This window comes from Musa acuminata, chromosome BXJ1-11 (assembly GCF_036884655.1).
Source record: "Musa acuminata AAA Group cultivar baxijiao chromosome BXJ1-11, Cavendish_Baxijiao_AAA, whole genome shotgun sequence".
Taxonomy (NCBI): Eukaryota; Viridiplantae; Streptophyta; class Magnoliopsida; order Zingiberales; family Musaceae; genus Musa; species Musa acuminata.
The window spans coordinates 25,626,803-25,678,982 of NC_088337.1; the positions used below are offsets into that span (position 1 = coordinate 25,626,803).

The 52,180-nt window shown below is 35.9% G+C and overlaps 4 protein-coding genes across 6 annotated transcripts; all 4 read left to right on the forward strand.

Annotated features, from left to right (window-relative positions):
- Positions 1-11,707: 11,707 nt before the first annotated feature.
- LOC103971563 (pectinesterase) lies at positions 11,708-15,455 on the forward strand. Its single transcript, XM_009385618.3, has 2 exons — positions 11,708-12,794; positions 14,570-15,455. The coding sequence occupies exons 1-2, from the start codon at positions 11,786-11,788 to the stop codon at positions 15,262-15,264; spliced, it is 1,704 nt and encodes a 567-aa protein (XP_009383893.2). The 5' UTR covers positions 11,708-11,785; the 3' UTR covers positions 15,265-15,455.
- Positions 15,456-16,213: 758 nt separating this feature from the next.
- LOC103971564 (multiple organellar RNA editing factor 3, mitochondrial) lies at positions 16,214-18,959 on the forward strand. 2 transcript variants are annotated; one of them, XM_009385620.3, is made up of 5 exons: positions 16,214-16,635; positions 16,729-16,826; positions 16,940-17,005; positions 17,198-17,458; positions 18,744-18,959. In XM_009385620.3, the coding sequence occupies exons 1-4, from the start codon at positions 16,268-16,270 to the stop codon at positions 17,425-17,427; spliced, it is 762 nt and encodes a 253-aa protein (XP_009383895.2). In that variant the 5' UTR covers positions 16,214-16,267; the 3' UTR covers positions 17,428-17,458; positions 18,744-18,959. The 2 variants fall into 2 exon arrangements, with proteins under 2 accessions (XP_009383895.2, XP_009383896.2); XM_009385621.3 differs by having other exon boundaries at positions 17,198-17,449.
- Positions 18,960-20,980: 2,021 nt separating this feature from the next.
- On the forward strand, positions 20,981-22,227 carry LOC135597369 (ethylene-responsive transcription factor ERF071-like). 2 transcript variants are annotated; one of them, XM_065090223.1, is made up of 2 exons: positions 20,981-21,409; positions 21,516-22,227. In XM_065090223.1, the coding sequence occupies exons 1-2, from the start codon at positions 21,292-21,294 to the stop codon at positions 21,992-21,994; spliced, it is 597 nt and encodes a 198-aa protein (XP_064946295.1). In that variant the 5' UTR covers positions 20,981-21,291; the 3' UTR covers positions 21,995-22,227. The 2 variants fall into 2 exon arrangements, with proteins under 2 accessions (XP_064946295.1, XP_064946294.1); XM_065090222.1 differs by having other exon boundaries at positions 20,997-21,409; positions 21,513-22,227.
- A 3,141-nt stretch (positions 22,228-25,368) lies between these two features.
- On the forward strand, positions 25,369-49,289 carry LOC103971584 (uncharacterized). Its single transcript, XM_009385641.3, has 28 exons — positions 25,369-25,655; positions 25,735-25,909; positions 26,058-26,161; positions 28,719-28,835; positions 28,917-29,060; positions 29,345-29,552; positions 29,810-29,996; positions 31,562-31,683; positions 31,772-31,863; positions 32,160-32,382; positions 32,491-32,548; positions 35,120-35,268; positions 35,383-35,453; positions 35,544-35,717; positions 35,816-35,887; positions 41,466-41,567; positions 41,655-41,744; positions 43,489-43,564; positions 43,635-43,731; positions 43,815-43,884; positions 44,279-44,458; positions 45,809-45,931; positions 46,021-46,104; positions 46,260-46,444; positions 46,518-46,656; positions 46,763-46,822; positions 48,173-48,277; positions 48,946-49,289. Exons 1-28 carry the CDS (start codon positions 25,560-25,562, stop codon positions 49,057-49,059), a joined length of 3,417 nt encoding a protein of 1,138 aa, XP_009383916.2. The 5' UTR covers positions 25,369-25,559; the 3' UTR covers positions 49,060-49,289.
- The last annotated feature ends 2,891 nt before the right edge of the window (positions 49,290-52,180 follow it).

The following is a 52,180-nucleotide window of genomic DNA, read 5'->3' on the forward strand; positions in this document are numbered from 1 at the left end:
ATGTTCACTATTTATGCATCTCATCACCAAAATTCTTTTTGATATTTTATATGAATGCATCAAACACTCATGATATGATTTTTATACAATTCCATATATTCATGAAATATTTATCTCATCACCCGATTAATTCTTCTTGATGTTCCTAATGTGATGAAATAAAATTATGCATGAAATACAAATAAGAAGTTAATGATCATGTATGATAGGATGTAATGAACTTTAACATTTAGATACCATTAATTGAAAAGCTATGATCATGTTGCCAAAATGATGCATCATGAATGCTTGAATATCATGTATGATATGCTCATAATGATCATTGATTTATTTGTATCATGTATGAAAAATGAAATGCATAGTTTTGAAATTGTGCATGTTCGAATTTAAAAATATGATGATGCATAATAATGAAATTATGTAATGAAAATATTAAACATTTTGAAACTATGTTTTAATGTTATGCATAATAATCATGCTTAATAAATTTGAAATTATACATGGTGATTTTTAAGTAATTTATGGATTATCAATTTTTATCATGATAAAATGTTACATTTTCGGTTTTAAGTATGATGTATGTTTTTATACAAAAAAACTTGAGCATGTTGATTTGAAATCATGTTTAATGGTTTTATAATTCGAAATTATACATGATGATTCTTGCGATTTACGGATTATTGATTTTTACTATAATGAAAGGGTCTTATTGATCTTTGTCATAATAAATCTTACACTTTCGGTTTTAAACATGATACATGTTTTTATTTGGCATAAATAAAAAAATCATATGAATTGAAACAAGTAAAAAGAGGAAAATATTTTTTAAAAATTTATTTTTCTCTATCTTATTGATCTTGATGATTATTATGATAAATCTATGTATACCATTTTGAATCTATTGAAAGTAATGTTGAGATTTTGATGAATTTGACGATTTGAATTTGAATGAGTTTGTATTTAAATCATGATCTTGATTTCTAGGATTTACTACTTGAGATTTTTTTTTAATCATGATATCTTCTTTGTACACCTACAATTTTTGTTAATTATAAAAAGAAGAGATTTGATAAAATGAATCATGTCTTTTGTAATTCAAGAGGTCTTATCTTTCATGACATAATGCCATTGGATTTATGACTTGTATGCCTTGAAATATTTTACACTATTTTGTTCTTCCCTTATTCTTTCTTGTTTACAATAATAAAATAGGGAAAAGTTATGATCATGCATGACAGGATGCAATTTGAAAGATTAATACCATATGATTTGAAATATTTATGATTTGAAATGATACATATGCTTTTTATTATGATGATGTATGTGATGTATTGCATATGTGTATCATGAATGCTTTAAATGATAAATGTTTGGTACCAACAATCATGAAGTGATAAATACTTAAAAATATTGATTTAATGTTTGGTATCCTGAATACTTTATTATCATATATGAAAATAGTGATAAATATGTTAAAAAAATAAATGTTTGTATCATGTTAGATGATTTTACATTTTGTGCATGAGTTATAGTGATGATTGAAACAATGATTGAAATAATATGAATGATGATTTGGAATCATGCATATAATGATGAGTTTATATGTTTTGAAAATATATATGATGATTTGGTATTATGCATGCAATACTTTAACGTATGATAATGATGCACACAATGATGAAATATTCATGATAAAATAATTATTTTGACATTTAAGACTTAAATTTTCATCTATGCTATATACCTTTGTCATAATTTAGAAATCAATATAAAGGGTCTTCCCTTCTTTTTGACAATGACAAAGGGGGAGAAAAACATGTTAGAAAGCTAATTTGCTAGCTCGCACAATTCAAGAAAAAAAGCAAAATTATACTTCTCAAAATAGAAGAAATTGCTATCTTGAACATCACCAAGGAGTGCTATCTTGCCTATCTCAAGAAGCAAAAAGTGAACTTGCACATCTAGCAAAACTTATATTTAAAGAAGCAAGAGTTGCTTTCTTGAACATCTCAAAATTGCTAGCGCGTGTCTTAAAATATTGAAAATTTTTTGCTAGCTTGTATATTGTAAACTTGCTATCATACTATCATATATATCTATGATGATAGTAAACTTACATGATGATAAAAATGGATATTATGTTTTTTATGCAATAAGTTGAACTTGTATTTCCAAACACATGATAGTGGAACTTCTCCTTTTTGTTGATGACAAAGGGGGAGAAGTATGATCATGTTATGCATGATGATGTGTTGCAAATATTCATGATGAATAATTACAATGACTTGAATTCAGTTTGAATTCAAGATTATATCAATATGACATATTGATAGGGGGAGTTTGTTTAAACTCCGGGAGTTAAGGTTAACTCCGTCATCAAGTGGTTGTCATCATCAAAAAGGGGGAGATTATTGAACCTCATATTTTGATGATGAAACCACTTGATATGTGTTTATGATTTAATCTACGTTTTAAGTGACGCAGGATGCTTCGATCAGGATGAGACAATTAAAGTAGAAAAATCATGTTGGGCCGGAGGAACATGTTAGAAGATTGGACGTCGGGTCGATGGATCGGTCGATGTATCGACAGAAGGCTTCGAGCCATGGATTCGGGCATCGGGCCAAGAAGAGCAGACATTGTGCCAAGGATATCAGAGTTGTGGAGTCAACTGGCTGATTGGGTAATAGGCCGCAGGAGAGGATGATGCGCCGAAGAATCAGACGAAGCGTCGAGGGACCAATGACATGCCGGACAACTTGATTAGATGCTTAGGATTAATTGTCTAAATCGAAGTGTGTTTTACATGTGCAGGATTAACTATGATAGCATGAAGACATAAAGCAAGTTTACCGGAGTCAAGTTCGATGGGTGTTCGAGAGTCTGCCGAAAGTCCGAAGAATCGTCGGAAGTGTTGCCGGAACCAACCGAGAAAGAATCGGGGACTTGCCGAAGTTTTCGGAAGTCTACTAGAAAGATTGTCAAAGGTTCATGGAGATCACTAAGAAGGTTCGGATACTTGCCAAAGACTCATTGAACTCACCACAAGACTGGGAGCCTGTTGGGAGTCCACTGGAAGAAATCCGAGGGTGTATCGGAAGTCCGCTGGAAAGCTGGCTGGAAGAAAACTCAACGTTGTCGGTTAAAATTTGCTTAGGGCTATGTCTTAATTTTGTAGTTTGCATATAATTTGAGTTAAGATTAAGGGTTAATCCTATAACCTGGTGAGGGGCCAATTGGGCCCGAGTTTGGACTGGTTTGAGCCAAGTTTGGCACCCAATCAGTGAGTTGGAATAGTCCAAGCGGTGGCACCGCCGGACTGGGCAGTGGCACTGCCCAGAACTCAAGAGATCCAGCGGTGGCACCGCTAGTACACTACCGGACTAGGCGATGGCATTACCTAGAACCCTAGAGATGTGGCGGTGGCACCGCCAGTACATTGATGGACTGGGCAGCGGCACCGCCAGTACATTGATGGACTGGGCAGCGGCACCGCCCAGAACCTGAGAGGACCGGTGGTGGCACCGCTAGTACACTGTCAATGTTAGACACTGACAGGAGGTGGCACCGCCAACACCAAGAAACCCAAAAGCAATTCAAATTTGGAGCCCAAATTTGAATCCTCTTGGGGCCTATAAATACCCCTCAATTCTTAGCAGAGATAACACCTTTTTGACAAGTTAGAAGGTGAGAAAAAGCTCTAGCAAAATCTTGTTTTCAATAGCTTAAGTGTTCACCTCCTTCTTTCTCTTTGAAAAATCTGTAAGAGTATGAACCACTTGTAAGAATGTTGTAAGAGGGGTATTTGGTCCTTCCCCTTCAAAGTGATTTGCTAGTGGAAGTTGGGAGCCTCATCGAAGAAGGCTTCGAAAGTGGATGTAGGTCATTTGACCGAACCTCTATACACCGTGGTGTTCCTTGAATGTGTGAGTGTTTAATTTTCTGAACCATTTCTTTACTTAGCTGCAAATCGTTCGGTTTTCATCTCCCTACTCTTGACTACCTTTACTCGAGCTATTTTAGCTAAGTCATTGTTCGTCAAATCGAAATCTCTACATATTTACGAAATCGATTTCAAGCTTACGAGTTTTAATCCGCTGCACTAATTCACCCCCCCTAGTGCCGCTCCGCTCCTAACAAGATGAATATTAAATCTTGATTGTGAGCTATCTTTAATAGTAGCATTTTTATTAGATGACTTTTGGGAACACAAAATCAATTATGGAATCTAATAAAATAATCATCTTCAACTTGAAGGAATTTAGGTCTAGATCTCTGAGCTATCTTAGGTAGTAACTTCCTTTTAACTTTTTCTAATTCTTTCTAAAAAAATTGATTGTGTCATCAAGCATGATTCAAAACCTTTATCTATCTCAAATAAAAGTTTGTGTTTCATATCTACCAATTTTGTCATCATAGAATTTTTTTTAATATTCATATATGCTATAAGACTTGAAATATTTCTGCTCAATGCATTAGTAACTACATTAGCCTTCCCATGATGATAATTGATATTAAAATCATAATCCTATAGAAAGTTCAACTATCTTCTTTGTCTCATATTTAAATCCTTCTTAGTGAAGATATACTTGAAATTTTGTGATATGTGAAGATTTCAAAAGTCTATTCATAGAGATAATGTCTTTTAATTTTCAATGTAAAAATAATAATGGCTAGCTCTAAGTCATAAATAGAATAATTTTTCTCATGAGACTTTAATTGTCTATATACATAAGTAATTATCTTCTCATTTTATATTAGAACACAACCAAGTCCTTGAAGTGAGGCATCACTGTATACTATAAAACCTCCTTCTTCAGAAGGAATCACTAGGATATGAGCATTGGTTAATTTCTCTTTTAATTCCTAAAAATTTCATTTACACTTATCATCCCAAATGTGTTAGAATCAAGAGTGACACTAAGAGGGGGGGTTGAATTAGTGCAGTAGAAAATTTATGTCGATTTAAATATATTCATACGATAAAATTCGATTCCGATGAAAACCATTTCGTTTTTCTTGAATGAGTAGAGAAGAGGGGATTGGATAATTTGTAATGTAGTAAAATTGAATGCAGTAAAGAGATTAAGAAGTAAGGAATGAATATACCGAAATTTATACTAGTTCGGTCATTGTGACCTACATCCACTTCCGATTCCTCCTCCATCGAGGCCACCACCATCTACTAATAGTCTTTCTTCAATAGGCAAAGACTAACCACCTATTTACAGCGCTTTCTCCTTTTCACGGATTTAAGAGATAATCCTTACAAGCCACACACATCTTCTTGGATGTTTACAAAGCTAAAGAGAGAGAGGAGGACTCTTCTCACTTTTATAACACTTTTAACACCCCAACACTTAAAGTTTTTTTTCACACTTTGATCGCATTTTGTCACCTTTTCATGCAGAAAAGAGTGAGGTATTTATAGGCCCCAATAACTTCAAAATTGAAGCAAAAAAAATATCTCATCCCCGATTTTCGGGGTACTGGCGGTGGTAGGCGATGCCATCGTTTGACACTCTAAGCCCAGTCTGGCGATATCACCGCTTGACAAAGTCTCCGATACTAAGCTATGGCGGTACCACCGCCTAGCAGGTGATAACTGCCGGTGGTACCACCTCTCAATCTAAGTGGTACCATCACCCAGACCACCGACAGACCATTCCCTAGGCGGTTCCACTGCCCCAGTTTGGCGGTGCCACCACCAAACAAGGTCCAACAGCTTGGTTGGACCTTGAATTCAACCTAACCCAGTCCAATTATGGGCCCAGTTAGTCCCTAACCGAGTTAGTGGGATTACCTCCCAAACTTAACCTTAATTACGTGCTAACTACGATTCTTAAGGCATACACTAAGCAAATCAAGTCCGATTAATCTAGGTTTCTTCCGACGATCTTCCGGTGAACTTTCGACGATCTCTCGGCAATGTTCCGATAGACTTCTGGCAAGCTCCTAGACTTTATGATGATCTTCTTAGCGAATTTCGATGAGCTTCTTTGGCAAGATCCTGAACTTCTCGGTCAATTCCGACAGAACTTCCGACAAACTATCGAACTCCCAACAAAATTTTGATCTTGACTCCGGTACTTCGTTTTGCTTCATGCTTTAATTGCTATCGTAGTTAATCCTATACACTTTTCTCAACATATAAATTTGATCAAATAATTTACCAATTGATTTCAAAATCTGAGATTCAACACAACTAAGTCCTTGAAGTGAGGCATCATTGAATACTATAAAACTTTCTCCTTCAGAAGGAATCATTAGGATATGAGCACTTATTATTTTCTCTTTCAATTTCTAAAAATTTCATTTATACTTATCATCCAAGATGAACTTTATATTCTTTTGTGTCAACTTAGTTAAAGGTGTTGTTATTTTTGAAAAGTCTTATATAAATCTTCTATAATATCTAGTCAAATCCAAGAAGCTTTTAATATCTAAAACATTAGAAGGTCACTTCTAATTCATCACAACTTTAATCTTTTGGGGGTCAACGAATACACCAGTTCCTAGAATTATATGGTCGAGAAACATAACTTCATTGAGCAAGAAATTGCACTTGCTCAATTTGACATATAGTTTCTCTTGTCTTAGGGTTTATAAAATTATCTTGAGGTGATGTTTATGTTCCACCATACTTTTAGAGTAGATCAAAATGTCATAAATAAACATAAATATAAATTTATCAAGATAAAATAGAATACTCAATTTATGAGATCCATGAAGACAACTAGTGATTCATGAATATGAAAGGTATTACTAAGAATTCGTAATAACTATATCTTATTCTGAAAATAATTTTATGTATATCTTCTTCTCTTATCTTTGGTTGATGATACTCGAAACTCAAATCAATTCTTTATGATTACTTGGTTAAGTTGTCTATAATCAATATATAGTAATATGGATCTATCTTTCTTCTTCATAAATAGAGGCACCCTAAGGTGATATAGTGCGTTGAATAAGACTCTTGTCCAAAATCTCATGGATCTATTTCTTTTAACTCCTTAACTCAATTGATGTTATTCTATAAGAGGGTTTATAAAAATGCAATGTCAAGTTGAAGATCAATTATAAATTAAATTTGCTTGTCAAGTGGTAGTCCAAGTAAATATTTAGAAAAATATTTAAAAAACTCATATAATAGAGATATCCTTTAATATTAGACTCTTAACCCAAGATAGTATTAAAGTCTTGAAATTCTAGTTTGATAAGATATACTAGCAAATCGTGACTTTCAATAATAACAACATAGTTTCTAAATATCTAATCAGTTATTAGAGAGTTTCTAACTAGTATTGCTACCATTAGCACATTATTCATTGTCTTTGGATTCTTATGTAGTCATATAATAAAATAAGGTGATATCAAAAAATATGTAGCACTAGAATATATAAGCATACAAGCAAGCATACCATAGAATGTGATTATACCTTGAACGATAGATCCCAAGGCTTCAACATTTTGATGGGTGAAAGCATAAATCCTTGTTTGGCATTCCCCTCTAGGTCATAGCTATTATTATCTATATATTTGGTGTGAAGCTTGGTGTTGATATTGTTTTTGTGGGCAGTTCTTTAACATATACTTTGGTTATTAACAAAAAAAACATTCACGTTGTCCCATGCGGCATGAGGCAAAAACATGATCATTGTTTCTATAGAAATAATACCTTATAATTACTTGATTACTAGAAACTCTTGTCTGTTAGTGTTTGGACTATCTACTCTTATCTTTCTTTGAGAATATGATCCTTCATACGGAGATGGTGCAACATTAAAATCGCTTTCGATCCTTCACTTATTGTAATTCATTATCTAATTTTTCCCCCACCAAAGCTCGATTGAGCACTTCAGCATATGTTGGTAAAATCAGTATAGTAATGAACTTTCTAATTAATGAATGAAGTTCCCTATGAAAATAAAGAGTCCATTAATGTTCATTAAAGGTAATATATATTGAGAATTAGGCCAGCTCAGTGAAATAATGATCATATTTCATTATAGTCCTACTTCCCTAATTAATGCTAAGAAAATCTTATTACTTCTCAAAACGAATTGAATATGGGAAGAACCCTTATAGAATACATTTTTAAATTGCTCCCAAATCACCACATTGCCTCTCGCCTCCATCATCCTCCTTTTTTAGGTTCATCAAATGTTTGTCTTCCCTTTCAAAATAAAAAAAGTAAAAGGTACATTCTGATTTTCTCTCGATAACTTCAAATATTTTTCTCACTCGACGGATCCAAACGTTCAACAAAGATTGAATCTAGTTTGCCCTCAAAAACAGGTGGTTCCAATCTTTTAAAGTGATTCAAAATATTATTTTCACTCTGTGGAGCTCCATTTCGCTCCTCCTGATGCTAAAATAACTTTAAATAGCATTGAGAACTCCGTGTATATCATTTGGAGCATTAGCAAGTGTTGGAGTACAAGGTGTATTCTATGATATCTGGAAGCTAGCACATAATCAATGACAAGTGTATGTAAAGATTGAATTTGCTCTATTACTTAGGTGAAAGATAATACCAAAATCAATCAAATGACCCAAACACTTATTGGCCCTAAACCATACTTTAAAATCATAAAAAGATATCACTATCCTAGATTTTTTTATAATCATAATATCTTTCCATAAGTACAAAGCCAAATAAATAAATATTACTTTATTAATATACATAATTTATAAATATTTATTATAATTTATTTATTTATAAAATTAAAAGTCAAAAGTAGCCATAGACTTGAAAGGTATATCAAACGGCAAAGAAAGATATGCTTTCTATTAGAACCTGGAATAGTGTTATTGAGAGACTACTTTAAAAATCAAAAATAAAAATTTTTAGCAACATTGAGTAGGAACCCATATAAGTCAAATATGAAATTGAATATATGACTAAACATTAATTATCCCACTAACGTATATCAAATACCTGAATGAGCTATCAAATACCCAAATGAGCATCCTCCCCAAAACAATGAATGGAGAGGTTTTATATTACAAAATAAGTTTATATTCTCTCATAACTGATGGAGTAGTGTCTCTTATCTACCAAAGTGGTAACATATTCCTCTCAACAACGGATGGAGGAAATTATCATACATGCCCTTGGTAGGGAAACAATATTATCTCATATTGATCATATCTATATTAGAATAAAATAATACATTAAAATATTTTTTTCAAGCATCTTTAATATCAAATAATATAAATTTTAAAATTACATATGGCATGAAGAGTTTTTATATGTTTTAATCATAAAATAAAATTTTAAACCTATATAAAAGAATATTTTAGAAAACTCATGTATTATGTTTTAATCTAACAATAAAATTTTGATATTTAAAGGAATAAAAATTATTTTAGAATTTTATATAATATATTTTAATCTAAAAATAAAATTTTAAATATTTAAAAGAACAAAAAAATTATTTTTCAAGAAAGTTAAGGAACCTTCTTTCCCCTAAGCAATATGTAACTCCTTATTTGTTGTGTTGTTAGGCTTAGCTTGATGTGGAACGAAGAGAAGATTCCGAATGTGAGTCCTCTATATAAAGATTTTTTATTTTTTCTATTTAATAATATTTATTTTTTATTTAATTTATTAACAAAAATAATATTATTCTACTTCAAATATTGAATAGTTACTTTCTATATTTTATTAAAAAATCATGTGTAAATTGGAGATTTGATTACATGTTAATATTTTCCAACTAATGACACTAAAAAGGGTTGAATTAGTGTAAATATAATTTAAAACTCATGCAAACTAATTTAAGCAAAAATAAAAAAATAAACCACACAAGCAAGAAGAACGAGACAAAGATTTTTATAATTGCTAATACCATGGGATTAAATGAATACATGGTATTAATCATCAACTTCTTAAATATGCTACTAGCTATGGTGGCTCACACATGACATTTAGCAAAGAAAGTCTGATCACATCATCCATCTTAGCTACAAGATTAATTAAGTTGTTTACATTGTGTTCATCTTATCTCTCTTTTCTTTATTTGATTTGTAGTGGCGACACTTTCTTCTCTCTAGAGTCTTCAAGACACAACCCAACTCAAAAAATATGTTATGTAGTTATTATCATCATAGTCAATTAGGAAGATATGAAATCACCAAAAACCTACCTTATCCTCAAGAATATACTACCAAATTAAGTCCATGCAATTCTTTTTTTTTTCTTTTTGTATTATATGAGGAAATGCTAAGTAGTTACTTCTCCTTATAAACCTTCATACTATAAGAAATGCAATCATTATCTTCCTACTCTTCGTATATAGTCATAGAAAAGGAGCATGAAACACAAAAATGCACCACAAATCAGAGCTGCACCTTGTAAACTAGGGAGAAATCATGACCACCACTATTCCATCAATTATAAATCAAACTCTGCTTACAAATCAAATTTTAAATGTTTCAAATATCACAAATATAAACTTGATCATTTTGAATATCATATAAATTTAAAATATCATAAAAAAGATCTAATTTTACAAAAACAAAAAATCCAATGGTGTGTCATCTAAAAAAAAAGAATTATGAAGTTCAAACACAAATTATATTGATACACAACCAAACCAAAGTGGAACTGTTTGACTGGCACTTTTATTTTATTTTATGTTAATATGAGCTTCTACTCATCCTCACAAAATTAATATACGAAGGAATTGTTTCATGTCGTTTTATATCTTTATCGTTCATGGCCTTTTCATCAATAATTAAGATCGGTCTTTTATTTTTCGTTACCTTATTATTTCTTCTTCTTCTCTCCCTCTTTCATCGCATCCTTTATTTTCTTTTCCTTCTTCCTTCGTATCCATAAGGAGAAATAATATTTTATAACTGAACACATATTCTTCTAATTCATTCGGCTCGACAAATCAATTGGATCGAACAAAACCGAGTCTGACTTAGCTGGTGGATTAAGTCCTATTTTACATCGAATTAGGAGATCCAATCTAAATTGTATAATTAGTGGCATCTTTCTAAGATTTATGCTTTCTTGGGCAAGTACTGTTTTTAATTACATCTACAACTCTCCGAATAATTATAATTTATGGTAAATATAATTTATATTATCAACACTTTTTTGCTAGCATGATACTTTCTTATGTAAGATTTGAAAATAAATTATTTTATTTTTTTTATCAATATAATTGCATCTAAAGGCTCAGTATAGATTTTATTTGAATGATCAATAATCTCATAAGCTTAAATTTATGCATGAATTCGAGTACTAAAAATTTTAAGATAACATCAGAACATGTTGTGGGTTGGGATCTTATATCTATATATTCATCTCTATTTCATCGATATCTAATTAAAATTTATGTAATATTATATTCATCATTTTATTTGGCTTGTGTTATACATTTAATCTCTATTTTCTGCCTCCGGTCTGATTTCCATTTTACTGTATATGGGATAAAAAAAATTAGAGTAAAAGTTAGCAAACAGGTCAACACTGGTAGGCTAAAATATGTCGGTTCATTATTATACTTATCTTGCATTTTTGCCGTCCTTTTCTTTCTTTTGTCTTCAACATGCAATCAATCAATTCACGTGATTCTTCCCTTTCTCCTCTCTCTCTCTCTCTCTCTCTCTCTCTCTCTCTCCTTTCTTTACTTCAACCACCAACCACAAGTGAGTGAGATGAGATCTCCATCTACCATACATAAAAGCTTACACCCCCTTCGCTTTCCACGCTTGGCTTCTCTTCTCTTCTCTGCTCGAGCCACAGTCGCCATTCCCCATTCTAAAGATGACCTCCGTGTCAACACTTAGTAGTAGCAGCAGAGGAAGAAACAAACTCCTCCTCTCATGCATCCTCTTCGCTTCACTCTTCTTGCTGCTACTAGCGTTGCCCACTGTGCCGAAACCAGTGGCTCACCACCACCAGCTCCATGTACATTCTCGCCTCCAAGCCACCGCCGCCGCAGACCACTGCGACGGCACCCCGTACCCGGACCTCTGCGTCTCCACCCTCTCTACCATCCCGGACTTGCATGCCAAGTCCCTCCCCGAGGTCATCTGCGCCTCCGTCAACACCACCGCCGCTGCTGTCCGTAACGCCGCCAAGAACTGTACCAACTTCCTCCACCGCCGCGGCTACCTAGACCCCCGCCAGCGCCTCGCCGTCACCGACTGCCTCGACCTCTTCTCGCAGACCCTCGACGAGCTGGGCGCCGCCTCCGCGGCCCTTGCCGCCGACCCCGCCGCCCACGTCGACGACGTCCAGACGGTACTCTCCGCCGCCATCACCAACCAGTACACCTGCCTCGACGGCTTCGCCTACGTGGGACGCGGCGGTGGCTATCGCCCTGCCATCGAGCGGCGGCTCTACCACGTGTCCCACCTCGTCAGCAACTCCCTCGCTATGGTAAAGAGGATCCGGCGGCGGCGGGCGTCGCGGCCCCGGCGCGGGGCGCTGGAGGGGTACGGGGAGGTGTCGGAGGGGTTCCCGGCTTGGGTGTCTGCGAAGGACCGGAAGCTGCTGCAGGCACCGACCAACGCCACGATCCCGGACCTGGAAGTGGCCAAGGACGGGAGCGGCAACTTCACGACGATAAGCGACGCGGTGGCGGCCGCGCCGAATAACACGGACACGAGGTTCGTGATCTACGTGAAGGCGGGGGCGTACTTCGAGAACGTGGAGGTGGGGAAGAGCAAGACGAACCTGCTGTTGATCGGCGACGGCATCGGAAAGACGGTGGTGAAGGCTAGCAGGAGTGTGGTGGACGGATGGACCACCTTCAGGTCTGCCACAGTCGGTAAGCCACCTTCCTTCATCTTCTTCTCTTCTCCTTCCTCCATGATTTCTTACAGTTCTATCGTATAAGCCACCTTCCTTCATCATCATCTTCTTCTTCTCCTCTTCTCCTTCCTCCATGATTTCCTACGGTTTCATCGTAGTAAGTAATCAAATAGATAACGAAGAGACCAATGACGTCTTGCCATCATCAAAGTTCCAACATTCACTGGTGGACTGCACGTGAAATTGACAGTGGGTGATTCAGAGTGCTTAGATGACAGTGCGTGGGTTGCACAGAAGAAACAGTATGTAGGACAGACTAAAGAGGGGGAGTAGGTAATCCAGGTCAGATCACTAGCTAGTACTTCTTTGGTATGTTCTTGCTAGATGTCCTTCTACACCTGTGACCCTGTCCGCTCCTCCGCTTATGCATGCCTGTGAGCCACAAACTCTTCCTACTTCGCTATCATCATCATCATCGTCATTTCGACCTTCTTTGCGGTCCAAATCCATGGCAGAAACTGCAATATAATGGCAAGCATTTGAGAGTGGGAGCAGCAAAGCCATGGCTGTGTTCTTCATCCGTGTTTTCCAGTTCAAGTAGGGTCTTCGCTCTGGTCAAGAAAAGCCGGTGCTGCCATGGGCAGGTCGGTGATAGGGAAGATGCCACTGTACACTTCAATAATGGTGTTGGTTAGGCATAATTGAATGCTAGTTCACAGAACCTATCTGAAAATAATAATAGTGTTGGAGGTGTCATTTACATCCTCGAACAATTATGGTAATGCATGGTGGAAAATATTTATGTGCTTAAGATTCGGGATAGATGAATTAGAGATTTATCTGGTTAATTATATATTACCCCATATACCTATTAGTATCATCAATTTTTATTTTAAAAAGTTATATTGGGATTACTATATATATTGTGTTGAATTGATGTGAAAGTGATAAATAAAAAAATAATTTTAATATTTATTTTATTTTTATATAAAAATATTAAAATTATCTTTTTGTCAATAAACTCGTTAGAAATAAAAAAATATTAAAATTATTTTTTTATCTATTATTTTTATGTCGATCCAACATGTTGTGTCACATGTTCTGTTTTTCATTAATAGAATTGATGATATTATGATAAATATAATTAGTTGTTTCATTCTCAGAATTATGGAGATTATAAAAATATAATTTTTAATTAGTCCAGATTAATCTATAGGGTGATAAATATTTGAATCTATGTTAGGTTGCTCAAATGAGTTTAAGTAATCCATGCCAAATTATATTTTGATATGAATGAGGATGAATCATAGTGACAACAGAAAGAGACATGGACTAGAGATATAATTTTACATTACTAAGAAACAAAAGAGTGGATTTACCAACACATTCAAAGAAAAGATATAAAAAAATATTGATGTGTGCAAAGTAAACAATTAAAAATTGACTAGAGATTAGTGTTTTAATGGTAAGAATTAGAATAGTGAGCCACAGCTTAAGCTATTATTTGTGCCCTTGACTTCTTTCGTCACTCACGGAAGACTTTTAGCCTTTGCAATGCTGTGTTCAGCTTTTGAGAGCAATGATTGATTCAAGCAATATGTGAGCTGTGGCCTTGGATACTGCTTGTATTATTGCGAAGAATTGGATTCCATACAGGTGAGCACTTGCCCGGCCCTCACCAACCTCATTGTATCTCTTATCAACATCTACTCTATTTGATTTATATACGTGACTGGCTAAAGCAGCATTACCACAAACAGTTGGTTGACAAGGATGTGTCATCCTTTTCAGCTGTGGTTGGCGATGGATTTCTCATGCGAGACATCACCATAGAGAACGCAGCAGGCCCCAGCAAGCACCAGGCCGTGGCTCTCAGGGTCGGCGCCGACCTGTCCGCCTTCTACAGGTGCAGCTTCGTGGGCTACCAAGACACCCTCTACGTCCACTCCCTACGCCAGTTCTACCGAGAGTGCAATGTCTACGGCACCGTCGACTTCATCTTCGGCAACGCGGCGGTGGTGCTCCAGAACTGCAACCTCTACGCCCGGAAGCCTTTGCCGAACCAGCAGAACATCTTCACGGCTCAGGGGCGGGAAGACCCGAACCAGAACACCGGCATCTCCATCCAGCGGTGCAAGGTGGCGGCGGCGGCGGACCTCATCCCGGTGCAGGCCAACTTCTCCACTTACCTCGGCCGGCCGTGGAAGGAGTACTCGCGGACGGTGTTCATGCAGTCGTACCTCGACAGCTTGATCTCCCCGGCGGGGTGGCTGGAGTGGAATGGCAGCTTCGCGCTGAGCACCCTCTACTACGGCGAGTACATGAACCGAGGGCCGGGGTCGAACACCAGCAGCAGGGTGGCTTGGCCGGGGTTCAGGGTGATCGGCGACGCGGCGGAGGCGAGCAACTTCACGGCGGCTGCCTTCGTCCAAGGCGACCAGTGGTTGGGATCCACCTCTGTGCCTTTCAGTTTAGGGTTGGACTAAGCTTGCATGGTTTACACGACGTCTTCCGGCAGTCATGAACGTACGCATTAGAACAATACGTTGCTACTCTAAAAGGTGTCTAACAACCCAAAGCAGGCGGAAGTTTTTGTCTGCCTCAGTGTAACACATCATTCTGCTTGAATCCATTTCCTTCTGCTTTGCAAGTTCTAATAAAATGCTCCGTTGCAATCTTTGGTGCTCATACATTAATGGTGGCATTAACTTGCGCTCTGCTATCTCCAAAAAAAATGGGTCGCTCAGACTCGGTCGGAGCCCAAAACGGATCGGGTCGATCTCATCCGATGTGTTGACAAGTCGAATTGGAACCGACAGCTATTGAGATGTGAGATCCGAACTGCCTGAGTTAGTAGAGGACTATGTGAAGTGTTTTAGAGAGTTGAGAGATGGCTAATGACGCGGTAAATTCTATGCAATAGATCTTATATTAATAAATGGGGAGATAATTTTATATTATACTTGTTATAACGATCATCAAATACAAATACATTAAATAAAATATTATTTTTAAAGATTATCTTATAATCTTTAAAGGATAAGTGATAAGGGTGAGATTTGAACCCAATGTCTTATACACCTAAACTAAACTATATAAAAAAAATTATGAGATGAATACATCATAATTTACATAATTATTTTAAATTTAAAAATTTTAATCTTAATAATTGTTTAAACCTACAAATTAGATACAACATCGCACCTATTTAAATCTAAAATAGATCAAAACGATATCAAGATGATACCAATGAGATAATATTCCTCTATCTATTTGAAAATTAAAATTCAATATTTATAATATTAAACTTTATCAAAGTGTATTTATTTTTATATTTTACAACTTAAAAGTTATTTTTTGATTTCTTAGCCTTTTTTTTCTTTTTTTTTAGAGAGAGATTTAAATAAGGGTTCGTATAATATTGACTACAAAAACCCTCGTCAGCCACACCTCCGCCTCCATAACCCTAAGAGAAACCCCGTCGCGGTCATGGCGGCTGTCGCCCAGCGGAGGGCCTCCCATCTCCTCTCCCGACTCCTTCCTCGGTCGCCGCTCTCTCGCGACCGCTGTCCCCTTGCTCGCCTCACGGCCACCGCCATCGATGTTGCCCACCCGGCTGCCCCCGCGCTGCCGTGGCGCTTCGTGGCCCGTTACAAGACGACTTCCGGCTCCGGATACTCCCCGCTCAACGACCCGTCCCCGAACTGGAGCAACCGCCCGCCAAAGGAGACCATCCTCCTCGACGGCTGCGACTACGAGCACTGGCTCATCGTCATGGAGTTCCCGGAGGGCTCTAAGCCGTCCGAAGACGAGATGATCGGAGCATACGTCAAGACTCTCGCGGCCGTCGTCGGTTCGTAAGTGACCCGATTCTCACTCGTGGCGACATGGGCATACGTGGCTTAGAGCTTTGAATTTTCGGTCTAATCATGGTGCTGCGTTGATTTCAGTGAGGAGGAAGCAAAGACGAGAATCTACTCTGTTTCCACCACAACCTATACCGGATTTGGGGCTTTGATCTCCGAGGAGCTCTCTTACAAAGTTAAAGGTATCGCCTTGATTAACTTCCATGTTTTAGTTTATGGATGCAATTCTTGGGAGAAAGGATTAGGGTTTTTGCTGCTTCTTGCTAAAAGTTGGTCGGGATTTGATTTTGGACAGGATTGCCTGGAGTGCTGTGGGTACTGCCTGATTCTTATTTAGATGTGCCCAACAAGGACTATGGAGGTTGGTAGTGTTCCTTTCTAAAAGTTGGTACTTATAAATATATAGCTCCATGTCTTTTGTTTTGTTGCTTTTGGTAATTATATTTGGTATCCAATGATTTCCACTAAGTTAACTGATGCAGTTGGTTACTTTCTTGCTAATTGCTTTGCTGATGAATACCTTTGTTTTCTTTTTTACTTTGGAATCCTACAGGGGATCTGTTTGTCGATGGCAAGGTCATACATAGACCCCAATTTAGATTCACCGAGAGGCAGCAGACCAGAACCAGGCCGAGACCACGGTATGATAGACGACGAGAAACAATGCAAGTCGAAAGAAGGGAACCAATGATGAGAGGCACTTCGGGGCAGAATCAGGGTCAGTCCGGCCTTCATCAGCGGTCTGAAATTCCACAAGGATGCGTCAGTGGCAAGCAAGAATAATAGAATGGTCCACCAAGAAAAGGTCATAGAGGTTTGTTGGACTGTGTTCGTAAAATTGTTTATCCAAAACGGTCATCTGATATATCAGTTCTAAATTAACATGTAGAAGGGCTATATAACTAGATGTTCTAATTTCTTCTCTCAGAACAAATTGCTAGCTTTTTGACAACTTAAAACATTTTGGAAGTTCCACATACCAAGGCAGTAGAGTGAATGACACTACTGTGGTTCCCCTCAGAATTCTAGATGTATAACCATTGTCTCGTAATTTTGCTTTTACGCTTTCGTCTAGTGAGATGGAATGGAGATGTGATGCTATTTGTATTCTTGATTTCATTTGGCTAACCTTGGTATTTTAGAGACTTTACGTACTTCCTTTCATTTCCTTTCCTTGGCAAGTAAGCACCTTAGCTCTTGTATCCTTGCCGTGTATATTATGGGTTGCAAAACAAAGAATCAGAGAGGCACACTATTTGTTGCAAATTGGGGAAGATTTGACTATGAGACCTGTCAATATTATTGATTAATGAGATGTCTTATGTAGAAGAAATATGTAAAGACCATTTTAATAGATTCACAAAAGTGGTCATCAAGAATGCAGTTACAGACCTGTTAATGTTATGGTTCATGAGATTTGTCTTCCGTACAAGAAAGAGGGGCGAGTGAGAAATAAACTTGTTCATCTGTTCGGAAATGTCAATTACTGATGGTTATATATGTAGGATGGTTACATAGAGTGGTCATCAGGAATGCAGTTACAGATCATTATTTTGAGTTCCTGTACCGAAATATATGTAGAAGTTTGATAGGGGTATTGTACACTGTTCCTTCTTGTACCATAGCTATCAAGTTCTTTCCCCCTTTGAAGCATTCGTTTTTTACTCGTTACCAGCTTTCTTGGCTTGTCTTGTCGTGCCTTTAGAAATGGTTTACATCTATGCTTCTGCATAATAGTTTATGACAAAACTTGTCAGGATATAGTAAATGTCTTGCACCGTTTTGAACAGCTATATTACTTTTGTTCATGAGAAATAAGAAACTGTTAATTGTCATCTTACCTTGACCACTTCTACAAGTTCACCTGTTGAGAGGAATCATGGCTGGTATATTATTATGTTCACTAATTCTTTATGATTCTGAGGATTCATTGCTTCTCTTGCTTTCAGTGAAACACGATTCTTGTTTCATGCTTTGCTAGAATGATCATTTGTTCTTTCTGAAATGTGGATTAAGATCCAATTTTGTTTAGTGATTATGAATTTTGCTTCTGTGTATTTGCATTTCATCTTAAGCAGACTTTCCTATTTCTGAATTAGGTTGCTTGGTTCATGAGGCTTCTGCCAACACTTCATCTGGGAGGATTCACGTATGCAATCTTATCCGAGTTTATCTACTTAATGATTTGTATTTTAGTGTTTTCAATTACCAATTAAAGTCACTTTGCCTAATGACTATCCAAAACATTATCCTCAGATCATATGAATTTATGATTACCTCTTTGAATCTGGTGATATTAATTCCTAAATTACTGATGCCTGTTACATGTTTGGATGGTCTTGTTCTTCTTACTGGCACACTTGTCCTTGAATTGTTAGATTTTATGATAATGGTAACAGTGCTCTGTAAACTATCATGTCTTGATGGAATTGTTTTGTGATTAGGCTATAATATTTTTTTCTCTTTGGAGTTAGAAAAAAAAAGAGATTCACGTTTTGCTAAAAAGATCGTTGAGATCCATCAAAAGAATAAAAAAGATAAAAGGAATAATTTGTATGTTATCGGCAAGTTAATTTTACCTTTGGTAGTTAAATCTTTTAGCATTTCAATTTTTAGATTTAAAAAATTTATATTAAAATGTATATAGTTATGGTAGTGAAATATTTAATTTTATTTATTCTAATGTCGTCGATCTTATCGATTGTTTGAATGGTACAAAAATAATGATAAAAAGATAATTTTAACGGTTGTAATGAGCTAATTATATATTATTTTTGTAATATCTTTTTAGTGATATTCAGATTTAAAAAATTTATATTAAAATTTTTATAGTTATAAAAGTAAAACATTTAACGTTATATACCCTAACGTTGTCGATTTTATCGATGGAAGTTAGAGTGTGTGATAACATGTGCATTAATGATATGAAAATTTATCGATAGAAGTTATAGTGTGTGATAACATGTGCATGAATGATATGAAAATGATGAACAAACATATAATTTTAATAGTGATAGCGCTTGTGGTGGTGCTCGGTGATAACGACATAATAGTCTGTCTTATCAATGTTGATTTGAACATTGATGATGAAAAAGAAAATGAGGTAGAGTGAGAGGCATATGCATTGTGGTTAACCTTCAAATTGGGAATTGTCATTTTATGTTGATTTGAACATTGATGATGAAAAAGAAAATGAGGTAGAGTGAGAGGCATATGCATTGTGGTTAACCTTCAAATTGGGAATTGTCATTTTAGTTAGGGTTTTAAGATCAATCGATAGATGTCTCACCGTGTCTTTCTCTTCATTGTTGATGTTTGTATCAATATCAACAAGGACAACTACTGCATTGTTGTCATGTCATCATCTGTCACCATAAAATTAATTTTTTCTATCATTTTCATATTATTTATGCATGTGTTAATTGTTTGTTTATCATTTATCATTTTCATATCTTCGATAAAGTTGATAACATTAAAGTAAATAAGGTTAAATATTTTATTTTCATAACTAGTAATTTTAATGTAAAGTTTTTTAGTTTATGGATTGAGATGCTAAAAATTATTTTTTTATCTAATGGTTTTATGTTATTCATGCAATTTTTGTTTTGATAGTAATTCGTTGGAAAAATTTATTAGGATAAATCTAATTAAATATTTTATTTTAATAATTATAAAAATTTTAATATAATTTTTAAATATAAAAATTAGAATACTAAAAAGATAGATACCAACTCGGTGGTGTCATAGTCAACGAAAATATCATACGAAAATATAATATTTATTTAACCATTTAGAGTCAAAATCTTTCCTCACCACTGGCCACTATGAGCTTGATGCTATAATAGGATTTCTCCCACATATTTCAATTTATTTAAAATCCACCTTTATTTCACAAAATGAAGCAAACCAAATCGGTTCTAATCATCCATCATCTTAGACAGACGATTTGGATCGTCCTCATCAGTTAAAAATCATTACAATTATCATATGAATATATGATGGTCCAATTAGCCTCACATCCGATATATCAGGACTTTGATTGAGGTACATGAGATGCTAACCTCACCTACAAAAATAAAAAAGACCTCTTCAATTTTCTTTTTATGACCAAGGCCACTCAATATCCAAGAATGGACCAATTTCATACTCTTTCCATGATGTAAGATTTCATTCTTTCGTTGATTTTTTGCACACCGTTGTGCAACATACATTACGGTGTTCACGTTGCATGCATCACTCCCGTAGGCTTTCGTGCGGTCACATGTCCGGTCAACAAAATATGTTGGTCAACAAGTTATGGTCAACGGTCCGGCTACGGGGTGTTGGTGCAAGCGCTCGGAACGTGGGAGGAGGAGACATCTCGCTAAACAGCGGCAGAAATCCAGTGTGTGCCGTGGTAAGCAATGCCCGGCCTGCGTCGGTTGCCTCGACAAGTGTGCTCGACGCTGTCATCAACATCCTGGGAAGGAGAGAGAATCCGGTCCAACCCACGCGCTTCTTCATCTTCTTCTTCATGCGTGAGTAGTATATATAACCAACCCCTCAACCCGTAAAGACCCCACGATTTGCCTTCTCCGCTTCTCTTCATTACTACGAGTGGTATCCATCTTCCGATCTCAGAAGCAGCAGCATAGCAGCAAAGCAAAGATGTGTGGCGGCGCCATCATCTCCGACTTCATCCCCCCGCGCAACCACACCCGCCGCCGCCGCCCCGACCACCTCCTCTCCGCCTCAGACCTCTGGCCCGAGTCCTTTCAGGATAAAGGTAACTCCTCTCTCTCTCTCTCGATCGATCTATATATCTCCTTGCTTTTGGTCCAAAGGTGGCGCCTTGATGGCTTCTTATGCTGCTGCTTCTTGTACCACAGCAGCGCCTCGGAAGCGGGAGCGGAAGAACCTGTACAGGGGGATACGGCGGCGGCCGTGGGGGAAGTGGGCGGCGGAGATCCGCGACCCGGCGAAGGGCGTCCGTGTCTGGCTCGGCACCTTCACCACCGCCGAGGAAGCCGCCCGCGCCTACGACCGCGCCGCCCGCCGCATCCGTGGCAGGAAGGCCAAGGTCAACTTCCCCAACGAGGTGGAGCCCACGCAAGTCTCCGTCGCTCTCATCGAACCCAAGCCGGAAGGCGATGGCGACGGCGAGGTGAGGAGGCTCTCGGAGGAGCTGATGGCTTACGAGTCGTCCATGAACTTCTTCGGTATACCATACATGGAGGGCGGAGCCGCAGCTGCGGCGCCGGTGGCAACAGATGAGGTTGTGACAGGGAATATTGGGATTGAGGCGTGCGATCCACCGGTCTCTTCAGGAATGGAAATGCTTTGGAGCTTCGACGACATCCTTCCAAACTAATTGCTTTCCTCTCTTCAATGGTTGTGTTGGACATCGACGCTTGTGCAGACGCAACTTCTTCGTATGTTGTTTAGTAGCTTCATTAAGAGTGTAGTGTTGGAGTTTAGCCTCCAGTTCATGTTACTTTGCCCTAATTGTTATATGTATCTAATACTCTGCTGTGTGATCTTCCACCTTTGCCAAGTTAAGGAACTGTTTTATGTGTTGAAGGAACAGTAATCTGGTTTACTCAATGACTCGAGGCATTTAGTCGAACACGAGAGGTTTCCCTGCTTCTCAGATGAAACAAAAGCCTGATTACTGTTCAATGCATGTGTCCGAGTAGGGAGATCAGTGAATAGCTGCCTGTAAGAAGAACCAAAGAAAGATGATCAGAATTCTCACAGTTAATCGTTAACACGAGATGTGACAGTTGGATCCTCATGTTGGGATACTCGATAAAATTTCTCCGAGGCTTATATGGCAGCTTTATGTTAGATTTCTTTACATGGCATTGGATCTTCCTCGATGGAGAAACTGGAAACACTATTTCTCGAAACAGAGGGTTCGGCCTCGTTAGAATCACTTCCTGTAGCTCGGCTCAGATCTGTGGGTTCTTCCTATGTGCGAAGTGGATAACTCCAATTGACAGGACGATGTGAGAAGACAGTTCGGCAGCTTTTCTGATAAGAAGAGTCCGAGTAAGAGCAGCATCACTGTGACTACCTACGTTCACTTCATTCGACGTCAACGCAAGATGGCTTGCGTTGACTTTGCTTGCATTGATTAGTCAACCCATGGAAAGTTACTCTTCTTATATTGCCGAACATGTCAGGATGATGAGACGGAGAGGGGAGAAGGAGGAGGAGACTGGAGGAGGAGTCAGAGAAGAAAGAAGAAGTCGCGAAGGGAGGTGGTAGAGGCAAAGAGTGAGGAGGAGATGGAAGTGAAAGAGAGGGAGGTGCAGGAGAACAAGATGAGGTGGAGAGAGAAAGGAGGAGAAGAGAAATGAGGTTTAATTAAATTAGTTTAAAATCGATTTAATTTCAAATGGTTCAAAAATCATTATGTTTGATTCCTAAGTGTTTTTATTATTTATAAAAAAATATTTTAAATTAAAAATAAATAGAGAGACATCATCGGGTGAAAATCCATTAGTATAAACTTTTTTCCAATAAAACTTCGAAAAAGAAAAAAAAAGAAAAGAAAAAAAAGGACCAACAATATTCGAGTGTATGTTGGCAATATGGAACAAAAATTTTGTGATAGCAAACATATTGTAACTAAAATAAATAAATGAATCATCCTTATATTGCCTTTTATGATGGAAATTATATTAAGATAATTTCTTCTTCCTATCGAATGATATATTATACCTAAATTTTTTAGCAAAGGGAATGAACCCTTCATTCATCTGTTAGTTTGTATGGCTTGTTGCTTATGTGTATAACTCAATCTTAGAATAAATACCAACGAAAATATATCATCAATAACAACATATATGTATGAGGAGATTTTATATTTAATTAATTAAGATATATGCATTAAAGTTCCCCCTAATTCACAAGAAAATATTGACATCTTTAACAAGAGTTAGAATATTACCATATAGATTATGAACAAATCAATGAATAGAGAAAGAGTATTTGAGTATTTGGATGAGTTGTAGGGAGTCTAATTTAATCACAAAGTTGGAAAGATTTCATTCCTTCCTTCGTCGAGAATCGCCCATCATCTTTCATCTTGGAGAGGGCTATTAGCAAGATGGATTTAACTATTATTAGTAATAAAATATATTTCCATTTCATAAAATAAAAATAAGAACACGAAAAGGAATTCAGATTAGAAAAGTTTATTGAAACAAAAAAAGAGAGACAACTCCATACTATTGAAACCCCTTCCGAAAGTAAGATGGGAGGAATTATCGTTGGGGATTGGAATAGATAAATTATCATTCAAAAGAGATAAAATCTTGAACTATAGGATAATAGGTTGATAAGAGCAATTGCCATTTTTTGAGTTATTCCTATTCTTAAAAAAATATGAAAGATAAGTGTCGAAGAGAAACACTAGAAATAGTAAAACTATACAAGTCTTTCAAAACATTTTCCAATAAAGCAATAGTGAACGTAGCAATGCAAGAAGATGGATAACTAAGCAAAAGAAATTTTCATTAAGACTCCATGCCACCTTCAAAATACTATTATTATTGAACTTGGTGAATAAATGAATATCTTTGATTTTTATGACGAGGGCTAAGTGAAAAACACTATTAATAAAGAAAGTATTTCAAGTGTCAACATAAATATAATTAAAAACATCACAAAGATGAGAAAAATCTCTTAAAAGAAAGTGGATCATTCCAAAGAAGAATATTTTATCTCGTTCCATCTAATTTTCTTATATTATTTTTAATAGTTATAAATACCATTAAAAAACTATACGAGAAATATATTTTTATTTTACAAATTCTGAAATATCACACTTAGCAATTAGAATATTAGACCATAGTATAAAAAAATAGATGAGACTCGAAGAAATTCGAGTTCAGCATGTCTTAGAAAAAAGAAAGTATTATAAATAGTAAACCTCCCTAAATGTTTATAGAGATGATTTATCTCAAATAATGAGTTTTATAGGGTCCCCTTAGCTTTTTAGATAAGGGGAGTCCCCCTTTACAATGAGTTTCGAAAATTTTGTCTAAAAATATCGGTAGTATAACTGATATAGTAATATTTTACCCTCTTCATCTATTATCATTTTCCAAGGAAATATACTTTTACAACATTGCTCACATGTAAGTAATTACATTTAATTTCAAATAAAATTATTGTTTTATGGTCTGATCAGATTCCTCCCGGTTCAATCAGCAATCCATGAACCGGGTCAATTTCCGGTCCAATCTAAACTCGCTGACTCGACTCGGACGAGTCACGCGCCTCCGTAAACCGGAAGACGAGGACGAAGCGGGATTCGGCGGAGGACGTCTACGTAATCAGACTTGATAACTTCGCCCCTACTTTTCTAAGACCTACTCCTGCCACTATTTTGAGCTGTTACACAAAATTACGTCTCGATAAGTGGTCACTTCAACGTAAGCAAGGTTAGGTGCATGTCGTCTACGTATCAGTGTTGATAACTTCACCCATAACTTTCTAAGAGCTACCCCTCTTCATCCTCTGAGCTTTTTGCTCAGATCACACAAAATAATATTTTTATTTCAAGATTACTTGTATATTTTCGAGACTATAGGAGAAAAAAATAAAAATAGATGTATTACTTTAAAGTAATCCCTTACAATTAATTGTAAACAATAAACCAATAAATTAAAATCAAAATCAAAATTAAAATAGTGACTTTTCCTCCTCCATTACGTCAATGGCGACACGGATTTGTTCATCAATTTCCAATTCTATTCCGATTCCGACTCCAACAGCCGAGTGATGGCAATCTCTCTGTATAAATATGGGGATTTCATCGACCTAACTGATCCATATAGTTGCTATCTTCCTTCTTCTCGTTCCTCATCTCTGCTGCCTCGGCGTCCGAAAGCGGAACAGAGTGGAAGTGCCAAGAGGCAGAGAAGATGGTCGAGACGAGACGTAGCGCCGCCGCCGGGAAGCGCTGCCCGACTTCGCCGTCCGTCTTGTCTGCGGCTCCCCCCAGCGCGAAGCGCCCAAAGGTGCGATTCTTGGCGCCTTGAATGCTTTTTTATTTGTGCCTCGGGCTACCAGATTCTGATGTTTCACGGAATCTCTCAGGTAGAGGCAGAGGTGCCGCCGCCGACGCCGGCATTGGGTAAGGAAGACCCTGTTAATGTCGAGGAACTTGCGCCGGCTCCTGTAGATGACGCTGTCGTCTCGAAGATAACTTCGCCCGATGACGCCCTCCCGGTGGTGATGGAGGGGGTTGCCCCTCCCGGATTGCCTTCCCGAGGTATGTTGTTCGTTTGCTCGTTCATGCAACCCTTTTCCGTTTGGCGCTTAGTTTTGAATTATCTATTTGTTCGTTCATGCCACCCTTGCTCCTATATTTTCTTTCGGGGTTAGTTTTGAATTATCTATTTTGTGTGGATATTTGACAGATCATGTGGACTGTTCTCTGCAATTAGATCTGCTGGTGGAACAAACCAACGAAGAGCCACCAAGTGCCGTCGAGTGGTGCAAGCTTATTTCCCTGTTCTCTCAGGTAGTTCGAATTGTTGGTTTTTTTTCTCTGATTATTCTTATTATTTAAGTATTGGTTTTCTATGTTCTTTGAAGGTATGAAAGCTCATGAGTGCATATGATTTCCTTGCGTACTTTAAAGGATCAATAATATCAGCGATCCACTGTAAATTAACTTCATTCTTGCACATGGCTTTCACTATCTCGGTATTGTTTTCGATGGGTAGAGATCAACTACCCTTATATATTGCTTCTTCTTGAGGTTTAGAAATAAACCTTACACTTGAAATGCTCCTCTCTTACACTTTATACTTGGGCTGAAGAATACTTGGGAACTCGTCTCAACTCACCAACTTGGTGAGGTATTTATACTTTATAGAGCTTCCAAACACCCAAAAGATAAAACAAATTAATCAAAATATTAAAAAAAGGGGTATTGACTGGTCTATCACTGCACCAGACTGTACTATCGTCAAACCACAGATTTGACATCTATTGGACTGTCTGGGACATGCCAGGCGATGCCAACAACTATCTGGTATGTACGACTGTTTGGACTGGGCATTATCATCACCCAATGGGCTACCAATACAACCTATAGACTAGCCCGTTGTTACTTGCACTTGTTTTACACTTAATAAAGGCTCATTTTTAGCCCAGTTGCAACTCAATTGTGTCCTAATACTTGATCGAGGCTCTGATCGATGTCAAACAAGCCTTTGATACATCATCTGATCTTCTAACACATCATTCGATCATTCATCTCGATGCTTGATTCATCAACTTGACAATTGATCCTCCAGTGTTATGCATCCTTAGTCGAAGTATCTCCTGTAACTTTTATCTAAGAAACACACTTTATATTAGTTTCTCAAATTCATTATTTGATTTCATCATCAAATTATGAGATTTAAAAGTAATAACCTACAGTCTGCTGCCAGACCTTTGTTAGTTAGAAAAATATTTGGTTTATAGGTTCCTTGGACACAAGGACAGTTCCATTGTTTACTTCTTTTTCATTCTATGTAACAGAAGGCATTTTCTAGCTGGTGAATTAACAAGAGGGAAGTGGATAAGGTGGAGATAGTCCAAGATCTAGTGTGCAGGGGAGAATGTGGTGATTGGGAGATTTGAAGATGTTGTTTATGTTTCTTTTTGTTTATACTCTCTTTTATTTTGTTTTTTTCCCTCTAGTGGAGAAGGCTTAAAGTTGAGTAGAGGATGGGATTAGTTATGGTAGATGCTTCTTTATATGATAGTCACTGCTTGTAATTTATCAAGTCTTTTCTTAAGTATTGACTTGGTAAATAATTTTATGTTTCAATTCTACTGAAAATTACATTTAAGTGAATTGGCATCATATGTGTCAAAGTAAACCAAATATTAAAAGTTTCATGATTGGGTTAAAGTGAAGTAATATTATATTCAGTAGATTTCCTTTTCTTATTCCATTCTTAAGAATATTTTCTTACAATTTTGTTGATGTTGACTAGGAAAGATAAAAGAAGAAATATTTTTATTTGAGAATAATTATTGCAACTTTGAAAGAGGAAAGAATGAGAGAGAAGATATATATATATATATATATATATATATATATATATATATATATATATATATATATATATATGTTCTAAGGAGACATATAGATGTTGTTACATGAGGTGAGACAATAGTGTTAATGGTGCGAGATGTAGAGGGAGACCTAAAAAGGTTATACTATAAATTATAAATAAAGATTTAAGGCAAGTTCATTGTTGCTGGAAGCTACCACATCTCTGATGGCATTTATTGTTTGAATGAGCTGATGGCAGTTAAGGAGGGCATCCTTTGCGCACTACAAGGAATCCAGGAATTGGAGTTTGAGTTCGACCTGTAAATTTTGATTAAAATTTTGAACACGGAGCTTGAGCCTCCTCAACATTTTGTTAATATCATTAAAGGCATATTTGGCTATATGGAGTGTTTTAAAGCTAGTAAGGTTTCACATGTTTATAGAGCAGGAAACCAGTGTGCCCAATGACTAGCTAATCATGCCAAAGTTTCTAAGTCCTCTGATTTATTGAGGACTAATTGGCCTCCGGACTTTGTCTTTTTTTGTGCTGTGAGGAGCATGAGTTGGTATGCAATAGACTTCTGAGTTAATATAATTTTTTTGAAGAATAAGTACACTCTATTTGACTAAAGATATTACTTTGTACATTGTTCAGTGGTGGAAATTGACATATATAGCTGAGCCCAAATAGTTGATACACTATGGCTTGTTGTTGTTTCTTATCTTATTCATAATCTGTTACTGGTTATTTATCTGTTTGTTATCATGATTGTACCATGATAGTGCTGTCTCAAGTTTTGACTGAATTCTTCATTTTATTTTCTGTTTGAATTATTTTTAAAAATTGCTATATTTAAACCATAGATGAGAAAAAAGATGCCTGTATATACATCAAATATCTGAGGACAAGAAGTTGACGTATCACTTTAGAAGATTGATTCAGTTTTGCTTCTTTTGGTTTCTTGCTTTAGTCTTATCTGATGGTATTCTTATTGCATCATGATGTTTCTGTTTTTCTGCCTAGAATCCTTCCCATTCAATCTGCCGTCCCCAATTCACTATCGGTCATAGCAAATTTTGTGATTTGCAATTGCATGATCCATCTGTTGGCACAGCTCTATGTGTTCTGAGGAAAGCAAAGGTACCATCTTGATAATTTTCTCTGGAGAGCTGTATGCTTCTTATCAATTATCATAACTAATGTTTTTTAAAATTGTGACAGCATAATGGTGCATATGTTGCATTACTTGAAACTACTGGGGCAAAAGGACTTGTGCAAGTAAATGGGAAGACTGTTGATAAGGATTCTATTATCCTTGCTGAGGGAGATGAAGTTGTCTTTAGCAGACCAGAAAAACATATTTATGTATCCTTCCTCAGTTCTGACTGCTTATTTCATAATTGTTAAATGTCCTAATAAATTGTCTCAGGACATCACATAAAACTGGAAGCAATTTAGTTTCCTTTTCTCGAAAAAATCCTTAAGATCACCTTTAGATGTTAAATTAATAAAAAAATAATTTATTTTATCTTACATGGCTTGCTGAGAAAGTTGTCTTGTTTCCTCTCCTAGTAGTTAATACTGATAGATCGTAAAAAGTGCATATCTACATTTTCCCCATTTCGGGAAGTTTCTTAATATATTTTCAGATTTATCAGAGACTTTCTGAGGTGAAATCGAGCACACCAATTTTACATACTTTACACCGTTCTTCAGAGGCAATGGATGGTTCTGCAGAAGGACCTAAATTTGCGGACAGAACTGCAGACCATGCAACAACTGCTGTAGTTTCAACGCTAGCATCTTTGTCAACCTTGAAGAAGGATTTATATGTTGTTCCTGAATCAGCAACTAGTGGTGAGATTATATTCATGTTATCTAAAGGCATACTTCCTTGTATCAAAAATGGTTACATGGATTTCTTTGTCAGATATGGTTTTTAGATGGTAGTATCTAACATGGTACATTTTAGGACACATTTGTTTCTTGTTTCACCAACTTCCTGCTATTAGACCTTAGAAAGTTTTCTTCAAAGCTTAGATTTGGTAAATTTTGCATGTCAAACTTCACTATTTTGTAAAATTTTGCTTTGTTTTTTTTTTTTTTTTTTGCAGAATCTTTAACTGAGTTGGAGTTAAGTACAGATACCCACAAATTCTTTGAGGATCAAAGGGAGGAATTTGACTCTCCAGCAAGTTTGCCATTAAGTAGATCCCAGGCATTTAAGGATGGCCGAAAACAGGGAATTATTGATGCTAGTGATATTGAAGTTTCTTTGGATAATTTTCCCTACTATCTGAGGTATTGTTTCTAATCTGCCAGTGTTATTAATAGGATTGCTTTCTTGGAAGTCTAAAAGTTCTAATATTGGCATTCTCGGGGCCATGCAAGAAATAACTAATTAGCCCTTCTTTTTTTAGTTATAGTTTAGGCATTATTTTTTTCTTTTCCTTCCTAAAAAGAATAAAGAAACACTAATGGTAATCCTTCGAGCCGACGACATTAGTAATATTATTCGTGAGCATATTGAACAATATAGTAGAGAAATAAAGATTGTGAATACCGGTACCGTACTTCAAGTAGGCGACGGAATTGCTCGTGTTCATGGTCTTGATGAAGTAATGGCAGGTGAATTAGTAGAGTTTCAAGAGGGTACAATAGGCATTGCTCTGAATTTGGAATCAAATAATGTTGGCTTTGTTTTAATGGGTGACGGTTTGATGATACAAGAGGGAAGTTCCGTAAAAGCAACATAACTGTTTTACGTCTTTGAGCATGCATGGATCCTTGGATTATACCCCGATTAAAATCTGGTTGTTGCGAATAACGTATCAAAGCCACCTCTTCTGCTTCTGCTTGATTATCTTCTCTTCTCTTGCTGTCACCTTCTCCCTCTCTTACTCTCACCCTCCCTCATTGTTCTTTCCTTCTGTGGCCTTCGCTCTTTCATTGCCAATTTTCTTGCCTCTGCCCTCTTTTCCTCTCACTTCTGTCTTCTCCCCCTCTTGCCACCCTCTAACTCATGAGTCTGCTAGTGACTCGAGGCTTAACCTGATTGATGCCTGGTCCAATTTTGAAAATTATAGTATAATGTTATATTTTTATTTTCTAATAGAAATATCTATTATATTACAATTTTCTTTTCTTTGATAATTTTGATAACTGTGAAATATGAAGGTAATATAATCTCTTAAGACATAATGTTCTTGATGTTCTTGGTTTTATTTCATAAATTTTTAAATGTTAACTTTTTTTTGTGATTTGGTGTATTTCTATTTTCAGAGTAATTTTCTTTGCTGAGCTTGCTTTTCCCATCTGATCTGATCTGTCCTAATTTATTGTCCATTATTGGTGTTGATCCTCATGCTGATTTGCGAACTTCATATGAGTAATTTCTGTACATAAAGATGTGTTATCTCAATTACATGTGTCTACATGGAGTTTCATCTAAGCTGGTTTTTTGTAATGCAATGCTCATTAGTTATCAATTAAATTGGATGTTTTCTCTTTTTTGAGTTGGTGTGAATGCTTAGATGTGATAGTTAATATTACACCCACATCTACATATGTTCTTTTATTAAAAAAATGAGAAGTAGTACTGGATTTATGTAACTAGTAAACCTTAAGCTCTAAGATGATCTCGTGTATTTTGTCATGGTTAGCCTTTCCATTTTTTCACTCATTAATTTTAGCATTTTCTAGTGTATTTGGTTGTTACATGTGATTTTTAACTATAAACAGTGTGTATTCTCTAGCCATTGCTTAATCATCTTTTGTATAGTGCGAGGTCCTTTATAATATGTATGATAAGTAATGGTAAAATCTTCAATTGGACCAAACCTTGCTAACTTGTTTTCTTATTACAGTGAGAACACAAGACATCTTCTCCTATCATGTGCTTTTGTTCATCTAGAACGTAAAGAGTTCTTGAAGTATACAACAGAGATATCATCTTTGAGCCAACGTGTACTATTATCTGGCCCACCCGGTATGCAGCTTTGCTATCCTGTGATGTCTTAAGTGATTGCATTTTGATGCCTGATCAAAAGATGCTTATTCTGCCAATCCATGTATAGGATCTGAAATCTATCAGGAAACTTTGGTAAAGGCACTTGCCAAAGAGTTTGGTGCTAGAATGCTCATAATAGATTGTTTTACACTGCTGGATGTAAGCTTCTATTCCTTTTTTTCCTCTCTTTTACAGTTGAATCATTTTTTCTTTTAAAACTGTTCTCGTAGCTTCTACTCTTGTTTTTTTCCCCCTTTATAATTGAGTCTTTTTTTTTTCTCTTTAAAATTTACATGTGGTCTATGCATTCATGAATTCTTTTCTAATGCTTTTACTTTCTTTTGCCTGCCTTGTGTCCAAGGCCTTTGTAACATCCCAAAGTTTGTCTACAATCTTAATAGGATGATGTTATAAAAAATTCTATTGAAGTTATTAATGTCTTGATAATGTATCAGGTACTTCCTTTGAAGGATTCAGAGTCCTTTAAAGAAGTTAAAAAATTGGATAAACCAAGCCTCCCTGGGAAGCAACACACTGCATTATCTGCTTGTCGGCACCGTAGGAGACAGGCTTCTAGTGTTGAGGCTGATATCATGGGTTCATCTCTCTATGATCTTGAATCTTCAGTAAATCAGGAGGCATCAACTGCTTCATCAAAATCCTACCCATTCAAAAAAGGCATTTTTTTACTTTACTTTTTATCGTATTGAATATTTTTAAGTGATCAATCTTCTCAATTTTAGCTCCATATCTCAAAATGGTTAATTTTGACAATGGCTTATCTAGGTGATAGAGTAAAGTATGTGGGTTCAATGCAATCAAGAGAAATTCCTCTAGGCCCAAGGTTTTGTTCTTACTCATCCTCAATTATGATTTTTAGACTCCAACACCATTCTTTTTCCTACTTCTTGTGAAATTCTTGTCAATTTCTTTTTATTTCGTTTTATTGTAGATATTTTATCTAAATCTTTTCAATTTATCCAAACTTCTTGTCAATTCTTGTCAGATATTCTATTAGATATATTGTGAGAAATGAATACAAGTAGATAGTGACAAATTTAGAATCTGTAGAATCTAAAGATTCTAAATGTATCAGTTCATAAATGGATCTGCACATACGATACTGGCATACTATATGATGGTCTGTTGGTACGTATTCGTTTTCAGGAAAAGAAAAAATAATTGAAAATTCACAAAAAAATCATTTTTTAAGGTTTTCTATTGTAATTTAATGATAATTATATTAAATTTAATTAAGAATAGAGTGTATATGAGGAATAATAAATATATAAAACAGTGATTAACTCTAAATACCCCCAATTTGGGTCTAAATGTAAGACAATAGACCTAATTGGGACTAATTCAAGAGAATGACCTTAAGCATGTTTAATATCTGTAAATATGCATTAATACGACTCTAATTATATGCAATGATAAATAAAACATAGGAAGAAACTAAATACCTTCAAATTGGAGAGAAATTCCACTAGATTTTGAGTTCCATCCCTTTTTTATTCAAATGAATACTTTGATTACCAGTAATTTGCTGATTAGGAACCTTAGTCACAAGTGAGAATGTGAGAAAGAGTGATAATAAGAGAGAATGAGAGTAAGCGAGTGAGTGAAAGGGAGATGTAAAGTCACAAAAGAGGCCCCAATAGTGAATTTGATCGTTTGGGTCAAGCTTGACCCGATTTGAGTTGGTATCAGTCAAATTCTGATCGGAACTGACTCGTATCAGCCGATACAACACGCGTTTCGACCATATTGGTCAATATATCACCCTTTTCCTGTGTGTACTGCTTGAAACAGGTTGGTCCGCATATCGATCAGTTGGCGGACCAGTACATACCCCCGTTTTGTACCATTTCAGGCTTTAGATTATGGGGCATAGTTGTTTTATTGCAAAATCTGAATACTTATGAAACATGTCTGGACCAAAGTAGATGTGCTAACTGTTCCAACTTCTACATGTCACAATGAAAACAGGACCAAGTTCCAGAGCACACATGAATGACAGAAGTGTCAATTTACAGGCTTTTGAGTTCCTAACAATCTAAAAATATTAGTACTGTCTTTGTAAACTTTTGTGTATGTCCTGTTATTCATATTTTAATTTTTTTCATCATTTGTTACTGGTTTGATGCATAGCTTAATGCAGTCAATCTATGAAAAACAGTTTGAACTATTGTAATATTGGTCTAAAACATTTGTTTATGATATTTTACGTCAAACCAGATAATTGGCTCGTTTGAAAATAATTGGCATATATGTAATAGGAAATATAAATTATATTAATTAAAAATATTAAAATCATCATTAGCTCTGTATATCATATGAAGGCTCAAAATTTATCTACTTGCATTTTTAAAAATAGCGATGGAACTCATTGTGTCTCCAATGCTTGTCTAATCACATGCATGCAAAGGATTCATTTAGGTTGGATCTGGTCTCCTGAATAATTCATGATTTATGTAGGTGATAACGAGTCAAGCTAGGCTCAGTCCTATAAAAGGCCAAACTCCGCTCAACTTTATAAAATTGTTAACCTGGCTAAGCCCAAATTACAAATGCATAGGGTCATCAGCTTGAAATATTAAGACCCTGGCTTAGCCCAGACTAGAGCAAGCTGTTGCACATTAATTTCCTTGATGGCCTGAGTTTGCTATTTGGTCCCTGCCATACACCCAAACTTTGAGATGACCACATCTTTCCCTGTGAGAGCAGCATGACATTACTTAGTAAAGCTTACATGTGGTGAAGCAAGAATGGGTAGCTTGGAGGTGAGTGGCAGGTAGTGACGATGAGAGATAGAGGCTAGAGGTTAAGTTTAATGAAGATGGTCAAGGACTATGTAGCTACAAAGATGGTAAAAAACCAGGTTGCTGCAGAATCTTTGCAGTGTTGTAAGGCTGGTGAGGCTTACTTAAGTGGCAATTTCTCTTTAGGCGCTAAGAAAGATATAATTATCATGTTCATGAATGTGGGAAAGCATGATCATTTATTTGCATAAACTTTCCTTCCTAAGTTTTTACTTGTTTATTTAGTTAAATACTTTGAATTTCTTGTGTGGTTTATTTCTTGCTTCACAGAGTAGCAAGTAGAGTTCAAATGATGGCTAAATTTTTCTTCTTAGATAATTTGGTCTCAGATTGAAGAAAGAGTTAAGATTACCCTTATAGCCAAACTTCTTTGTATGTCTTTGAAGTTTGTGATTTTGAGAAGCAAAAGGGTTAAAAGTAATCTTATAGCCAAACTTCTTGGTATGTCCTTGGAGTTTGTGATTTTGAGAAGCAAGTTGGACTATTTTTACTATTTAAGTATTCAATTATACTTTTTAAAGCTTCATATGAAGATGCTATTGGTATTGTTTTCTGTGTCACCTGGTTCATTTTTTTGCTATATTTATATACAGAGGTCCAAATTATGGTTATCATGGAAAAGTAATCCTTGTGTTTGAAGAAAATAGATTCGCCAAGGTTGGAGTTAGATTTGATAAGCCTATTCCTGACGGTAACAACCTTGGGGGCCTTTGTGAAGAAGACCATGGCTTCTTTTGTACTGGTAGATTTCTCAACTATAACATCTTGGATTCTTTGATGAAGCAATGAGCCACCTCATATTTTCACTTCAGAATTAAACTTTCTGCTGTCTTTCTCTTATTTTTCTCTTGTTCAGCTGACTCTATTCGCCTAGATACTTCTATGGATGAAGAAACAGCAAAACTTGCATTAAATGAATTATTTGAGGTGGGTCCCAATTTTCTTTGTTTCAATTCATACTTTCTGTTCTGTGAATTGTTCTTAACTTCTTACTGTGGACTTTCTTTCTGACCTCAGTTTGTATCCGAAGAATGCCAACATGGCCCTTTAATATTGTTTCTCAAAGACACTGAAAAGTTTGTGTCAGGTAGTACAGATATATTCCTATTTATGAAGGGTAAGATTGACTCCTTGCCAGCAGGTGTTCTTGCTGTCTGCTCTAGTACCCAGATGGATTGCCACAGAGAGAAGGTAATTCCATCTTTTAATTATCTGATTTTATGACTGGTTTTTTTCTATCTGCTTTGGCCAATTAGAGGATGATATTGACTGTAGTGTATGTGCTTCAGGCACATCCTGGCGGTCTTCTTTTTACAAAATTTGGACGCAACCAAGCTGCAATGATTGATTTTGCTTTCATGGTAAAGTTTAGTTTTCTCTCGAGGAAATCTGATGTGCTATTATTTGTCATATTTTTGGTACCTACTCCTGTCAAGATTTCTTCTATGCATTCTAGGAGTTATTTATGGTACATGGTTAGATAACATCTTTCTTGATGATTTAGTTCCTTTTTGGAAGAGTTTTCAATTGTTTGTTGCAAGGTTTTGAATATCGTATCGTACTGGTGTATCGATCAGCTATCGTCGGTACAGCACATATCGAGCTTGGTACACTAAGGTGTACTAATGTGCCACCCATATCGGTCTGATAGTGGATCGATACGTACTGCCTGTACTGAGCAATATGGTATGGTATTGCAAACCATGGTTTGTTGACAGTTCCCCAGTAGAATAATATTGAATTATCTCTAACATCGTGCCTTTTAGAATTTGTGTTGTGATAGAAAATTTATTATTATTGTCTTTTCCTTAATCGTGTATTCAATGGTCAGGTTCAGGAAATCACCATTCAATTGTTGAGCTAACCCTTCAGGATCAATATAATATCTGAAAATAAGTAAAAAGTTATTAGTCGATAAATCAAAGTTATGTTGGAATAGTATGGCCTATTAAAAATTCAGTATCTTTTCTTCCTTGATTGGCTTAAAAAATGTTAGCTTATGTAAAATCCCATTATGTGAAACTTTAATATATTAGCAATTGTTGGCAAAAGTTATACAAGAATTCTCGTAAAAGAAAAGAGTGCATGAGGTGGATTTGAAGGATGTTAGGATTGAGAAGTTCATGTAAGTCGACAAGAAGGTTTGGCACAATGAATAATAAGATTAACAAAAAAAAAAGATTTAAGCCAGTGATAGGGAGTTATTATATGTTGTCTAAATGGTATGGCTTGGCCTCCCAGGTTGGTTGAAACGAAGAAATGTTGTTGTGTTGACTATCCATATGTATCATTTGGTACCAGCGAAAAAGAACCAAAAACGGCCCACAATTTAAAATAATCCTATTTTAAGGGATTTCTTCTATTTCTTGTATATAAATTATATTTAGATAAGAATATAATGTATTTAAGCCATAGATAAATAACTTATAAGTTATGAGGATGAAAATTTATCTTTATCATTTTGGATCCATTGAGGAATAACTTTGCCTCATGGTCCTTTGTTGAATTTGAATTACCTATAAAGTAAAGAGTTAATATGTTAAATTAGGTGTCAAAACTTTAAGATTTGAATAATAAAAACTATTGAGATAACATTTATATATATTTGCTCCTTGATCCTATGAAATTATATGTCGATATGATAGGTTTGTCGTACCCAATCTTGGAGCAACACTAGGTATTGTAATGGGAATCGGGTGCCATTGATGCTTCAATATGGTAACAATTGTTGCCTCATCACTATTGACAACATGTGTTTGAGGAGCCTCCTTAGGTAAGTATGATTAGGATATGTAGTGCCACGAACATTAAAGTGCAAAAGAACTTCGCTATCTTCATTGATTTGTTGAAATCAGGCATAGAAATGATCAAACTTGGAAAAAATTAATCAATTATTGTCATACATATATTGGCCATAAGATCCTTTGTGATATGATAGTTGTGAGTATGATAAGCTCCTATTAGCATCAACATTGTAGAGACTCTATTGAGCTTTGTTGAGCATCGACTGTATTTCTCTTTCCTCTATCCTTCCAAACATAAATGATATTAGTGGACCCTCGAGTTTTGTGATTTGAATCTTGGGTAATATGCGTAAAGTGTTTCTTCACCCATGCCCTACCCTTAGACTAAGTGGGCCATCGTTGTCACCACCATAGGTTGATAGACTGCCTTGATGTCTCCAAGGACCTCACAAATCTTGATTATGAAGGAGACAGGGTCTCGTTACCAACCTGAAACTATTGCTCGTCAATCCTTGTCGCACCTTTCCCCTTCCCCTTCATATGTTTGGTGGATCCTAGCCTGAATTGCCATGACCACTACTAGATTGACTCTCCAATGTGCGGCCATCGTGTTTTGACATAGAGCACTCCTCTTCCTATAAGCTTCGTGGTGAAACGAGATGGACGTAGAGGGGCTCCAGCCTTATTAACCAAAGGATCACCTTTTGCTCGCTTAGGTTCTCGTCACATTGAGCCATTCCAAGATTGGTTGAGAAACTTCGTTGTAAAAGTGGATATCGTAAGGATCAATCTTTGGATGGTTTGTTTTCTTGTGGAGGTCAACATCACAACCTCAAACACATTATACCACATATACACAAGCTTCTCGAGGAGAACGTTGACCAATTATGTTTCCATCCACTCGATAACATTGATGAAAGCATGCTGACTACAACCTTTTATCCAAATCAAGAGGTTGATTTTTATCGATTGTCAATTAAAAATATTAAACAAGTGAGAGTATGAGAAAGAGGGAGAAATAGAGTGAGAATGAGAGTGAAAGAGGGGGAGGATCCAAAGGGCCAAAACGGGACCCAACAATTAATATGACCATTGGAACATGGTTTGACCCAAGAGGAGATCTGTACGATTGAAATCCAATCATTATTGATCTGTGTCAATCGGTGATAGTTGAGTTTCGACCATATTGGTCGATACAAGAGGTATACTAACTGGTATGCCACCCATTATTGCACCCACTTGAAATAGGCTGGTCCATGTACCGGTCAACTGGCGGACATGTATGTTTCGCTTGTTTCGAACTATAGGGAGTGGTACATCAAACCATGGTTGAAACTAGTAAAAGATTTTCTTAGAAACAGTATATGGTAATCAATACTGGCATAGCAAGACTCGACATGGTTCACAAGAGACTCTCGTTGTGGTCAAAACATGATAACTTGATGTTACAGAATTATAACTAATAAATGTAAATTGAAAGCTACTATTACAATGAGAAAACAAACCTAAACACCATGAGTGTGATCTTGAGTACAATTTTGAGTTTTTAAAGTGCACATAATTCATTAAACATGAGTGGTTGGGATATTAATAGTACAGATTCATAAACATGTAAGTCTTGGAAAAGAATGCTACAATATTGGTTAGATATGTTAATTTAAGGCCCTTTCACATATATGCAATATCTGATAAAACATATGGAAAGAAATTATTTATAGGAGAACTGGAATGCATCCATATGTATATACTTATTTCATCACATATGATCTCAAAACTGTCAAGATCCTAAATTATCACAACCTTGTCAATGCTAGTTGATGGGATCTCATTGATTCTCTCATGTTTAGAAGAATGAAATATAGAAAATGATGAGGGCAATTGGATTAGGGGCAGTAGATAGAAGATGAGAAAGCGATCAGAAAGATGAGAAATTAGTTTTTTTTTTTCAAATTTTGCCACAAGGATTCTTTAGCTGGATATATAATGGATGCTTGATTCTAGGTGTCTTTGCAGGATCTTCCCGTGTTTGATTGCTTTCTATTGTCTTCTTTATGGAATAAAGAAGGTTTTCTCCAATATTTGTGTAGATGTACCTTAGCCTTATTTGTGTAGGCAGAAAGATTATCTACATTGTTGACTCCTTTCTATTCCATTTTTTTTCCACTTAGAGCTCGTTGTTGAGTTCCAATTAAAAATCACAAGGAAATATTTATAAATAACTTTGATAATTTGATGCGAGAATTCATAAGCCTAATCTATGCATGTTTTTTGGGTTTGTCAATTTAATGTGGCTCTCGATGATCCCAAGGATGTTAACAAGGTCTACCCTGTTTCAAGCCCATGTTAATTAGTGAAATTACTCTTCCGAAATTTCCTTCAACCATCATATGCATATATATACTACACACACGATATATATATTATATACATATATATATGTATATATATATATATATATATATATATATATATATATATGTGTATATATATATATACATATATAAATATATATATATGTATGTATGTATATGTATATGTATATATATATAGACACACACACACAGTTTTTGTGCTAGTTTGGTCAGGGTTAGTTCTTTTAGATTAGAGTTAAGATAAACATTTGGAACTGCAGGCTTTACACTAAGTTGGACTAAGACTGTATATTTGAAATATATGTTCAGTAATACCACAAGAAGAACCAAGGATGTAGTTAAGATGGATGGGCATTCTTGTAGGTAAAAAACTTTGGTATATTGGATGTATTATCCAATAGCAAAGAGATTGATTAAATCATTGTTCATAAGACAATTTTAATTTAACGGTTACAATGGAGAGAAGCTCAAGTTTTATTTAACCATGGATTAAAGGGAAACTTTATAAGACAATTTAAGTTTTGACATGGTTTATCAGTGGGAGTATTGGATGGTTAATGATATGCACTTTAGTGTATAAAAAAAATATAATGTTGAGGTGGATGTGCATGTCTACCCAAAAAGATTATATAATAAATATTTTATTCATGAAAAACTAGGTGTAACCAAAAGTACCCAACAAAAAAAAACATGCAGGAAAACTATTTAAGACACTACAAACATATCCAAAGAACGATCCTCAGGTTAGACAAGATGAATTGATTAGGATTAATTAGGACTAGTGGTGCAAGGAGTGACTTTGAGAATACTTTACTAGAAACCATAGGTAGATGTGTGACCCCTCAATTTAACTGTGGATATTGACCTGCATAGAGGTTGATTTTACGAAAAGATTCATTATCTGATCCTAAATAGTTGGGATATTATTAGTTGTTGTCATTGTTGCACTTAAACTTAGATTACCTAAGGGCAAAATGGTTTTTTTCCAATGTGATTTGACTTGAAATAAACTCAGGTTGAAGGAAATAGACAGACAGGTTGATATGAACAAAAGAAATATGAGGGAGTATCGTGTAAAATATAAGTGTTTATGTACATATGTACCAATAAGAAAAGTTTTGAGAATGAAGTTAAGAATAGAAGATCATGTTAATTATGCAGTCCCTGTTGCTAAACCTTGACAAATTGTTGGATATTCATTCGTCATGTGGTACAGTTTTTTTCTTGGGGCCTTTAGGCATATGTAGCACTTTAACTTTGTTTTGTGTTTTCTTAAAGCATACATAGCACTTATTGCAGTTGATTATGTTTCATGGCATGCTACAGTCTAGGCAATCATGCAGGTAGCTTATACTTGGCAGTGGAAATCCTTTTTTCCAAACATGAAGTTATACTTCAACAAGTTTTTTTTTACTTCACTGATTTCCTCCAAGACATGGAGATGGATGTTAGCTACTTGCAGTGGAGATCTTATTTTCCAAACACGAAGTTATACTTCAATAAGCTTTATTACTTTGTTGAGTTTCTCCAAGATAAAGATTTGGATGTCACCTATATGGTTGCATGTCATTTCACATTTGGATACTCTTGAGATGCTTGAGTAATATTTTATGGATACTTTTTCTGAGGCCTTAATTTTTCTTGAATTTTATTTTTTGGAGATTTTACAAGATATAGTTTTAGATATGTTGTTTTATGTTTACTTCAACCACTCATAACTGAAACACTTTGCTTTCTTGCATGTGCTCTTAAAATCAGCATGGAAATTCTTTTTTCTAGATTTCCTTGTTTTGGTGTTTAACTTATTTTTAGTAAAATTGCAGGATAGCTCCACTAGGCTGCATGAGAGAAGCAAAGAAAGTTCGAAAACAACGAAGCAACTTGTAAAGATTTTCCCAAATAAGATTATCATCCAGCCACCTCAGGTATATTATTTTTAAAAAGATTCATTCCTTTTTTTCTCTTTCTTTTTTGTAGAAAGATCAAAATTAATCATGTGTAAGAATTTTCAGGATAAAGGACATATTTTAGAATGGAAAAAGAAGTTGGATCATGATGCTGAAACACTTAAAGCCAGGTCCAACATTCTAAACATCCGGCTTGTAAGTTCATTAATTTTTAGACAATCTATAACAATTTCTACAGAACATATTTGATAAACTCAGCTAAATATCCCGTTTTGATGTTTTCAAGTTTTGGTTATTGTTAGTCTTTTATATGATTGCATCTCACTTATCTTATTGTAAAAGATTCTGCCATATTTGATATCTTGGCAAATCAAATTTTTGGTTGTCTTCTTTGTATAATATGAGAAAATCAGGGTAATCCTCTTATACCATATGCTTCTGTAATCACGTATTCTCTTCATATGGTTATGTTTATGGCTCACTTCATATTATTTTGACTATTTTGGTGGAGATGTGAGAGGGCACTGGTCAGTTGATGGACCACTATATTATGTTTGTGCAGACTGGTCAGTTTTTAAATATATTAATTTCTCGAATTATTGTAGTAGAAATGCTTCAAAAAATTTACTCACAAATATTTAATGCTTTAAGCAGACGAACTGTTGGGCACATTTGCAAGAATGCTAGGACAGATATAGGCAAGGTCTGCCATACCGAAGCATACTGCCCGTACCGGGCGGTACGTACCGGTTTGACAGGTTACCGGTACGTGGACCGCCCGGTACCGCTACAGTGCTACAGTACTATATTGTAGCACTGCTATAGTATAAAAAAAGTATAAAATTATTCGGTACACCCTGATGTACCACCCAGTACCCCAGTACCGTACCGTATCGAGCCCTGGTCGAAACGCCAGTACGGTACGGTACGACGAACCTTGGATATGAGAAATATAAATGTTTCTCACAGCAACATGTATTTTGTGACACTATTAGTCCTTGTTTTGGACCTTTTAGTTATGCAAAATGTTTGTTGAAAAGTTAAATTTGAATGCTTGTTGAGGGATTACCAAGATGTCATGGCAATATTGCTCCTTTGAGCTGTGCGTGTCAAGATTCAAGTCACCAAAATAGCCTCTCCACATGCATAAGACTGTATATTCAACATTTCAAGCCTCTTCTGACCCTTGTAGGGAACTTGTAAACGTGGCTCTATGAAGCATTGACACATACTTTTGGTGGACATATCTATGTTGGACATGAGCCGAACACGATACATCGTCGACACATGTGTCCAGCCATATTTATTTATTTATTTTCATTTGTATTTGTGGGATATGGCACCGCTCCTGCACTCTTCACCATGTGACCGTCGTGTGTGGCACTTCTCTCACATGGCCCTCACAATAGGGCCATCTGCTCTAGATTCTGTGTGGAAATGGATCGTCAGTATCACAAGGAAAGAAATCTAGAGATCATCGCAAAGAAACATATATCAATTACAATTGGAGTCTCTCTGATACTCTATGAAATGCATTGTCCTCGATGTGTCCATATCCTAATTTTTTTAAAAATGCTGTGTAGTCGTGTCAGTTTTCGTGCTTCTTAGACATGGCTGTTCTTTTCAAACCATTGGTGGGAGATTGTGCACCAGGCTGCATTTTTATTTTTATATTTTTGATATTGTACTTTTGTATGCGTAAGCATCTTTATGCTATCACACAAAAAAAATCGTTGAGTAATCATGTGAAAAACAGAAAATGGGGATAACATTTTAAGTAGGTTTAGTTGCTGGGCAGATCACAAACACTTTTTTCAAGCGGAAAATAGAGCAGTTGTATGTTTGGAGTTGATTGATATTTAGACTATAGTATATGTGTTTGCTCAATGGGATATAACTGTGTTATGCACATTGATTTTATATTCTTAAAATTTTGCAGTTCCTTAATCGCAATGGATTAGAGTGTGATGATCTTGAAAAGATATGCATGAAGGATCAAACACTTTCAAGTGAAAGTGAGTGGTTTAGTTCAAAGTTCCCTCCATTTTTCTGTTTTATATCATCTTTAATAGGTATATGTTCCAGGTGTGGATAAAATAATTGGTTTTGCTTTAAGTCACCAACTTAAGAACACATCTGAAGCATCTGGAAAGAAAACAAAGCTCATTCTTTCAATGGAAAGGTTGTCTATTCTTCATTATCTATATTGCTTATATTTTATAATATATAACTACAAGTAACTCTAACTATTTTCTCACCCTTCAGCATCCAGCATGGTCTCCATATGCTGCAAAGCTTTCAAAGTGGTTCAAAGAGTACCAAAAGATCACTCAAGGTGAGATGGTTCTCCTTTCTTTTCTCATATGCATGCATACATACATTCAATGTGAGATGGGTATCTTCTTTCTTTTTTCTAGTAGCGGTTATGCACCCAAAATTATATATATATATATATATATATATATATATATATATATATGTGTGTGTGTGTGTGTGTGTGTGTGTGTGTGTGTGTGTGCGCGTGTGTGTGTGTGTATACACATACATATTCATTGTTCATTGTTTTCTTTATCTCTTCCTAATGCAATTTTGTTGAGCTAAGAATCTGTTAGGTAAATTCATTCTCATAAATGATTTCTTTAGATAATTTTTCTCAGCATTTAGTGCAAATCCCTGTTCCAACATAATAAGAAATTGACTTATCATTATCTTTGATTTCCTTTTTCCAGGATGTGGTAACTGAGAACGAATTTGAGAAGCAACTTCTTGCTGATGTCGTTCCTCCTAATGATATTGGAATTGCATTTGATGATATAGGAGCTTTAGAAAAAGTTAAAGACACACTGAAGCAGTTGGTGATGCTTCCTTTGCAAAGGCCAGAATTGTTCTGTAAAGGACAATTGACAAAGGTATATTAATATATTTTAACAATTTTTGAGTTGTTCACTTGCCAGGTGCAAAGTTTTCCCTTTGTTCCATAAGGAGCTTGCTGGTAACTCGATTATAGTTTTATATGCTTCCTTTAGAATTCTTTTTGAAAGTCAAAACTATGCTGATAGAGTCTGACTGTAGAATTGTAATCAGAGAAGGGCATACAAGTAATTCAAATAATTAATTTCTTAGCATGAACCTAGCAGACTGTTCTTGACATTCTGATTTTATCGGTCTATAATACTCTTGCGTTCTTGTTAATGCTAAAGCTAATTTCTATATGAATACTTGTTCAAAATTTAGTTATTTATGGTCAGCTTCATATTATAATTTAGTAGATGAGCAACTCACCATGCCTCTGCGTGCAACTGCAAAGCTGCAAGAAATATAAGCATGCTGCTCTTCTTGAGATAGCTGGGTGTGAATATCCAAGCTATTGCTTAGAAGAAAAAGAAATCTCTAGTTTAATCTCTTGCTGTTGAGCATGATTATGGATTTGCTTTGTTAATATCTTATATGCTGTTGATACTTCTTACACTATTGTATGTTATGCTCTTTATTCTTTTAGACATCTCTTTATTTGTTTACATGGAAGTGCGTTTTTTAAACTAAGACTATGGCTCCTCTCCTTAAACTGGGGTTCCATAGAGTGCATTTCATTAAGCTGGCCCACCTTAGATCTCTATCTAAGTGCAACCAGATATGTAACTTAATGAGCTTTGGTATCTGATCCAATCACAAAATCTGCCTCCTCATTCTGTACTAGCTTGGACTTAGTTCTATTTAATGGACTTGCATGCTATTACCTAACAAATCTTTAGCTGATCCTTTTATAAATTTCACTACTTTTCTTTTTCGAATTTCACTTTTGTTTATCCAATGTCAAACTTCAAGCAATATATTTGCTCCTTTGGACCTGAGCGAACAGAATTTGAATCACACAATTTTTCCTTCGCTTGCAAAAGTAATAAAGCTTACATTGATCATCCCTAAATCCTACGTTGGTTGGAGCCTCGTGCACTAGGACGACCCTTTTTTGTCTATATTGTTATGCAGTCCCAGATTGTTGAGAAAAAGGCTTGCATAGGACTTTACTAAAATATCAATTTGCTGATTCATAATTTATTATAATGAGGACAGGCTAGTTTAATTTCCATCCAGCAGGAAAATATTTATGTTCTTGAGTCTATTTCAGTTTGGAGTTGGTTCATGATTCCATAACCTTAGCAGCAGTTTTATCAAGAATTTTATATTGGATCCTTATTCAGTTGGTACGCTAATTTTTGTTTCTAGTTTCTAACTTGATCAAAAATGAAAATTTGTCATAGCCATGTAAGGGGATACTGCTCTTTGGTCCTCCTGGTACAGGAAAAACAATGCTCGCTAAAGCCGTTGCTACAGAAGCAGGTGCAAACTTTATCAATATATCAATGTCGAGCATAAGTTCAAAGGTAAAGTTGTATTTATAAACTATCTGATAATTGATAATGTATTTGTTTCTTTTCACTTCTAGCTATATCCAACTTTCTATTTGAAACAGTGGTTTGGCGAAGGGGAGAAATATGTGAAAGCAGTGTTCTCACTAGCAAGTAAAATTGCTCCCAGTGTTGTTTTTGTGGATGAGGTCAGCTAAATATTTAGTCTGAAGTCAATTGATGTTTCTTCAACTGTTATGCTAGGATTTCATTATTGAAGTCCTCTTATGAAGCAATAGATATTGATATATGTTCCCATATACTGTCTTTTGAATAGATTTCCTGATGAGTTATTTGCTTATAGGTTGACAGCATGTTGCGTAAGCGTGAAAATTCTGGAGAACATGAAGGCATGCGGAAAATGAAAAATGAATTTATGGTCAACTGGGATGGTTTACGCACTAAAGATAAAGAACGTGTGTTGGTTTTAGGTGCAACCAATAGACCCTTTGACCTTGATGAGGCTGTGATAAGGAGGTTTCCACGAAGGTAGAAATTAGTCTATTGTTTTCAGTTTTACCAAAGATGTATCTTCATGTTATTTTGTTCCTTTTTTTGACAGATTAATGGTAAACTTACCAGATGCTTCCAATAGAGAAAAGATACTTAGAGTAATATTAGCCAAAGAAGATCTAGCGCCAGATGTTGATTTAAAAGTTCTGGCAAGTATGACTGATGGATATTCAGGAAGTGATCTGAAGGTTTGTGTCATCATTAATGATGTTATTTGGACTGTCATTTTCAATCGTTTCTGTGTCCTTTTTGGTTCCAAGCAAATTTGTTATTTGATACACCTTTCAATTACAGAATCTGTGTGTTGCTGCTGCACATTGCCCCATTAGAGAACTCCTGGAAAAGGAAACGAAGGTTCGTTACCAATTCAAGCTAACACTTTTAGTTGCTTTGCGCTATGTATATTTTCATTCTTTGTTGTGCTTAGTGGTTTCCTTTGACATTAATGACATTGTTTTTGTTTCTAATCTTGTACTTTCCATTTGACTTGTCAAGGACTACTTGTCACAATTTTTATGAAAACAACTTATGCTTGTTTTAACTACTAATCATAAGGAAGTTTTAATATCATATCTCCCTGCAGTAAGTGCATAAAAGGCGGCATATAAATAGATATTTTCTTCTTCTTATTTTTTTTGCATATTCTGTTGCACATTTTGGCATAAAATTGTCATAAAACACAATGCTAACTTGATTAGTGCAAATTTTAGGATCTTCACCTTTGCAGGTCAACTAGCACTTTATTGTATGAATTTTTAAGGTAAAAGAGTTACCTTGGAGAGGTGCTAACAATTTTATTATATCAACTCTAGTTGTTTGGGATGAGTTTCCACAGCTTTGTTGACTCATTCCTTCAAAAATGGTGGGTAGTGACTTTTCATTGTTCTTTTAAAGGAAACCTTATAGTTTTGTTCTTCTTGAGGTTTATATTCTTAATTATTATTTATGTCCAATATTTCTAAGTGATTATAATGAACATCTGGAGATTTGTTTGTGTCATTGGATACTTTCTGTATAATTTAACCAACTGGATGAAGACCAAGGGCAATCATTTCTAGGAGACCACCATTTTCTTGTTAGTCTGTCAACGAGTATCTCATTGGTTTCTCCAAATATGAGGGGGAGCAAGCGAGGTTTGAACTTTCTTTGAAAAAGAGATGTAAACTAGCCTGTTGCTTCCTGTACTTGTATAATCTATGAAAGTGACATGCTCGCCTCTTAACACTCTGCCCTATTGCTAACATATATGGGATGAAATTAATTACACCTGACATGGGAACACAAGATTGATGACCATTATTGCCATCAATGTTGCATGGCGATGAGCCACTGACAGATTCAGAGGACTCCCAAGGACAATTGGGAGTACCTTCAATGTAGTTGTGCATAATGCTACTGAATTTTTTCCTTCGTTTTGACTTTTCCACTAGGGAATTTGGGAGAGTTGTTCCAGGCAACTCCCTCATTTGGTTGTCAGGCTTGGCCAGAATTTTACACCATTGACCAAATTTGATATTTTTGCTGTGGTGTTTTGGATTTGAGTTGTGTTCCATAGACAACTTGAATTGATGGGAAAGGTTTGGCTCGTGATGATGACTTTTTTTATTTTTCCTGCTTTTGTTTTATTAGGCCAAACATTAATTTGTTCGATGGTACTTTGCTTTTCATCTATGATTCATTAATTTAGACTCTTTCCATCTGTAGGATAGAGATGCAGCTTTGTCTGAGGGCCGACCATTACCTGCTTTGCATGGTAGTGATGACATTCGTGCTCTGAGAATGGATGATTTTGAATATGCACATGAACTGGTAAATTTTTTTTTTATATTTTAACATGCATGTTTAATTTTTTTCCTTACTATATCGAGATGCTCTGCCACCTCACTACTGAACTACTTTTCAGTCTACCACAACTATACTACACCCTTCTTCCGTTGCAGGCACATCTATACCTAACATGACCTTTCATGAAATTTAGATAGCATCTTTGCCTTGCATCTTTTCCTTGATTCTCTCATTGATCCTCATAACATGTTTGTTGGTCCTTATATTCTCTACATCATTGCCCCTCAACTTAGTTTAACAAATGCTCAGTGTGACTATTCATCTTGAATGCATGCTTGCTAGATATGTGTTTACTAAAATCACAATTCAAAGTGCTGATTTGCTGTTATTTTCTAACTTATTTGGATTTTTTTTTACCTTATTTTTCTCTAACTCATTCGGACTTACCAGATTGCATATGCTTCTTTCTTTCTAAGTCACAGTCGTATCCTTCTTTTATAATGTCGTATCAAGTTTGTCTAAGTATGACTTCTCTGTGTGCATGATTAATGGATCTCCCTAGTGACAAGGTATATGACATCTTGTAGCAACAAAAAAAAGCTTGAAAAAATTGCAAAATGAGTGTCATTTTGTTTACTTGTTTCTTTATTCGTTTGGGAATATATACTGATAACATCATGGTTCTCATGTAGGTTTACTGTAGTGTTTCAACTGATTCCTCCAACATGGCCCAGCTTCACGAGTGGAATGAGCTGTTTGGGGAAGGCGGATCGAGGAAGAAACCGGAACTCAGCTATTTCATGTAGTAGAGTAATCTTATTTTGTACAGGAATGGTTATACTGCTATAGATGCCAATTCTTTTCAAACTCATATAATTAATTTACAAATCCTGAGTCATTTTAGGTCTATTCATTTAACAAGATGTAAGTTAATATTACTTGTTAGGAATTCGAGTCATTGTAATTTTTTACATGACAGAGTCATTTGCAAAGTCGATAAACTTTGGAAACGATGAAAACAAGTTCAGTTTTATTAAATTTGCCCTTTTGATTATAAATGTTGATTTGCAATGTGCTATGATTATTGTTTGTTTTTGCGGGTTTTTTTTTCTCTTCAATTTGCCTAGAACATTGGAACTGCTAAATAGAGTGAATTTCTGGTTTTTTTCTTCTATTTCTCCAATATTCTCAATGGCTTTATCCAAGAACAATCTTACCATCTCCCAGTCTGCATTGCATATGTCATCATGCAACATATACGAATCTTGCAAGCTCTCAAACCTGTTCATTATCCCCCTGTATAGAATACATACAAATGTTGCCGTATGCAGAACTCAACCCTAAATAGGATATTTATAAGCTAAAGGAAAATAATTGAAAATTATTATATTTCTTTGAAAAACAAAAGAAGAGTTCTCAGTGATACTCATCTTTTAAACGGTATGACTGCATTCACATTTATGTCATTCTTTGGATTTAGCACTGTTTAATTACACTTAATTTTGAAGAAGACCCCTAATCATTCATGCTATTAAAGTATGGCCTCAAGTGTAATCATCTCTTCTCTTTTTAATGCATTTGACACTTGTTGTTTGGTACCTTATCCAAACCATCAACTCGAAAGTTAACTTAAGTTTCGGAAAAGTTTTGCCTGGCATATACCCCCACATTATTTTTGCACAATCTTGCTCGACATTAGTTAGTACCGAGATTAACATGAAGTAGGACCTTGAATGTTTCGAATCAACATGTTAGTCAAACAATTAAGAAACGCTTATTCCATTATATTTCAAGAAAATCATATTGATCCCTCTAGAACTAAAAAGAATGATCTATAGCTCTCCCCATCTTCCCAATTCTTGAACTCATTGTTTTCCATTGATTATTCCATGGCATAATTACCCATCATTCACTCCCACCTACTATCGTAATTTTCTATCGCAACATTCAATAAACTGACCTAACAAGTTCAAACTTGGGACAACAATTATTCAAACTATCATTTTGTTCCTTTCCTAGCTTGCCTAGTTGGCACAACATAGATCAGTGGCCACATCCCCTATTCATCCATGGATATCAACAATTAGTATTATCATTGAGTCATGCCTTTTATCGATTGAGACTCGTGTAATTACCGTCGAGATAATTATAGATTATTCTATATAGTTAAACTTCTTTAACATCTTTTTTTTTTAAATTACAAAAATTTATATTAAAATTTATATAATTATAAAAATAAAATATTTAATTTTATTTATTTTAATATCATCAATTTTATTGACGAAACATATAACAAGTGATGCATGAATGACATGTCAGATTTTTTTTTTATTTTGATCAATATATTTAAAAAATTTATATTAAAATCTATATAATGATTAAAAATTAAACCATCGTATCGCAATCACATTGAACCCCCCACCCCATCTGGATGTGGTCACAGAGCGAAGCGAGATTGCAATCCAAAGCTCGAAGCTCTCCGTTGCTCCCATCATTATCGGACGGCAGAGGCTGGCGGTGGGGGCAGCGGCTGTTGCGACGGCTGCGCGGACGATGACGACGGGACCATGGCCTTCTCGGACGATCGGAGTTAGGAGAGGAGGCGGCGCGGTCTAGAGCGAGCCGGCGGAGGGGGTTCCGTCGATCGCGCCGCCTGCCTCTCCGAATGCCCAATCTTCGGGGAAGATGCGAGCCATCGAGGCAATCGCTATCTCCGACTGTGGGAGAGTTTGGAGTGGCGGTAGCGGAGGGTCGAGTAGTAATTGGAATGGGGAAGAAAAGGAATCGGGAGGCTGTGGAAGGGTCGCGAAGAGAAACCTTCTTCGTAAGTAATATCGTTGTTGGCGATTGCTTGTTGCGACCGTAAATTCCGTGCTACGAGGGATACTCTTTTTACCACCGTAAAATATTCCTAAAATTGTGAACCTTTAAGCTAGGCGAATTAAGATTTTCATATCCCTCCACAAAAAAATTATATTTGGATCTTTATAGTCATGCAAGAAAACCTATAATTTCATCTATTCTAATATCATTAATTTTATTAATAAAATAAAAAATAATTTTAATATTCTAATTTATGGTAACAGACGATGTTGGTAGTGGTAGTTGGTGGTTGTTGTGAATGGGAAAAGCGATGATGAATGGTGAGGATCGTTTTGCATCTATATTGACATTGATGCAGTTGTCAAGCGATCCTTTGGCTTCTCTGAATTTGCATCGGTATTGATGCAATTATCGAGCGGCACCTCTTGACAACTATGTCAACACTGACGTAAACGCAAAGCGACACCACTTTGCATCTACATCAGCACCGATGCAAATGTTGAGCGACCCTTTTGTCACTATACATCTGCTTTAGCGTCGACGTAGTCACCAAGCAGCGAAAGGATCGCTTGACATCTGTATCAATGGCCCTTGGATTGATGCTGACGTAGATGCAAAACGACGAAAGAGCAATTTGGGTGACTATTATGGATGAGGAGAATGACGACAAAAGGTTAGAGTCACTCTGCATCTACGTCGACACTAACGCAATTGCTGAGTGATCCTTTCGTCGCTCTACATATGCATCAGTATCGACGCAGATGCCAAGTGACAAAAGGGCTATCGATGCAAATGTCGAGCGTCGTCACTTTGCATCTGCATCGGCGTTAACGTAGATGCAAAGTGCTATTGATGATGCAGGTGCAAAGCATCGAAAGGGCGACTCGACAATTGTGTCAATGTTGACGCAGATGCAAAGCAGCCCTCGCATCTCACTACCGTTCTCCTCATCCACAATAATCACACGTGGACCCCAACAACATCGTTATCCGTCACCACCATCAACTAAAACATTAAAATTATATTTTTACTCTTTCTTTTCATATTTCCATCGATAAAGCTGACAATGTTAGGATAAATAGAAATGTTTCGCTTGAACTTTTA

Excerpts from the sequence above, each read along its gene's own strand:
- LOC103971564 (XM_009385620.3), top strand. The coding sequence starts at position 16,268 with ATGGCGGCTGTCGCCCAGCGGAGGGCCTCCCATCTCCTCTCCCGACTC. Across the intron at positions 16,827-16,939 it reads GCTCTCTTACAAAGTTAAAG|GATTGCCTGGAGTGCTGTGG; the intron begins GTATCGCCTTGA and ends GATTTTGGACAG. Across the intron at positions 17,006-17,197 it reads GCCCAACAAGGACTATGGAG|GGGATCTGTTTGTCGATGGC; the intron begins GTTGGTAGTGTT and ends GGAATCCTACAG.
- LOC103971584 (XM_009385641.3), top strand. The coding sequence starts at position 25,560 with ATGGTCGAGACGAGACGTAGCGCCGCCGCCGGGAAGCGCTGCCCGACT. Across the intron at positions 25,656-25,734 it reads CCAGCGCGAAGCGCCCAAAG|GTAGAGGCAGAGGTGCCGCC; the intron begins GTGCGATTCTTG and ends GGAATCTCTCAG. Across the intron at positions 43,885-44,278 it reads GTACCAAAAGATCACTCAAG|GATGTGGTAACTGAGAACGA; the intron begins GTGAGATGGTTC and ends TCCTTTTTCCAG.
- LOC135597369 (XM_065090222.1), top strand. The coding sequence starts at position 21,292 with ATGTGTGGCGGCGCCATCATCTCCGACTTCATCCCCCCGCGCAACCAC. Across the intron at positions 21,410-21,512 it reads CGAGTCCTTTCAGGATAAAG|CAGCGCCTCGGAAGCGGGAG; the intron begins GTAACTCCTCTC and ends CTTGTACCACAG.
- LOC103971563 (XM_009385618.3), top strand. The coding sequence starts at position 11,786 with ATGACCTCCGTGTCAACACTTAGTAGTAGCAGCAGAGGAAGAAACAAA. Across the intron at positions 12,795-14,569 it reads CTTCAGGTCTGCCACAGTCG|CTGTGGTTGGCGATGGATTT; the intron begins GTAAGCCACCTT and ends CATCCTTTTCAG.